The sequence below is a fragment of the Rousettus aegyptiacus genome, unplaced genomic scaffold (assembly GCF_014176215.1).
Source record: "Rousettus aegyptiacus isolate mRouAeg1 unplaced genomic scaffold, mRouAeg1.p scaffold_m13_p_9, whole genome shotgun sequence".
Lineage (NCBI taxonomy): Eukaryota > Metazoa > Chordata > Mammalia > Chiroptera > Pteropodidae > Rousettus > Rousettus aegyptiacus.
In genome coordinates, this window is record NW_023416312.1 from 48,210,926 (window position 1) to 48,283,014 (window position 72,089).

At 34.4% G+C, this 72,089-nt stretch overlaps 1 pseudogene; it reads right to left on the minus strand.

The window, feature by feature from the left end:
* Positions 1-33,862: 33,862 nt before the first annotated feature.
* Positions 33,863-33,981, minus strand: LOC118608182 (annotated as a pseudogene).
* Between the last annotated feature and the right edge of the window lie 38,108 nt (positions 33,982-72,089).

Below are 72,089 nucleotides of genomic sequence, written 5' to 3' on the forward strand. Positions count from 1 at the left end.
TTCTTTCTTACAGCTACACAGTCTCCTCCCAAGTATGCATACTGCAGTTAAGGTCAATGATGGCCGTTGGGCTGGGGTTATACAGGTGCACAGCTTGGAAGGGCTAGCTCTAGTGAGTATGGTGGTGCAGGTCAGTGACAGAAGATAAGACCTAACATGGCCGAAAACAAGCTTCAGGCCTCCTGGCTGCTACCATGCTGTCTCACGTCTGCACAGTCTCTACCTAGGTAGAGCCTGGTATCAGGTTAGGGGTATGCAAGTGCACAGATGATGGAGCTAGGCCCAGGTGAGCACACAGCAGTGCGGGTCAGCCACAGGGGTCCAGGGTGGCATCTTATACTCCTACAGCTGAAATGCTTGGGCTACCTACCACTGTGGTTTCTGGTCCCAACAAGGGTGGAAAAGAGGGAACATGAAGGAACTCAGGTAGCTGGCATTTGCAAATGTCAATACTTGTGAGTGAAGTCTGGTGATATCTACAGAATATCTATAGTGGCTGAGCTGGCTGTTAATTTCTTCACTGGTGAAATCTGCTGTGTTCATCTCTGAGCCCTTGTTGCCCTCTCTGACCCTCACCATAGAGCAAGTCACTATGAGCTATAATTAATACTGGTACATGGCTGTTTATTGGTAGTGTGGGGGTTCAGAATGAGTCACTCTGGGCTCAGGAACCAAGATATGCCTCAGTGGTATGCAGATCGTTTTGTGCTAAAGGAAACTTTAGCTGCAGGCTCAAGAGAAACTTAGGCCCTCCCTTAACTATCTAGAAAAACTTGAATTAAGGTCCTTGCCCACAATAAGAGATTATCATAAATCATCCATTTTGAGCTATGTATAGGTCAGGTTAAACTATTAATTACTAAACATTTGTTCTCCCTGCTATGACTTTCTGAAAACTCGCAGTGCCTTACCTCATCCCTAACTCAGAATGTCATATAAACTTATTTTTCTTTTCCATTTTTGAATTCTTCTGCTTGTGGGATGTTTGATTCACTCATGTATGTGGGGTTCTCATACATATATATGTAATTAAATTTGGTCATTTTTTCCTGCTAATCTGTCTCATGTCTGTTTGATTATTAGATCTGCTAGAAGAAACTTGAGGGTAGAGAAAAGTTTTCTTCTCCACAGTAGTCTCTGCTTTTCTTTCTTATTCCTAGCTTTTTCTGTATGTCTTAGCTTTGCCAGGATGGATAGGGTAAAATCAAAGTGTGACTTCCTTACAGTGTCCTAAAAAGTTGTGGAAAAGGATCACTCATTTTGCTTGTCCTTCCCTAGCAAAGGAAACTCTTTCTAGCCAAAAAGTCCCTTTCTGTGCTGAGGAATGATGGCTTTGGAAATGGGATATTACAGGTAAAATTAAGATATCTTTTTTCTCTTCTCACGTAGTTATTGTCATGTTTTTTGTCACACTGTGTTGCTAAAGTTTTTTTTTTTTAAGTGGACTCTAGAGCTTTCTCAGAGTTGCTTTAGTTTGTATAACTGTCTAATTGTTGATCTCCTATTTCAATATTTTGAAATTGTTGCTCTGGTGAGTGTTGTTGATAATGGAGGAAGCTATAAACGTGTGGGTGCGGGGGATATATGGAAAATTTCTGTACATTTTCAATTATTTTTTATAAATCTAAAAGTTATATAAAATATGAATTATTTTTAATAGTAAAAAATATTGATGGGAAAAATTTTAAAGATCTAAGTAAAGAGATATTACTTGTTCATGTATAAGAAAACTCAATGTTGTTAAGATGTAAACTTTCTCCAAATTAATTGTTAATGTAATAAATGTTCAAACCTGTACAGAGTTTTTTATAAGAGTTTATTTGAGCCAAACTGATAACACATGTTGGGGAGTATGATCTCAAATGCTCCAGAGAATAACAGTTTTACAGTTTCTTTTATGCATTTGAGATTAAGGAGGAAACCTAAAGAAGATTACATGAAGGTGGAAGAAAGCAACAAAGGGTTGGGATTACAAGACAGTTAACAAGAGTATGTGCTCTCTTGGGGATGGTTTATGTGGAGATCAGATTACAAGGAAGTTAAATAATATTTGATAAACCTATAGTGAATGATCATTTGAACTTCTATGAGCAAGATTATCCTACTGAAAACAAAGATATATTACATAGTTATGCAAGGGTAATGAAAAAAATATTTCTCAGGATTGGATTTCTCAGTATAAGTCACTCACATCTAGGAAAGTATTTTGAGATTTGTCAACTGAATGGAATTTCAATTTATATGGGATAAAAATGTTGTTTTTCCCACCTCCAGGGAGTTTACTGAGAGTTTCAACTACTACATGCTCGTCACACTGATCATTTCATTTAGGTTTCTGTGGCTCAAAATAGTCAAATGATCAGCATGTAGTGTTACTTGCACATGTCTAATATTCAACTATGAGTAGCCATCTCTCCTTTTCTGTTGTTGTTTGTATGGGAACACTGACTTTATACTAACATCTTCTTTGAGGTAAGTAAGGGGACTAATTATTTGCAGATTTCTCCTCTCTATGTAGTCAAACTAAGATACACTAAAGAAAAAAAAATGTTTGCCACAACTATACACTGAATGTGAAATTTGGAGCAGTCTGTTCAAATTTCTGTCAAAACCAGGATAGAGAAATGGCTATGTCTCCAAGACAAGACATGGGAAATAAGATTTTAAGGCGATCAGTCGGAGCTAGAGTGATCTGGAAAGTGTTAAGACCAGAAAAAAATCACAAAAATCCTGACTAAAGCACTGGGCTTTCCATTGGGACTAGAATAATGTTTGAGTAACTTCATCTAAAACCTAAGGAACAGGATGATCTAAAGCGGGACAGCCCATGAAAAGCTTAGTCTGTGCGTGTGTGCGTGTGTGTGTGCGTGTCTGTGTGTATGTGTGTATCTTCTAGAGTGTCATAGGAACACTAGTTAAGAAAAATATTGCCTACTGTCATGGAGATACTGTGTTGATTACTAGGCTCAATCACTAACTCAGTTCTAAGTGCAAACCTTTCCTTCCAATCCATTAAATTAATGTGCCAATGCCAGGACAAATATAAATGCCAGTCATGGAGTTTCAGAGTTGAATGCAAGCAGATGAAACTATAGTGCTAAATTTGTAGCTGTAAAATGTTCATTCTAATAATTACATAAGTATACAGTTGAGACTATAAATTTTATTCAACGAAATGCATTTGAAGTCTCATGATCAATAATTTACATAAGCAGATGGTCTATAATATATGGGGCTTCCAATTTCTTTAGAGAAGTGGTTCTAAATCTTGGCTTCACATTAAAATTATCTGAGGAATTAAAAACAATTCTGAAGATCTTGCCTCATCCCCAGATATATTAAATCAGAAACTCCTAAGAAGTGGTCTGAGGAGTATATTTAAGCTCCCCAGGTAATTCTTACATATAGTTATGGTGGAGAACCACTATCCTAGAATATTAAGGAAGACTCCTACAGATAAAGCAGAAAAATTGCTGCTCTAGAAGTACTATAGCATTCATCTGGTGACCTGTTAACAAATTATTATAACAATTTAATAATAATTAACACTTTTGAGATTTAATGATTAGCCAAGTACTATAATACAAAATTTGTACGTATTATTGATATAACCTTCACATTATGCCAATAGATTAGGTTCTATTGTGTTTTTCTTTTTACTAATGAGGAAACTAAGGCACATAGAATAAGTTACATGTCCAAAACTTCTCAACTATGAATTAGGAGATATGAGATTAGAATTAAGCATTCTCTGATTCAACCGTTGCACAGAACACTACACTATCTCTTCATTTCATGCTCATCATTTAAGAAATGGGATAAATATCCTCTATATATTTAGTATCCAAGGGATAATTATCCAAAATCATTTATTCGTTTAGAATTATATAATCTAAGATTGATATCTGAAGCTTTTTCAAACCATTTTAGCCTTTAACTAAAGAAATAAATTTAGAATATTACATTACTGTGCATAACAGAGATAAACCATTATATTGTAAGCTCAGCAATTTTCGATTTAACAAATTAAGTATTAACCAATATGTGACAATTTACTTGTAATCGGGCCTCTCTTCAAAAACCCAGATAGGCTCTGCCCATATTAATAATCTTTCAGACCATTCAAAACTAATTGGAATTTTAATATCTATTCCAAGACAACTAATAATAGTTGAAATATCAAAACATCACTAACTTCAGCTAAGCAAAGCAAACAAAGTAATGGACGGACCTAAAAGAAGACACAATATTGTGATTTTGTGTTATGAACATACCTGAGCCTTGCTGTCTAAAATTCTTTGGTAGGACCCATCAGATTAGTTAGACATTTTAACTTACATGTCCTAAGGACTTTATTGTGCATTTCATGGAAATTGCTTCCTAAAATAAATTTAAAAATAAAACTAAAAAGAAAATTTAGTAAATATTGCAGTTATTTTTTTCAACTACTAATAAATATCAAGATTAGATAAGTCATTTAAAATTGAAATGTTACACACTGGTCTAGGAGAGTGTTAATGCAACCAGTCAATTTAAAGCAGAGATCTCAACTCAAATACTTTCAAGGTCAAAGAAAGTAGCATAACTATGGGTTGTGTATGAGAATATAAATGATGATCAACAGTCTTATTGTTATAGAAATAATGGGGGTCAGCGAGACACTGGCGAAAAAGATGCAGTTCTAGTCAATATTTTTTATTTGTGAATAAAGGCAATATCTTGTGATTTTGAAAAAAAAATAAAGGTTAGTATTTTAAGTAATTTTTAAATTTCATTTTAAAATAATAGCAAAGAATGTACACATTGATGACACTAAAGACCAACCCTATATGGAACAAATTGCTCCCTTATTTTTCCAAACATATCTCTAGATAAGTGTAGTAAGCTTATATCTGCTCATGAGAGCTAATTGTGCACATATTTTACAACAGTACCTCAACAATTACATACTGGTAGCTTGAAACTGGACATGGTGTGAGTATTTACACCACGGAAATAAGCAAATGCTACAAATATTTTTCTTCTGCTTTATATTCTTTATTTTCTAAAGAGCTGGTTTAATAACACATCACCATTATGAATTAGATTTGGCCTATAGAGTACCAATTTGCGTCATCTGCCATAAAAGGTGATGCCAGTTTGTTCCTAATTTATCAGGTACAGTGTATTCTTAAGGAATGCTTGGGTCACAATTAACAGAATGGAATGCAGATCTTTATAAACAAAGTGAAGAAATTCATTAAGAGAGCACTGATATACCACATAGAATTAATGAAATAGAAATAGTAGTTTGTGTTGGGTGGGTGATGTGGGGCATGATTTTAGTCTTCTCTAGGTTTCCATTATTTCTCTATTAATTATCTCAAAAAGCAAAAAGCAAAGAAAGAACATCTTTCTCAGTCTTTTAATAGATAAAACATAAGTTGAAACTCTGACTCATGTTAAATACCAACAGTACCTCGACAGTATCTAAATACCTGTATGTCAATTAGCGAAACCAATAGATAAGAGCTGATGATCAAGTAAAAGGGACGTAAATTCAGGAGGGTCTGGGTGACATGGAAATGGAACCATTCACTGTTATTTGCGACTCATATGTGGAACATAAAACTGAAAGCAATAAACAAACATGACAAACAAACAGAGATCCATGACATGAACAGTGGATTAGTGGTTACCAGAAGGAAGGGGTGGGGGAGGTAGATAGGGATGAAAAGAATTAAATATTTGGTGATGGAAGGAAATCTAACTTTGGGTTGTGAACACACACATATATATGTGTATATATATATACACATATATATGACATATTATTGAATTTCACACTTAAAACATTTGATTTTATTAACCAATGTCACTCCAATAATTTTAATTAAAAAAAAAAGAAAATGAGTAAAGTGAATAAAAAAAACCCACATATCCGTAATGGAAAGGGTTGTTTCTTTTACCAGAAACATATTTTATAAGTTGGTATTATTTTTAAGATAAGAAGACAATATAACTATTTCAATGATACCTTTTTTTATTTTTGATTCCTCATGGTTTTGAGATGGAAGCATGGAGGAAGTTGACCAGAGAAAGAAAAAAAAATTTGCATTACTTAGTGATTTCTATCACTCTAGAGCAGTGGTCTCCAACCTTTTTGGCACCAGGGACCAGTGCTCCTATGAGAAATCAATGCCTAATGATCTCAGGTGGAGCTGAGGCAATGATGCTAGCACTGGGGAGCAGCTGTCAACACAGATGAAGCTTTGCTCGCTCACTGTTCACTTCCTGCTGTGTGGTCTGGTTTTCAACAGGCCACAGAGCAGTATCAGTCCATGGCCCAGGGGTTGGAGACCCCTACTCTGGAAAAATAAAAACAATGAATGAATTGGACCAAATAATTATTGAGGCTAAGATCCCAGTATCTGCAGTTGACCAGCTGAAGACCAGGAGAGCCAATGGTGTAATTCCAGTTCTAGTCTGAAGGCCTGAATGCCAGACAATTTGATGATATAAATTCCAATATGAAAGATGGCAAGCTCGAGACCCAGGAAGAGCTAATATTTTAGTTTGAGTCCAAAGGCAGAAAAAAATTGATGTCCCAGCTCAAAAAGTTAAACAGAAAAAGTCTCCCCTTAGTCATGGAAAAAAGTCACTATTTGGTTGTATTCATATCTTCAATCATTTGGATGAAGGCAACCCACATGCAAGAGGGAAATCTGTTTCATTCAGTCTACTGATATAAATGTAAATCTCATCCAGAAACAAACTCACAGACACTCAAACTAGTCTTTGACCAAATATCTGGCTACTGTGTGGCCTAGTCAAATTGACACAAAAAAATTAATTATGATAATTTTTCTGCTAACAACTTTTACTCCCATATTATTTGGCTAAAAGTAATGTCCATACACTAAATAGGGAGACAGCATTTAAATTTTGGCTTTATGAAATATTTTTTAATTGGAGTTTTATTGTTTTTAAACTTTACAGTTGAACAACAAGTTAAATAATTAAGTATTCTTGAGGAATAGCATCAACATAATGATGGAATAGGAGATTCCAACTTTAACATCTCTACAGAAACACTAATTTTAACAACCTTCCAAGGATGGGAATAATTTTGCGAGAACCTGGAAGTACAATGAAAACATACAGGTACCCCATTTGAGCAAAATTTCTGAGAACAGATGTATTGAAGAGGATAAGAAAAGTTTTACTTTGACTATGACATTCCTCCTGCAAGACAGCACAGCTCAGTATCAAGAGACATCTGCTAACCCCTACATCTCTCATAGAGGAAAGTGGGAACAGAGTAAACACCTGGGTTCTTCAGCATTGCAGGTCATTGTCCAAGAGGCCTACTTCTGCATAGCCCCACCCAGATCACTGAGGGGATACACACAGCTGAACAGTCTGAGGGGAGCTAGGATAATGGAAAAAAGGAAAAGACTCATAGCAACCACTGGACAGACCTCTAAAACAAGCCACGGGTTTTTTCTAACTGGCTCATGGATCCCAGTGAGAAACACACCCACAAACCCTATAAGATTTTTGAACTGAAACCTTCTACCCAATTAACCAACATGTACCTCCACCACTTTATAGGTTTATGCAAGCCTCCACAGACAACATGCACACTTGTAGAGATAGCACATGCAATCTTCCACTGATAGAAAACACAAGCCTCTGTAGAGGGCACATATAAAAACTGACAGACATCATACAGATATCAGTAGTTATCTCAACTCTACAGGATGAGAAGAAGGTACACAAGCTTGAACACTTTAGGACTCTGCCTTGAGAAACTAAATGAGAGGCACTTAATATTAGACCTAAAATTGTGGGATTGAGAGAGAAGGAGAACCATCCTAAGACTTCCCCTACCCAAGAGAAAAAAGGAAGAGTAGGAAAGATGCATCCAGAGGAAAGGCCTGAGAGAAACCAAAAATCCTTAACTGGGCTGATTAGTGAAGGTCTTTCTCTCCCAAAGCCAGTCAGTAAGACTGGAAGAGAGCATTTCCTCTCCAAATGCAAAGAGAGAAATATAAGACTTAAAGGAAAACGAAGAATCAAGGATCTATAACTCCACAAAATAAATACAATAAAGCTCAGGTGGATGACACCCCCCCCATGGATATCTATAATTTGCCTGAAAAAGAATGCAAAATAATTGTCTTAAAGAAGCTCAGCAAACTAAAAGAGAGCACATGTAGATAAACGAAATCAGGAAAATAACACATAAACGAAATGAGAAGTACAACAAAAGTAATGAATAAAGGACCAACAATAATCTGGAGATAAAGAATACAATAAGTAAACAAAAAAATTCAATAGACTTTCAATATCAATAACAGACTTGATAAGCTGAAGAAATAATAAGCGGACTGAAATTTAGTCATTTGAAACAATCTAGTCAAAAGATCAAAAAATTGAAAAATAATAAAGAATGTCTATATGACTAATAGGACATCATCAAGCAAAACAATATACAGAGTTACGGGAGTCCAAGAAGGAATAAAGAAATAGGGCCAAAAAGCTTATTTTGAGAAATAATGACAGAATCTACCCAAATTTGGGGAAGAAAATTAACATCCATATATGTTATCCCCTAAGAACCCCAAATAGACTAAACAACAATAAATCTTCATATAGACACATTATATGTCAAAAGTTAATGACAGAGGAATTTGAAAGAAGCAAGAAAAAAGAAACTTGTCACATTAAAGGGAATGCACATAATACTCTAAGCAAATTTCGAAGCAGAAGCCTTGCATGACAGAAGAGTGGGGTGATAGATTCAAAGTGCTAAAAAGTAATTGCCAACAAAGAATACTTTGTTCAATAAACTTTGCCCTCTAAAATTAGGAACAGAACAAGAATGCTCACTCTTGCCACTTCTATTCAACATAGGACTAGAAATCCTGGCCAGAGATAAAAATAAGTAAGAAGCATTCAAATTGGAAAAGAAGTAAAATTGCTTCTATTTGCAGATAACTGATATTTCATGTTGAATATCCTAAAGAAGGGGACCCATACCCTTGGACCACCGACTGGTACTGGTCTGTGGCCTGTTAAGAACCGGACTGCACAGCAAGAGGTGAGCAGGGAGTGAGTGAAGCTTCCTCTGTATTTGCAGCTGCTCCCCAGTGCTAGCATCACTGCCTCAGCTCCACCGCAGGACATCAGGCATTAGATTTTCATAGGAGCACTGGTCCCTGCTGCCAAAAGGTTGGGGATTGCTGCCCTAGAGAATTGTACTCTGAATTGGAAGCAGATAACCTCTGATATATTTATCTTAGGACATTTTCTAAAGGTGCACTTTCACACAATGACTCTCTGAATTGAAACAAGGCTTATCTATGAGCTCAAGTATTAATGTACTTCTAAACTCCCTAGATTAGTGGTCCTCAATCTTTTTAGCACCGGGGACTGGTGTTCCTATGAGAATCCAATGCCTGATGATCTGAGGTGGAGCTGAGGCGGTGATACTAGCACTTGGGAGCAGCTACAAATACAGATTAACATTAGCAGAGAAATTTGCCTGTACAGAGACCATAATAAGTCAATTGCTTGCAGACTCATCAGAATTCTATCAGTGAGTGGCAAAAAGACAAGCTGCATCTGGTGGCAGGCTTTAGAGTGGCAAGTGAGTTGCTGTACTTCAACTGCACAGCTGTATCTGGTGGTATTTGATTCGACATTATGGTGAGTTGTATAATTGTTTCATTATATATTACATTGTAATAATAATAGAAATAAAGTACACAATAAATGTATTGTGCTTAAATCATCTCCAAACCATCCACGCTTCCATCCTTGGAAAAATTGTCTTCCATAAAATTGGTCCCTGGTGCCAAAAAGGTTTGGAACCGCTGTCCCAGAGAGCATGATAAAATGCAAACTGCTGGGTCCCACCCTCAGAGTTTCTGATTCTACAGGATGAGTTGCTCTGGGGTGGGACCTAAGAATTTGCACTTCATGTCAGATCCCATATAGTTGCTGATGTTACTGGTCTCAGGGACCACTGTATTGCAGTGTTTTCCTCTCATATTTCTATACTATTTCACATTTAATGAGCATCATTATTTTTAACTTTATAATGTAAGGAATTTTGAAAATACACAAAAGTGGACAGAAGACTATAAGGAATCCTCATAAATCCATTGAGCACTAACAACCAACTAAGAAAGGCCAGTCTAAAGAACTGTGTAACATACCACTGTATTTTTTTACGTACTTTTCTCTGGGAGACAGGTATTGTTAGAAATTAAAAACGTCTAATGAGAATACTGTTTTGTATTATTATTATTGTATTTTTTTATTTTGTAATTTATTTAAAGTATCTTTACAACACTAAGTAAAGGTGAAGACAGTGGTTTCCCAACTTCTATGTCACAATGAAGGAAATGGAGGATCAGATGGTTATTATGTGATTCACTCAGACTCATATACTGAAGTTTGACTAAGAATTTACCTTGTCAATTATCATCATTTAATTGCTCCAATTAAAGCCAAATTCATCTAATTAAGGCATGTAAAAATAATATAAATGGAACCACTTTAAAATGGAATTAGTGCTACCATCCCAAAGGAACTGGCTTGCTGCGCATCTTACTCCTCAAACCTTTGGAATGTTAAAACGAGGCAAAGTAACCTTTGAATGGGCCTAAAGCAACATTGTACCCCAAACGATTGTTCTCAAAGATAACAAGAAAGCAGATGTTATGACTACATGACCGAAAAATTAAAGCATTGTTTAGAATGATCATCGCTATGTTAGCTTACCTGCACCTTCAGAAATGATTTCCTTTGTTGATGTAGTTTTTCCCATCTCTTTCTCATTAATACTCCTTGCCTTTGCCACCCAACTGAAACATTGTTTTGGTTTCTGCCTGAATTAGTGCTTCCAGAAAAGCTATTCTTTGGATCTCAAATAAATGCTCATTGCCTTTCACTTTGGACTTTTTATTTTTAGGTTAACAGGCGAAAACACTCAGTCTGTTCAAGCTGCTATAACAGAATAGCATACACTAGATGGCTTAAACAACAATTATTTTTCACAGTTCTGGAGACTGGGAAATCAAAGATCAAGACAACAGATTCAGTGTCTGGTGAGAGTTCACCTCTTAAGGCATAGATAGCCAACTTCTGTCTGTGTTCTCAAACTATAAAAAAATGAAGGATTCCTCTGGAATCTCTTTTATAAGGACACTAATCCCATTTGTGAAGGTTCTACCCTCATAAACCTGTTAGAACTAATCAACAAATCCAGTAAAGTTGCAGAATACGATATTAATATATAAAATCGAGTGGTTTTTCTATACACTAATGATGAATCATCTGAGAAAAAAATCCCATTTACAATAGCATCAAAAACAATTTAATAATAATAAATTTAACCAAAGAGGTGAACAATCTATATACTGAAAGCAATAAAATATTTATGAAAGAAATTGAAGAAGACACAAAAATGGAAAGATATCTTGTGTTCATGAATTGAAAAAAGTAGTATTATAAAAATGTTCATACTACCCAAAGCCATCTATAGACTTAACACGATTCCTCTTAAAATTCCAATGACATTTTTACCATATGCATTCACAAAAAGGTAACTATATGAGATGAAGAATATGTTAATTAGCTTATTTCAAAATCTTTGTAATTCAAATCATCAAGTTGTACTCCTTAAAATCTATATAATAAAAAATCTAAAAATATTTATGTTGAAGTCTATCTCTTTAGTTTAAAAAAATCACCTTGGCTTATTAACAAAACTAACAATGAAATTTAGAGCAAAAAAATACATTGGACAACATAATTTTATTTTCTAATATTAAGTTAGTGGAACCTGAAATACAAAGTAAAATATGTCTGCATTACAAGAATGTCCTCTATGAAATATATAGTTATATTATATATACATATATATATATATATATATATATATATATATATATATATAAAAGCTTGTAAAAATCCATAAAAGAAATGTACGGTTTGATTATTCAGTCTTCTGATCAACACATTCCACATCACTTAGTAAATTGAAAATTAGAGGCTCGAAGATAAATGATGGCTACTAAGGTGGGCATAGGTACATATTCAGATATGATATTCATTTTATCCCATTTTAGAATAAATTTAACAGGAGAGAATGGTTATAGAAGTAAAAGTAATATTTATGTTTTTATCATAAAGTTCACTATAATCACATGATGAAAATGCTAAATTTATGTGTTAATATGTTTTTGTGCACATAAGCAAAATAAAATGAAAAGTTTAACAATCCAAAGTTCATTTAAGCTATGTAGATGAAGAACATTGAAAACCCAGGCAACCAAATGTTAACTTCTATTGGAGGTTTTTTTTTTTTTAATTCCAAATTACCTATATTATTACTTCAATTCTCTGCTCTTTTTTTTTTTTTGCTCGTCTAGTCTTAATGTATTTTATATCAAATTACATCTATGGCTTTTAAAAACTCTGTCAGTTCTAATGTGCTTAGTTCACTATGCTTGGATTCTGCAAATTTTATCTGCCATAAATAGTAGCTTTTACATCCTTTATATCTCTTATATCAGCCATGTGTTAGGCCATAAAAGAGCAGAAGGCACAGTTAAGATGAATTCATTATGAAAATAGGTTATAGCATGCTTTATATGTGAACGGCTTCCCTAAAGAGACCTAATGGGATGACTGACCTATAAAGCATTTAATTTGTTGTTAGCATTTCATTTAATTGTCTTGTAGTTCCTCCAGGAATAAAACTTTTAATTGTAAAAACTTCTAAATGACATGATGGTTAATTTTTTTTTTCTGTAAGTAACAGGTTTCCTCACCGTAGAACACAAAATTGTATACTATAATTTCATAGCTGTTTTTCTGATATGGGTTTTAAACTCTGAGATAATGAGAAGATCTAGAGTAGTTAAATAGATCATTTCTTAACTTGTAAACACTTATTTTAGGCAACAATTGCCTTATTGATATGCATGCAATTCTATGATCACAAAAAAGAAGAATATAAATGTAGAGAGGATGTGAATCTTCATTAAGAATATAATGATTTCTTCACTTTAGTACAGAATGCTTTCTGAAGTGCGTAATCTATATTCTAACATTTGGCAATGAAGAAGATCGTAAATCTATCAGATGATAATAATGTTAAAACAATTCTGGCTTTTAACATAAATTTTTAAGATTGTTAACCGTTTTCTCCACACACTTTATCTATACACATACTTGGAACTATTGACATTTTTCTAAAACATTATTTTAAAATGCAACTCAATGGTTCTCAAACTTAGTTGCACACTGGAGTCATTTAGAGAGTTTCAAAATATATTCACATCTATGTTCCATGCATTCATCGAAGGTGTGACCTGGTCTTTGGAATTTAATAAAGATACCCAAACAATTCAAATATTCATATGAGATTGGGAAAACTTGTGTAAACTAGAAGTACTGGAACACAGGTTTATTGTTGCAGTCTCAAAATAAGAGAACTAAGCAGTAACTAAATACTCGCTGATTGAGCTCACCTATTAGGCATAGCAACTAAGTTTTTATTTAGATGTTAATGAAACACATACATAAGTTCCGAAAAAATATTTTGACAGCAGAGAAGCAAACTCTTCAATCTGCTTTACCACATGACTATAGTAGAATAACTAATACAATGACACAAATAAATGTCTCAAGAATCATTTGCTGCTTTCAGGGGTACATGGGTTTTATTTTATTTTATCTATAAAATAAATTATTAAAGAAATAATCACAATAAAAGTGCTGTATTATAAACAAGACTAGTTTAATGTTATAAAATACAAACTAAATGAGTGGTTTTTTTTCCTCTTATTGGCCACAGACATAAACACACTGCCAACAGTTCATGTGATTTTGTAGTTCTTGAATGAGCAGTAGCTAACCCTGGACAGATCTGGAAGATAGTAGTAGATGCCATTGTTTTTTGTTTTTTGTTTGTTTGTTTGTTTTAGTATGGTATTGATAATGTGCCTCTAATTCCTTTATCTGCAAATGTACTTGAAATATTTGCCTATATTAGGTGAGCTTAAATAAGACAGATATGGTAGCAGAATTACTATCATGGACTATGAAATAATGACATAAAAATATTTTATCATTAGAAAAGCTTAGCAATCATCAATGTGCGAAGGTATACAAATTCTAAAAGATCATATTTGAAAATGATGAATAAACTTAGGCTTAGGGATAGCAAGCTCACAGGGGCTTAGCTGCTTTAAATATTACTTATTGAGTTACATTTAGGGTAAAATATTGTAATGATTTGTCTGGGATACAAGGGTTTACAAAGAAGAATAGTTGACAGTGTAAAAATGAGATAGTCTTAGGAAAAAAAGGAAATATTAGTCAATTTAACACATTTTATCTTCTTAAATTTTCTAAAAGCCTCTTTATTGTTTCAATAAATTTTAAATTTTAGGATAGTTCAGATACACAGAAAAGTTGTAAAGTTAGTACAAAGAATTCTATTATAATCCATACTCAGATTTGCTCGGTTTTACCTTTTTTTTTCTGTGTCAGTATCCCATCTAGCATATCATCACATTAATTTTAATCATCATGTCTCCTTAGGCTCTGTCAAAAGCTTGAAGATGAAAAACACTTTCCAATTTATTGTATGAGCTCCACCCCAAAAAAAACATTAGAAAAAAAGCTAAAAAATAATATTTATTTTGAATACTGATGCAAAAAAAATTCTGAACAAAGTGCTAGCAAAATAACAAAGTGCTAGCAAAACAGCATATTGAAAGGATTACATAGTATGCCCTAGCAGGACAAAAGTCAAATAACATTTTCAAAAAATTATGCTGAAACAGCTGTATATCCGCATGCAACAAAATGAATCTAGACACAGACTTCATACCTTTCATAAAAATTAACTCAAAATGCATCACAAACCTAAATGTAAAATGCAAAACTGCAGAACTCTTAAAAGATAACATAAGAGAAAACCTAGATGACCTTAGATATGGAAATAACTTTTTAGATACAACACTAAATGCATGATCCATAAAAATAAATTGATAAACAGGACTTTATTTAAATTTTAAAATTTTCTTCTACAAAAAACAATGTCAAGAGGACAAGAAAACAATCTTCAGACTTGAAAATAATATTTATAAAAGATTCATCTGATAAAGTAGTGTTATCCAAACTATACAAAGAACTCTTAATATACAAAGAACATAACAATAAGGAGGAAAACCATTAGAAAGGCCCAAAGACCTTAGCAGACATCTCACCAAAGAAGACATACTGAAGGCAAATAAATCTATGAAAAGATGCTTCTCATCATATGTAATCAGGAAAATGAAAATTAAAACAATGAGATATCATTAATCACCAATTAAAATGGCCAAAATTCAGAGTACTGACAACAACAAATGATGGTGGAGATATGCAGCAACAGGAACTCTCATTAATGGCTGGTGGGAATGCACAATGGTACAGCCATTTAGAAAGACAGTTTGGTATTTTCTTATAAAGCCAAACATAGTCTTACCACATGATCCAGTATTTGTGCTTCCTGGTATTTACCCAAAGGTTTTGAAAATGTATGCTCATACAAAAGCCTGCACATGAATGTTTATAGCAGCTTTATGCATAATTGCCAAAACTTGAAAGCAACCAAGATGTCCAGCAGCAGGTGAATGTATAAATAAATTGTGTTACATCTATTCCCTGAAATATTATTTAGTGCTTAAAAGAAACGAGCTACAAAGCCATTAAAAGACACAAAGCAATCTTAAATGTATATTACAAACTAAAAAAAAAAGAAAAGCCAATATGAATGGCTACATACTATATGATTCTAATTACATTACATTTTGAAAGAAGAAATAAAGTTCATTGGTTAACAAAGATTGGTGGGCAGGGGCAAGGGATAAATAGGCAAAGCACAGAGGATTTTCAAGACAATGAAAATATTCTGTATGATGCCATAACGAGAGATACATTTTATTATATATTGTTTAAACCTGTAGAATGCACAACACCATGAGTGACTATATTATAAACTGAACTTTGGGTGATTATGATGTGTCAATGTAGTTTTATCAGATACAACAAAAGTACCATTCTTGCGGGGATGTTGATAATAGGAGAGGTGATATATACATTGTAAATGTGGTATGTATGTATGTATGTGTATATGTATATATATATATATATATATATATATATATATATATATATATATATGAGGGTAGAGAGTATTTCCGAAATCTCTGTATCTTCCCCTTAATTTGCTGTTAATCTAAAAGTGCTTTCAAAAAATCTTAACAAACAAACAAACAAACACACAAGAAAGTTTAAAAATTAATCAACAATCAACATATATATATTTACAATTTAAAGGGGAAAATTATGATCTGCATTAATGCAGGAAAAGTATTTGACAAAATTCAACATTATTTTATGATTTTATAAAACCTCTCAAAAAACTGAGAATATAAAGAAAGTTTCTTAACATAATAAAGGCCTTGTATGAAAAACACACAGGCAGTATCATGTATTTAATGGAGAGAGGAAAATTTTTTTTTCTCTAAACTTAGGAAAAAGATAGGAATATCTGCTTGTGACACATCTATTTCAACATAGTATTACAAGTTCTATTCAGAGCAGGCAGAAAAAGAAAATAAAGACTTTCAAGTTGGAAAGAAGTAAAATTATCTCTGATCTGATGACATAACCTTATATGTAGAATACCCTAATCATTCACATACACACAAAACAGTTAAAATTAATAGCCAAGTTCAGCAAATTGTAGCATATAAAATCAACATTCAAGAATCAGTTTCATTTCTATATACTAATAATAAAATCTGAAAAAGAAATCACGAAAACAATTAAATTTATATAACATTGAACATAATAAAATACTTAGGAATAAATTTAACTAAAAGGTTAAAAACTTGTACACTGAAAACTATAAAATATTGAAGAAAGAAATTAAGGAAAACACAAAAAAATGGAAAGACATTTTAAGTTTATGATTGAGAGAATTAATATTTTTAAGATGTCACTAATACCCAAAGAAAAAATAGCAAAGTTGAAATCACACTTTCTAACTTCATAACTTACTACAAAAGTTATGATGATCAAAATGCGGTAGTAGAATAAAGAGAGACATGTCAACTAATTGAATCGAAGAGAGAATCCAAAAACAAACCCTCAGACGTAGGCTCAAATAATCCTCAACAAGGGTGTCAAAACTTTTCAATGGGTCAAAATGAATCTTTTCAACAAGAAATGGGAGAAAAGTGGATATTCATATGCAAAATCATGAATTTGGACACTTATTTTACACCATATACAAAAATTAACACAATGCATATCAAAGATCGAAATGTAATAGCTAAACTATAAAACTCAAGAAAACATAGCATGGCATTGGATTTGGCAATGATTACACTAAATGCACAGGTAACTTTTTTAAATGGATAAATAAGTTTTGACAAAATTAAAAAAAAAAATCTGTGCGTGTCAAAGTACATTATTAAGGTGATAAATAGACAACTCAAGAAATAGAAGATAGTCTATGGTCAAAATAAAAAAAAAAATAAGAGATTGTATGCTGACAAGGTCCTTGCAATCTGTGAGGTCAACCAAGGATTGCTTCACCTAAAAAAATAAAATAAGAGAGAGAGAGAGAGAGAGAGAGAGAGAGAGAGAGAGAGAGAGAGAGAGAGAGAAAAGAAAGCAAGAAAGCAAGAAAGGAAAGAGAGAGAGAAGATATCTTCAAATCATCAAATCATCTGCAAATGTACATTATAAAAGGTCAATATCCAGAAAATATGAAGTACTCCTATAACAAAGAAAAAAATTGAATACAAACAATACAATTAAAAATGGGCAAAGCATTTTAATAGATGTTTCTCCAAAGAAGGTATACACATGGTACATGAAAATATAATCACTATCATTAATTATTAAGAAAACACAAATCAAAATCACAATGAGATAGCAAACACTTCATATCAATTAAGATGTTTTATTAAAAACAAAAATATAACAAATATTATAAAGGATGTGAAGAAATTGAGCAATATCATTAGAGATGTAAAATGATGCAGTCACTATAAAAAACTGACCATTCTTTAAAAAGTTAAAGAAAACTGCCATATGATCCAGGAATTTTGCTCCTAGATATGTACCTAAAAGTATTGGAAACAGAGATTTAAACGATATTTGTACACCCATGTTCATGGTAGCATTTTAAAAAATAGCTTAAAAGTAAAAAAATTCCAAGAGTCCAATGATAGATGAATAGATAAACAAATGTAATGTATACATACTAAAAAATATTATTCACCCTTAAAAAGTAATAAAAATCTGATACGTTCTACAGTATGGATAAACCTTATAGATTCCATGCTAAGTGAAATAAATAGCCATGAAAGTACAAATACTGTGTGATTCCTCTGGTATGAGATATCTAGAGTAGTCAAACTCAGAGACAGAAAGTAGAATGGTACTTGACTGGGACTGAGTATCAGTTTCTGAAAATGAAAATTGTGTTAATGTTTGGTCATCAATGTGAATTCACTTAATGCCACTGAACTGTACACCTGAAAAAGGTTAAAATAATAAATTTATGTATTCTATATTTTATCATAAGAAAAAAACAAACTACTTTAGCAAATTTTAAGTGTACATTTCACATTTGCCTCATTTTTTATACATGCATATAAAAGCATTTGACTTGCATACATAATTATTACTTATTTTGTTCACATTTTTAGAACATGATTTGTTTTATTAATTTAATTATCAGTCAATTTAGATTATTTAAACAACATATTTGTGGTTAGCAGCTTTACTAATTTGTTTCATGTCTGAAAATAATTGCTTTGAAATGATTTATGCTTTAAATAGAAAGTGGAGTATTATTCAGTAAAACAAATACTTAATCCTAAATAATCTCCATTTTATTACTTGAATATAAATGTGTGTGAATGTGTGTATGTGCTAGGAAAAGAATGGAGAGATATAGACTTTGAAAAGATAAATCGTTATTTATACATAACTTTTATATATCTCATAGATGCACACATATAAATATATATATATAAACACATGCATAAAAAGAAACTAGAAACTGCTAAGATATACAGCAAAGATAAGTAAGATATCATTTAATTTTCTTTAAAGTTTACATCTCTTTCCAATTCGTCTCATCTCAGTAAATTGTAAATTAGAATTAATTAATTAATTTTTTATGGTGACATTGGTTAACAAAATCCAATAAATTTCAGCTGTACACGTTAACAGTAAGGCATATATTATTTAAATTGGATGTTCACCTACCATAGTTAGATTTCTTTCTGTCAACACACATTTGACCCCCAGTCTACCTGCCCCCTCCTCCCCATCCACTACCTTTTGGTAACCACTAGTCTATAATCCACCTCCATGAGTCTCTGTTTGTTTGTGCTGTTAATTTGTTGCATTTAGGTTTACATCTCACATATAAGTGATATTATGTGATTTTCAACGTTTTTTGTCTGGCTTATTTTGCTTAGCATGATTATTTTGAGGTACATCTATGTTGTCACAAATGGCAGTATTTCATCTCTTCTTATGGCTGAGTAATATGCCATTGTGTATGTGTACCACTGCTTTTTTAGCCAATCACCTGTCATAGGACACTTTGGTTGCTTCCATATTATGGTCACTGTGAAGAATGCTGCTACGAACATTGGAGTGCAAATATCTTTTCAGATACGAGTTTTCACTTCTTTGGGGTAAATACCCAGTAGAGGGATTTCTGGATCATATTGTAAATCAATTCTTAGTTTTTTGAGGAACCTCCATACTGTTTTCCATACTGGCTGTACCAATTTGCAGTCCCACCAGCAGCGTAGGAGTGTTCCCTTACTCCGCATCCTCTCCATTTGTTATTACATGTTCTGTTGATTATAGTTATTCTAACAGGTGTGAGATGGTATCTCACTGTGGTTTTGATTTGCATTTCCCTAATAACTAGTGATATAAGCATCTTTTCATATATTTGTTGGCCATTTGTATGTCCTCTATTGAGAAATGTCTGTTCAGGTCCTCTGCCCATTTTTTGATTGCATCATTTGATTTTTGTTGATATTGAATTGTATGAGATCTTTGTATATTTTGAATTCTAGGCCCTTATCAGACATGTTGATTGAAAATATATTTTTCAATTTGGATGGTTGTCTCTTTACCTTGTTGACATTTTTTTGCTGAACAGAAGCTTTTCAGTTTGATGTAGTCCCATTCGTTTGTTTTGTTTTTAATTCCCTTGACTTTGAGGTCAAATTCATAAAATCCTTTTTAAGTCCAAGGTCCTTGAGTTTAGTTTATATTTCTACTATGTATTTTATTGTTGCAGGTCTTATATCAAGGTTCTTAATCCATTTTGAGTTAAATTTTGGTGTGTAGTGATGGAAAACAGTCTAGTTTCACTCTTTTGCAGGTGGTTTTCCAGTTTTCTCAGCACAATTTATTGAAGAGGCTTGACTTTCTGCACTGTATGTTTTTGGCTTTTTTGTCAAAAATCATTTGCCCATATAAATATGGGTTTAATTCTGGACTCTCAATTCTATTCCACTAGTCCACGTGTCTGTTTTGCTGCTATTACCATGCCGTTCTGATTACTGTTGCTTTCTAGTATAATTTGAAGTCAGGCAGAGTGATGCCTCCAGCTTCGTTCTTTTATATCAGGATGGCTTTGGCAATTCGGGGTTTTTTGTGCTTCCATACAAATCTGATGATTTTTTGTTCTATTTCTTAAAAAAAAAAAAAAAGCTGATGGGATTTTGATGGGAATTGCATTAGCTCTGTATAATGTTTTAGATAATATGGTCATTTTAACTATGTTGATTCTTCCAATCCAAGAACACAAAATATCTTTCCATTGCTTTGTGCCTTAGATTTCTTTTAATAGGGTCGTGTAGTTTTCATTATATAGGTCTTTCACATATTTGGTGAAATTTATTCCTAGGTATTTTATTAATTTTGCTTCAATTGCAAAAGGAATTATGTTTTTTCTCTTCTTTTTCTGACACTTCATTATTATAGGAATACTATGTATTTTTGAACATTGATTTTGTATCCAGAAATTTTAATGTATTTCCTTATTGCTTCTAGTAGTGTTCTTGTGGAGTCTTTAAATTTTTCTATATAGAGATTCATGTCATCTGCAAACAGTAACAGTTTGACTACTTTGTTTACTATTTGAATGACTTTTACATTTTTCTCTTGCCTGATTGCACTCACTAGGACCTCCAATGTTATATTGAATAACAGTGGCAATAGTGGACAGCATTGCCTTGTTTTTGTTCTTAGAGGGAAGGTTTTTACTTTTTTACCATTAAGTATAATGTGGGCTGAGGGTTTATCATATATGACCTTTATTATGTTAAGGTACTTTCCTTCTATACCAATTTTGTTAAGTGTTTTGATCATAAATGGATGCTGTATCTTGTCAAAGACTTTTTCTGCATGTATTGATATGATCATACGATTCTGATGTTTTAATTTCTTTATGTGGTGTAACACATTAATTGGTTGTATATGTCGAAATATCTCTGTGCCATGGGGATGAAGCCCACTTGATTGTGGTGCATAATCTTTTTAATATGTTGCTGTATTCAGTTTGCTAGAATCTTATTAAGAAATTTTGCATCTGTGTTCATAAGAGATACTGGTCTGTAGTTTTCTTTTATATGTCATTCTTACCAGGTTTTGCTATCAAGGTAATATTGACCTCATAAAATGACTTGGGAAGTATTGTCTCCTCTTTGATTTTTCAGAAGTTTTTGAAGAGAATAAGTATTAAATTTCCTTTGAAATTTTGATAAAATTCACTGGTGAAGCCATCTGGTCTTGGACTTTTACATGTTGGTAGGTTTTTGATGGTTGTGTCAATTTCCATACAGCTGATCAGTCTATTTAGATTTTCCAGTTCATCTTGATTCAGTCTAAGAAGATTGTATTTTTCTAAGTACAGTTTCATTTTTTCCAGGTTATTAAATTTGATGTATACTTTTTCATAGTATTCTTGTACGATCCTTTGTATTTCTGTAATGTCAGTTGTAATTTCCCTTCTTTCATTCCTGATTTTGTTTATTTGTGTCCTTTCTTTTTTTTTAGTGAGTCTAGGAAGGGGTTTGTCAATTTCATTAACCTTCTCATAGAACCAGATTTTTGTTGCATTTATTTTTTCTACTTTTTTTTCTTTGTTTGTTTGTTTTCGCTTTCATTTATTAACACTCTAATTTTGATGATTTATTTCCTTCTGCTGACTTTAGGCTTCATTTGTTTTTCCTTTTCTAGTTTTTTTTTTAAGATGAAGCTTTAGGTTGTATATTTGGACCTGTTCTTTTTTTTGGAGATAAGCCTGTAATGTTATGAACTTCCCTCTTATGAATGCTTTTGCTGTGTCCCAAAAGTTTTTATATGTCGTACTATCAATATCATTCATTTCTCTGTATTTCTTGAGATCTCTTTTTATTTCTTCTCTGACTCAGTTATTTTTCAGTAGCACATTGTTTATTCTCCATGAATTTATGGTTCTTCTTTCTTTCTTTTTGCAGTTGATCTCTAGTTTCAAAGCATTATGATCAGAGAATATGGTTGGTATGATTTCATCCCTCTTATATTTGTTGAGGCTATCTCTGTGTACTAGTATGTGGTCGATTCTTGAGAATATTCCATGTGTACTAGAGAAGAATATATGAGAAGTTGTTTGAGATGGAAGACTCTGTATATGTCAATTATGTCCAGTTGGTCTAATGCTCATTTAAGGGTACTGTTTTCTTATTGATTTTTTGTTTGGATGATCTGTCCATATCCGACTGTGGAATATTTAGTTCCCCTACTACGATAGTGTTTTGCTCTGTTTCTCCCTTTCATTTTGTTAGTAATTGCTTTACATATTTTGGGGCTCCCTGACTGAGAGCATAGATATAAGTGTTATGTCTTCTTGGTGCATGATTCCCTTTATCATTATAAAGTGTCCCTCAGTATCTTTTTTTATCTTTTTGATTTTGAAGTCTATTTCATCTGATATTAGTACCACTACTCCCACTTTTCTCTGAATGCCATCTGCTTGAAATATCATTTTCCACTCTTTCGCTCTGAGTCTATCTTTGTCTTTAGAGCTCCTGGAGGCAGCGCATGCTTAAGTTTTGTTTTATAATCCATTCTGCAGCTCTGTGGCTTTTTATCTGTTAGTCCACTCCATTTACATTTAAGGTTATTATTGAAATATGAAGTCTTCTTATAGCCACTTTATCTTTTGCTTTCTGGTAGCTCGGTGTTTCCACTGCTTCCTTGTCCTTGTGTTTCTGTTTTCTTTATTTTGGTTGGCTTTTGTGGTTTTTGACTCTGGTTCTTCTTGTTTTATGTTATATACTTCAGTTCTGAATCTTTGGTGTGTGGTTACTATTTTGAATATGTAAATATATATAATATATATACATATTATATATATGTATATAAAATGTGTATATATATGAAATATATATACATATATATTCATCTATTTTCTTCTGTGTGTGACTTATCTCCATTATCCTTTGTGAATGTGGATCTTTGAATCCTTTCCTTTTCATTCATTTTTGTCTTAATTTGTCTCTATGAATGCTGAACATTTATTATTATCTTGCTATAGCAAATCTTTTCTTATTTTTAAGCTTATAATGCCCTGTTCCTAGTAAAGGTTGCACTCCTCTGCTTCTATCAAGCTGCTAATCGCCTTACTCCCAATTATGTTTTTTTTGTCATGTTGTTTTAGGTGAGCTGATCCCTTTCTGTATTTCCTGTAATGCAGGCCTTATAGTGGAGAATTCACTCGATTTTTGTAAGTCTGGAAATGTCTTTATTTCTCCTTCATATCTATATGATATCTTAGCTGGATACATTATTCTAGGTTGGTAGTTCTTTTCACTTAATAGATTGAATATTGGATTCAACTCCTTTCTGGCTTGTAACATTTGTGCTGAAAAGTCCGATGATAATCTAATGGGTTTTCTTTTATAGGTTACCGTCTTTCTTTGTTGTTTATTTTTGATAATTTTAATACAATGTCTTGATGAAGGTCTTTTTACTTTAAGATAATTGAATCTTCTGTTGGCTTCTTGAATTTCAAGCTCCAGCTCATTCCTTAGATTTGGGAAATTCTCATCAACTCTTTGTCTGAAAATGCTTTCTAATCTCTGCTCCTTTTCCTCACCTTCAAGAATGCCCATTATTCTTATGTTTCCTCTCCGGATAGTATCAGCTAGTTCTCATATTTCTCTTTAATTATTTTTTCATTCTTTGTTTTCTCTCTTCTTCTTTCTGATATATTTCTAGATCTGTCTTCAATATCACTGATCCTTTCCTCCATTTGGTCAACTCTATTTCCCAAGCTTGCTATTTCATTTTTCAATGCTTGCAGTGTTTGTTTGTTTGTTTGTTTTTTATATACAGAAGATCTATTTTGTTCTTTTTGAGGGTTTCAATCTTCTTGCTAAAGAACTCATTCTGCTCACTTACTCATTTTTGCAATTTCTGAAATTTTTGATATGACTCTTATTGGAACTCACTGAGTTTTTTAGAAGTACCATACTGAATTCTCTGTCATTTAAGTTGTATATTTCTATATCTATAAGCTTATTTTCTGGAGATTTTTCTCTTTCTTTCGGAGATGCCTTGTCATATTGGTTGTTCATAGTGTTTAATGGACTATTTCTCCATTGGACATTAATGGAAGTATATTCTGTTATTTTTTTTTCCAAAAAGAAGATTTATTATATAAAGGTCTCTTTTTAGCTTGCTGCAAAGAAGGCGCTTTTCTTTTGGTTTCCAGTAGGTGGTGTCTAAGCCTCTTTGATCCCTGCTTTATAAAGCCTTAATAATGCCTTTTTTTCCGCTTGTAGATATTTAATCACACTCGCTACCCTCAGTCTCAGTCCCTGTCAGTGTTAGCAATAGTTTCAGTAGCATTTGCTCAGATTCCCATGGGGATCTGTAGTGTTCGATCTTGGAAGATATGGGGGAAGGGGCTTTTTGGGTTGACGGTTGAGAGTTTTGGCTCAGCCGCTGTTTTGCCATCATGGCTAGTAAAAATCAACTGTTGTTTCTCTGCCGGCCGGCTTCTCTGCTCTCTGCCCTGATGTCCTGGCCCTGCCACCCGTCGCATGAAGTTCACAGCACTCCCAGAGAGGTTTCTTCAGGGAACTCGCTGCAACTTCTTTCCTCCCCTTCATCCTACAGAGAATTCCAGCAGCTGTGAGAGGCGACTTGTCTATTTCTCCCAGTTCACTGTCCAATGCTGGGGATTCTAATCTGTGGTAGCTCTTATGCACAGATCCTATGCTCAGATGTGCTAATGTGCAGTTTGGGTGTTTTTGTTGAGTTTTAGTTGTTCAGCTTATTATTGTTTCAAGGGGATAGATCTGGGAACCTCTCTGCCTCCACCATGTTTCTCCAAAACCTCAAAATTATAAACTTTTAACAGGTAATAATTAAATTATATTTGCTACATATTTTATTGTTTCATATATTAAAACAGCCTTATGTATACAGACACACACATATAAGCATATATAAAGATATCTAATTTATACTGTGATGTCTATGTGAAAGAGTGACACACTTGGAAGAAACATTAGATAAATGTTCTCAAAATACAAGATAATTTGGCATATATTTAAACATCTGTGCCAAAAAGAATATAAGATTAGAAGTTGGAAGACTGAATTGTACTCTTGACAGAAATGTTGTTTATTTTCTTTATTAATATTATTATTATCAATCTCTAAAGTGTAGATAATAATCATTATATCAGGATTATAATGATCAAATAAAATAATGGGTGTAAAAATACATTGAAAATTATGAAGAATAGTTCAAATGTTTTATTAAATTTTACTACTTGCTGAAAAAATACTTGCAAATTAAGTAAACTCCATTCCACCTTTTGTCCCAAAAACATTTAGTTTTGCAAAGAAAGCATTTTAACAGAAACTTTTATTTAAGTATCATATATTTTAAAGTAAATTATAATAATCTGTCTGGTCTCTTTTGTAGTTATATGTGTTATCAAAGTAAAACACTCTTTCGTAAACTACAATAAATATTTCTGCAAGGTCATGATTAAAATCATTTGTTATCATCTTGGAATAAATAATATGATCTAACTTATACTTTTGCTACTCTATATGTTAAAATTGATAGAATTATTTGTAATTTTTATTAAGTTACTGTGTTATGAAAGGCCTAAATTGTTTATAGACATGAAAATAAGTGTACATAAAAACTTTTTCCGTACACTTATTAGTAATAAACAGATTTAAAAAGCAGAAAATTCTTTAAGAGGAAATAATCAAATACAAATAAAAATAATCCAAGTATAGTGGGTAATCAACATGAAATCTTTATCACATGCATGAAAAACTCAAAGTAGAAATTAGGATATCAAACAGTTTTTAGAGAATTCTAAATTCATTTTTTATGCCATCTAAATGGCCACCACGAATATTTCAGTTCATATGATTAAAAACATAATTTCGTAAAACAGTTTTTTACCCAAGGTTACTGTTCATACATACATGTTGTTTTTTAATAATACAAAACCACTGAGAAGAAAATTAAAGACAAGAATGAGAACTAAATTTAGACCTTCACTTATGTGAGATGAGCTATGTCTAGATGGACCTCTAGACATATTTCAGAATATATTAGTATCTTGAACAAGGCAAGGTATCGACTCTAGAAAATCCTTGCTAAAATGCAGACATTACTTGAGGAGATATCACATCAACACATTATTTGATTGGATTAGTATTAATTAGTAGTCTTATTAGTATCTAGTAGAAAGTGCCTTGGAAACTATCTTTTAAACTTGGTCTGGATTTGATGATGTAGTCTAAGGAGTAATTTATGCGCCGGAGAGTTTTTGAGTAATAGAGACTAATTAGCCAGCAATTAGTGGAGCTGAACAGCTGAGTGTAGTCAATAAAAAAGAAGCAATCAAAAACAGTCTTGCAAAAATCACTGACATTCTATGGTGAAAGTGGACATACACAAGTTTGCACCTTCTGAGGAGCAGGATCAGAGGCTTAACACAGTGGTATGAAGGTAGCAGTGGCTAATAGACTGTCAGGAGCCCAGCTGAACCAGAGAGACTGAGAACAATGGGCTACTAGATATGACATGTCAATGAAGTCAACAAAACAAAAATATGTCAAGGTAAGAAATGCCCAAACCTGTAGAGAATTTTTATAAAAGTTGATTTGAACCCAAATTGATGACCATTGCCTAGAAGAAAGATTTAAAATGTTCCAGAGAATATTAGTTTGCAGTTTATTTTATTCATTTGGATTTAAGAAGGAAATTTAAGAAAGATTACATAAAGGTGGGAGAAAGCAAAGCAGGGATTGGATTACAGGATAGTTAACAAGATTGCATGCTCTTTTGGGAGGTTTCACCTTTGAGGGGTATTATTTATGGCATTTCAATTGTGTGTTAAGTAGATGCACAAGAACAATAAACAGGATTTGCATAAAAACCTTTTCAATAAAGAAGTTATAGGCCTGAGGTGTGACTATCACCACGACCTGACCAATTAGGAATTTATGAGTAAAATATCCTGTGAGATTACTTTCAGGAGAACCACTTTTTTGTCAACAAATGAAATTAATAATTGTGGACAAAAAAGGAGTTCTGTGGAAAGTAACCTCACAGGGTAATCAGGTCATAAATTTCTAACTAGGTCAGGCTTGGTGGGTAGTCATGTCCTAGACATATAATTTTTTAGTAAAAGGTTTATCTTTGCCTTAAGCAAACTTCGTCCACTGTTTTTGTGCATCTGGGTTAACACCTTTGAAATAAACCATAACCTTTAAGAGTACACATAATCTCATTAAATATCCTATAATCCAGTTCTAGCTTGATTTCTCCAACCTCCATGTAATCTTCCTATGTTTTTCCTTAAGTTTAAATGAATAAAAGAAGCTGTATAACTGTTATTTTCTGGAAAATTTTTGCTCTTGCTCCCAGCATATATTGTCAGTTTGGCTCCAATAACCTTATAAAAATTCTCTACAGGTTTGGACATTTCTTACATCGACACAATTAAGTCTTTAATTATAACCATGAAATTTTCACTTCTCTGAAAGGAATTTTTCTCTTTCTCTTTCATTTAAACAGGTCTGGTATTTACTTCCTTCTGTTATTTCCTTATGATTCTGCATACTACATGACTTTTCCCTTAATTATAAAGCCCTTAGGTCTGCATCAAACAGTCTTTAGAAACAAAGCCTCAAGTCTGTTGACCACAGAAACAGAGTTTCAAACTAAAGGTAATAGTGTATATATCCATATTCAGGAAAGTGGAACAACTTCACCAGCATCCCCTTGAAATTAGAGAGAATGACACCATAACTGACATCAGGACCTGATGCAATAATCAACTGCCTCCTACCTTAGGCTTAATCAATCAGTAGAGCCCATAACCTCAACTCCCTTAGTGTCGCAACTGCCAGCCTGCGATAGACTCATGGACCACCAGAAATCAGTGACTTGTAGGAAACACACTCTTTATTCAGCCAGCTGGGTCTACCAGGGGTATGCAGACCACAAATTAAGCATCTCCAAAATGCAGAGGTACAGGGTTTTTAAGCTCTAAACCCCATTCTTCATTCTGTTTGAACACACAAGTCTAATTTTCTTCTTATTACTAACTGTCAACCCACAGATCGGCTGTGCAAGCAGGGGGTACAGAAGCAGAAAGCTTATTGTTAGAATGTTATGTTCCTGTGGGTGATAGCCAAGCAGTAATTTTCTAGCCAGCACATTCCCCACTGCCCTCAGCAGAAAATTGAATCCTTGGTTCTTCATGCAGAATTTGCTCATAGCCTCTATTTTGTAATACTAAATGTTTAATAGAATTAATTCTCTTCCTTATATATGTAAACAAAAAATTGAGGACACATGGTCCAAAAGTTAACAAGAGGAGGAGGAGGATTATAGGTCCAGCTACAGCAGATAGAAAGGTTGATAGCCATGGTGACCAATCAAACATCCTATGAAACCAGTTATTTGATTCTAGTCTAAATTTCTCTGTACTAGTAGTAAGCTTTCTCTAATTATTCCAGAGTTATTGGCACAGAAGCAACAGGTTTCACCTAGAGCCATACATAATCTGTCTTGGTCTAAGAATAATAAATCTAAACCTCTTCAATTTTGGAGGACTACTTCTGCTAGTGAATTGACTTGAAGTTCTAGCCTGCTGAGCTCAGTTAAATTTAGGGGAGTTCCTACTCCGACATGATAAGGGGGAGGTTTGGTTTAGGCATAACCAGCAATCTTGTCCTATGTCTGGGGTGGTCTTATGTAAGTTAAGACCTTATGTATTGTCATTAGCAAAGTTATTAATGCTCCTTCTGGTTTTAGTTGTGGTTGGTTGAATGCCTGGGCTAAAGAGGAAAATAGGAGGAAACAAAGGGTTAGATTTATATATGCTTGAGTCTTAGTCTTAAGGGCCCGTCTTCCTGAGCTGTCCACTCTCGTGCTGCCTTCACATGGGAGTGATGAATCCATGATGGGATGCCATCTACTTTAACTACAGTGGGCATCATAAAGTATACAATGAAAGGTCCTTTCTATTTGGGTTCTAGTCCCTTGGAAGCGAACTTTTGGATCCACACAGAGTCTCCAGGCTGAAACCTATGGGGAAATCTGTCCCCCAGGGCTGAGTGGGCAGCACGAACCCGGGACCAAATCTCCTTCTGTACACTTTGAAGGGCCTTTAAAGACTTAAGTAAGACAAAGTTATGTAGATCTGCCTTTTCCTCATCTTCTGTTTTAGGTAATACAAGCAAGCGGGGGTTTTCCAAAGAAAATTTCAAATGCGGGTGAATCCATTAATATATAGAGTACACCTGGCTCGGAGAAGAGCAAAGGGGAAAAGTTCTACCCAGGTCCCACCAGTTTCTAATCCTAACTTGACTAATGTCTTTTAGGGTCCGATTCATTCGCTCTATTTGGCCCAAACTTTGGGGCCTGTAGGCCCAGTTAAGTTTCTATTGCAAATTTAGGTAGCTAGCCAATTGTTGTGATACCTTTGCTACGAAGGCTGGCCCATCATCTGATCCTAAAGTTCCGGGAAGACCAAATTGAGGGAGAATTTCTTGTAGTAGTTTTTAGTAACTAGTAAGGAAGTCTCTTTCTTGGTAGGGAAGGCCTCTACCCATCCTGAAAAGGTGTCTATAAAAACAAGTAAATATTTTTAGCCCCCCACAGTCTGGGTTACCTCAGTGAAATCAACTTCCCAGTGGTCCCCTGGATAAATTCCTCTTTCCCTATGCTTAGGTTCTTCTATCTTCCCCTTCTTTGGGGCACAAGCCGAGCATTGTGAGACAATCTCCTCTGGAGTTCTTCTCCCTTCTAACAAGTGAAAGTAGAAGTCTAAAGCTTGGAGCATCTTAGTTCACGCTAGGTGTGTGGCCTAGTGTAGTTGTTGGAGGGGAGTTCTTCCAAGGGCCCGTGAGAGCCCGATTTTTCTATCTAGGGTCATCCACCACCCCTGTTGGTTCCTAGTGGCTCCCTTGTCTTGAAAATATATGTCCTCTTCTGCCATATAGGTCAGAGACAGAGGCAGTTCTGGGTAAGGGACAGCAGTCAGTAGATGTGGTGGGGGTCCCACTGGCCTTTTGGCCACTGTTGTTATCTCTGCATTGGCTCATTGGTTTCCCTCAGACTCAGGACTATTCCTTTTTTGAGGCCCTTTACTAAGAACAATAGCAAGAGCCTTAGGCATCTATATGGCTTCAAGTAAGGCTAAGATCTCCTCCTTGTTCTTAATGCACTGTCCAGCTGAAGTCAGAAGCCCTCTTTCCTTGTAGGTGGCTTTGTGTACATGTGCAGTGGCAAAGGCGTATTGGCTGTCTGTGTATATTGTGACTGCCTTATCCTTTCACCATATTTGTGCCTCAGTGAGAGTGATGAGTTCTGCCTTTTGATCAGAAGTCCTATCAGGAAGAGCTTGTGATCAGATGGAGGTAGTTAGAGTTACGACCTCTGCCCCAGCATACCTCCTTCCTTCCTGCATGAAGCTGCTCCCATCTGTGAACAGAATTTAATCGGCTTCAGGAAGAAGGGAGTCTTTGAGGTCTGGCCGCAAAGAACACACAGCGTCAGTGAAATCTATGCAGTCATGAACGGGGGTCTTGGGGTCTGGGTCTGGCAGCAGATTGGCTGGGTTGATGACAGTAGCTTTGGATTTTAGCCATATGTTTGGGGTCATCCAGTGCTTCCTTGTTGTTGAACACCTTCTGGGCTATCTCAACAGGTTGGGACAGGTTCATCCCTGCAAAACCTTATAATTTTTGCAATTTACACAGGATATCAGGGGCTGTCTGAGTTGCAAAGGCCGTATTAATTGCCTCCCGGTTCTTAAGGGCCTCAGGATCAATGGGGGTGTATACCTGGTACACCTCATAAAAGAAATGCTCCAGGAGATTCCTGAGGTCCCTCCCTGTATAACTTCAGTTACCTTAGAAAGGTTGGTTGGCTGATGAATAGCCATCCTAATTCCCTTAATTAGAATCTGGTGGTACCGATCTAATGCCATTCTCCCTGCCTCAGAATTGTGTCCCCAGTCTGGGCATGTGGAAGGAAATTCCTCCTCAATCTGTTCCCTTGCTTCCTCAACTCTCCTTCCTCTCACAGATATCTTTTGTGTTTCAGTCTGAATGTGTCCATGTTCTTCTGAGGTCAAGGGGGTAATTAAAAGCTGTTGGCAATCGTTCCAGATGGGGCAGTGAGTCTGAAAGACATTTTCTGAGAGTCCCATTAATGCCTGGGGTTTCTCAGAGAAAGGCGTATTCTGTGCCTTCCAGTTGTACAGGTCACTAGTCGAGAAAGGCACATAAACCATAAAAGGCCTGTCTGTGTGATGCCCCTGGGGTGGTGGTATTGGCTAGTGCCCTGCCCGGAGCTGGAGCAGGAGGCCCATAGGTGTTACCTGCCTATGTCCGAGGAGGTGAAGTGGTGCTATTTAGCCTCTGTTTTCCTGGATTATAGGGTGGGTGAAGAACATTGTCCTCCGGTCAAGATTGGAGGACTGAGGGACTGGGCTATCTTGGAGAATCAATTGCTGCATGTTCAAGGGTACCCACAACTATGACTCATGCCCATAGAAAAAGGGCACACCAGCGGAGGCAAGGAAGGGGGTTCTGAACAAAGTTTAACCATTGATCGATGTAGGGAAACTGATCAGGATGTCCCAGGTCTCCCATGACAATCTTCCAAACATTCCTCACTAAACCCTTGTCAAAGGAACCCTCCAGAGGCCAGTTTACACCAAAATACAGCCACTCAACTTCACACAATGTCCTTAGTCTGCCTGGAGAAAACTTTATGCCATAGTCAACTCCCCCTACCAACCCTCCTTTGAAATGTCACAGGAGACACCCTAAGAGTGTCTTCTGTGAACTCAAGCTTCCCCCCATCGCTTGCACAGAAAACAAAAACAGACACTCAGATGAGAACAATTACTGGGGTGTAGGTGGACCCAGAGAAGTCCGTCATCTACAATCCAGACAAGACCAAAGACAATAAACAGAACCCAATAACAAGGCACAGGAGGTAGCATCCCAAGGCCTGGCCACTGTCCAGGAGATATGACTGCATCCATTCTCTCCACAAACCCCTGATAACCAGTCAACAGAAACAGAAAAGTACCTTTTATCCAGACGTCGAGGCCTTGGAGATTCCAGATTTCCATCGGGACCAGGAAGAAAGAGTGTGTCCTGAAGGTTGCATCCTTGACAATTGTATTGACCCCGTCACGGCATTCAAGGGCCCTGGAATGTCTCAGGTTGGCTACCCCTTTGAATCCGTAACAGAGACAGCAACCTCTTCAGAGGCCAATCCGGTCTTAGATCTCAAGGCCACTCCCTGAGATCTCGCTGGGGCCTCCAATTGTTGTAGCCACCAGCCCTTGATAGACTCACAGACCACCAGAAATCAGTGACTTATAGGAAACACACTCTTTATTCAGCCAGCTGGGTCTACCAGGAGTATGCAGACCACAAATTAAGCATCCCCGAAATGCAGAGGTACAGGGTTTTTAAGCCCTAAACCCCATTTTTCATTCTGTTTGAACACACAAGTCTATTTTTCTTCTTATTACTAACTGTCAACCCACAGGTGGGTTGTGCAAGAGGGGGGTACAGAAGCAGAAAGTTTATTGTTAGAATATTATGTTCCCATGGGTGATAGCCAAGCAGTAATTTTCTAGCCAGCACATTAGCTGTGATAATTAATGAATTTTACCTTATATAACCTATCCCCTAGAGATCATCAGGGAGCTAGATCTTTGAGTGCTAGCTCAACTGTGTCTCCAGGCTTAGTGAAATTTCTTTAAATAAACCTCTACTTTTTTTGCTGCAAAATCCTGTTCATGTCTCCTTCAGATTTGATGTGTGCATGCAAAATAAACCTCTTGAGTTTAGTAACATAATCACTTTTTAGTATAAACAAGAAGCTTAAACCAAAGAATATACCAACTTTACCTTGTTTAGTCTTCATCCATAGAATGGCATGTTGGTTGAAGGCCAGGTGGATCAATATAGTTATTATCAGTAAATCAACAGTGGACATGGAGATGTGGAGAAAAGGTAACCTACGTGCACTGTTGATGGGATTGCAAATTGTTGCAGCCATTATGGAAAACAGTATGGTCGTGTCTCAAAAAAATTTTTTTTTAATTTATTTTATTTTTGGGGGCGAGGTAACTCTTGGTTGACCTCACAGATTTCAAGGACCCTGTCAGCTTACAACTCCTTATATTTTAGTTTTATGCCTACAGCACCTGGTCTTCCTAGGTGTTCTCCCATCCAAGTACTAACCAGGCCCAACCCTGCTTAGCTTCCGAGATCAGACAGGATCGGGCTTGTTCAGGGTAACATGGCCATAGACCAAAAAATTTTAAAAAGAACCAGCAATCTCAGTTCTTGGTATTGATCTGAAGAAATTCAAAACACTAATTCTAAAAGCAATATGCACCACTATACTAATGTCACTATTATTTATAATAGTCAAGGTATGGAAACAACTTAACTATCAATAGATGAACAAATAAAGATGAAGTGATACGTATATACAATAGAATATTACTGAGCCATAAAGAAGAATTAAATTTCACCATTTGACAACATAGATGAACCTAGAAGATATTATGTTAGGCAAAATTAGTCAGACATAGAAATGCATATACCATATGATTTTATTTACATGTGAAATCTAATATACAAAATAAATAAATAAACAAAATAAAAACAGACTCATAGATACAAAGAACAAATTGATGGTCTCAAGATGGAAGAGGTGTTTGGAGGATGCACAAAAAAGGTAAAAGAGATTAAGTACAATTTGCCGGTTATTAAAATAGTCATGGAAATGTAAAGTACAGCATAGGGAATATAGTCAATAATGTTGTAATAACTATGTATGGTATTAGGTTTATCAGAATAATCACTTTGTAAAGTATATATGTTGTACACCTAAAACTAATATATATTTTGTGTCAACTAGAATTGAAAAATAAAACGAACAAAACAAAAAATGTAGTTAAGTTTCTAAAAAGTTTGCTTTAAGATTTTTTGTGATATTACATGTATTTATTATACTTTTTCAATCATTTTTTTTATTTTTAAAAACTTTAACCCACAAAAAAAGTAAGAACATTAAATTTACATTCTGTACCTTTTAACAAATAAAGTAAAATGTATTAAAAAGACATCAGAAGCATGGCAGTGTAAGGGATCTCCTTTGATCTCTCCCCTTGAAATTACAACAAGCTAAACATCTATAATCTAACAAAAAACACCCAACCTGCAGACATGCGTGTCTGAGAGAACCGTGTATCAGAGAATTCGAAGGTAGGTGAATCCAGCAAGACAGAAAGGAAGAAAGGGAGGGGAGAGGGCAGTGCAGGAGACCAGCACTATGGACACAGCCCAAAACTCCATGAAAAATGCAAGAAAGGGAAGTTAAGAAGTGGTTCATACTCTTTGAAGCCCCAAACAGTCCCGCCTAAATGATCATCATATTTCACCTGCAGAGACCAGTAATCAGGACAAAGAGCAGAACAAAGACAGAATTTGATGGGGTGACAGCTGTATCTTAGCAACTGCCATTGCTAATCAGAAAAACTGAGTCATGGAGCCTGACTGCCTCCCCAATCATCTCAGAGCTCACCTCCCCACCAAACTCTCCCAGAGTTAGCAGCAGTCCCCAGAGGAATCAGAACTAAAGCACACAATGCAGCCAGTCCTAGTGACAAAGGTGGAGATATAAAAGCAAGACAGCCATAGCTATGAAAGTCAGCATTACTGGAAGGAAAATAGCCACACAAATTACTGGTTTCTCTCAATCTACCCCACCTCCCCCAGTCAGACTGATTCAAAAGGATGCAGTAGAGCATTGTATCTGACTGTTGGGGCAGAACTGGGACTTCAGGGCCATTTCAGAAACTCGGACCCCCATTACCCTTCATATTATCCCACAGGGGGTGAATCTCTGGAACCAAGGTGAGTGGTCACAGAGAAGACACATTATCCAGAGAATAAAGGCCATTCTTAACCTCAAAGCAGAGATCCAAGAGGCTTGGGCATTGCAGAAGGCTCAGGTGCCATTTACTAAAAATTAAATGAAAAACCTCTTCTTATGAATGTGCTAAAGAGAAATCACTATATAATAATTTTTCTTTTAAAAAAAGTACATTTCCATTAATGTCTAGGCAGATAAATGGTTTATCAAACACCATGCACAACCAAAGTGGCAAAGCAGTTCAGAAAGAAACTTACAAATCTCAAAAAAATAAGCTTAAAGGTATAGAAATATATTATTTAAATATAGATAATTCAAGATTGCACTTCTGAAAAAACCCAACGAGATGCTAGAAAGTTCAATGGATTGAGAGACAAAAATCAACTAACAACAGGGATACTTTACTGAGGAAATTGGAACTCTAAAAATAAAAAAATAGAAGTTCTGGAGTTAAAGAACTCATTTAAAATGATGAAGAATGAAATAGCAAGCTTAAGAAATAAAGCTGAACAGATGGAAGAAAGAATTAGTGATATGGAAGACAGATACTGGAAATGACACAGAAGGAAGGAGAGACTTAAGAGAAAAAGAAAGAAAGAAAGAAAGAAAGAAAGAAAGAAAGAAAGAAAGAAAGAAAGAAAGAAAGAAAGAAAGAAAGAAAGAAAGAAAGAAAGAAAGGAGAGAGAGAAAGAAAGGAGAGAGAGAGAGAGAGAATGCTGTAAGAACTATTTGACACCATCAGAAAAAGTAATGTAAAAATAAAGAGTATACCAGAAGAAGAGAGGGAGAAGGAAACAGAAAACCTATTCAAACACATAGTCCACAAAAATTTCCCAAACCTGTGGAAAGAACTGGATCCTCAAATCCAAGAAGCAAACAGAAACCTAATTACCTCAATCCTCCACCCCCAAGAAAAACTATCTCCAAGAAATATTATATTAAAATTTTCAAAAATCAATGACAAAGAAAGAATTATCAAGGCAGCCAGGGAAAAGGAAACAGTAACTTATAAAGGAAAACCCAGCAGATTATCATTGGAGTTCTCAGCACAAATCTTACAAGCTAAGAGGGGATGGAGGCAAATATTCAAACTATTGAACAAGAGGAATTACCATCCAAAAATAATATATCCAGCCAAGTTGTCCTTTAGACGTGAATAAGAAATAACGAATTTTAAAGCATATAAAAGCTAAGAAAATTTTTCACTACAAAGTTTACATTATAGGAAATTCTGGATAGGGTAGTTCTACCTAAAAAGAAAGGGCAAAAAATAGAAAACAATGAGTAAAATAATTAACGGACAGACGGAAACAGAATACTGCAACCCCTAGTAAAAACAGGGTGTTATACTTAAATATTACATAATTGTTAAAGGTCAAAAAAAATCTTTAAAAAGAGAAAAAGACAACAGTTACTGCAACCTGAAATAAACTCACAGCATAAATAGGGATAATTTGAGACAACAAAAACAGAAAATTAGAGGAAATTGAGATCTAAATCTGCAAAGAGGAATAAAGATAAGTTACACATAGAAGAAAAAGAACTACTGCAGCTTATACATTCTTCTCTAGAGCACGTGAAACATATTAAGGAATAAACCATATGTTGGGACACAAAACTAGTCTCAACAAATTTAAGAAGCTTGAAATCATATGAAGCATATTCTCTGACCATAATGTATTAAAACTGGAGATCAATGGCAAAAAGAAAGTGGGAAAAACCACAAATTTGCGGCGATTAAACAATATGATACTAAGCAATGACTGAGTCATAGAAGAAATAACATGAGAGATCAAGAGATACTTAGAAACAAATAAGAATAAAAATACAACATATCAAAATGTTTTGGATACAGCAAAAGTGGTAATAAGAGGAAAGCTCATATCATTACATGCCTATCTCGAGAAAAGAAAAACTCAAATCAACAACCTAACATTACATTTTAAAAAACTGAATAAGAAGAATAAATGAAGCTGAAAGTCATCAGAAGAAAGTAAATTATCAAAATTAGAGAAGAATTAAAAAAATTGAGAACAAAAAGACAATAGCAAAAAAAAAAAAAACGAAGCAGAGCTGGTTCTTTGAGAAGATTAATAACTTTGACAAACTGTCTAGACTCATTAAGAAAAAAAATACGGGACACAAATAAACAAAATCAGAAATGAAAAAAGGTTCTATAGGAGATTTTACTGAAATAAAAAATATCATACAAGAATATTATGAAAGATTATATGCCACAAAATTCAATAACCTAGAATGATGTAATACCCATTCTGCTCAATCTTTTCCAAAAAAAAAAAAAAAAAAAAAAAACAAGAAAAGACAATACTTTTTAACTCATTTTTATGAGACCAACATTACTCTGATACCAAAACCTGGTAAAGATAACAGTAAAAAAAAAAAGATGAAAAAAACCACAGATCAATATTTCTGATGAATATGGATGTAAAACTCCTAAACAAAATACAGCCGAATCAAATATAACAACACATTAAAAAGATTATTCAGTGATCAAGTGGGCATCATCCCAGAGACACAGAGATAATATCATATACACAAATTGATTACTGTGAAACACCACATAAACATAATAAAGGATAAAAATCATACGATCATATCAATAGATGCAGAAAAAGACTTTGACAAGACACAACATTCATTTATAATTAAAACATTTAATAAAATGCATATAGGAGGAAATACCTCAACATAATAAAGGCCATATACGGCAAAACCTCAGCTAACATCATACTTAATGGTGTAAAACTAAAATTATTCCCTCTAAGAACGGGAGCAAGACAAGGCTGTCCCCTATTACTACTATTATTCAATATAGTATTGGAAGTCCTAGCTAGAACAATCAGGCAAGAGAGAGAAATAAAAGGCATCCAAATAGGGAATGAAGAAGTCAAATTGTCACTTTTTGCAGATGGCATGATTCTCCATATAAAAAACAGTAAAGACTCCACCAAAAAAACTATTAGAAATGGTAAACAAATATAACAAAGTTTTAGGATACAAAATCAATGTAGAAAACTCCATAGCATTTCTATACATTAACAATAAATTTTCTAAAAATAAAAAAAAAATTATTTGCAATTGCAACCGAAAAGAATAAAATACTTAGAAGCAAACCTAATAAAGCATTTGAAAGACCTATACAATGAAAACTATATGACGTTATTTTAAAATATTTAAGAAGACACAAAGAAATGGAAATATATTACATGTTAATGGATTGGAAGAACCAACATAGTTAAACTGGCCTTACTACCCAAAGCAATATGCAGATTTAATGCAATCCCCATCAAAATCCAAGTTACATTTTTTAAGGAAGAACAAAAAATTATCAAATCTGTATAAAAGCACAAAAGATACTAAATACCAAAAGCAATCATCACTCTGCCTGACTTCAAATTATACTACAAAGTGACAGTAATCAAAACAGCATGGTATTGGTAGAAAAAACAGACACACAGACCAATGGAACAGAATCAAGAGTCCAGAAGTAAATCCATCTTTACATGGGCAAGTGATTTTTGACAAAAAAAGCCAAAAACATATAGTAAAGCCAAAAACATATAGTAAAGCCAAAAACATATAGTAAAGCCTCTTCAATAAATGGTGCTGGGAAAAATGGAAAGCCACCTGCAAAAGAATGAAACTAGACTATTGTGTGTCACCACACACCAAAATTAATTCAGAATAAATTAAGGACCTGAATATAAGACCTGAAACATTAAAATGCATAGAAGAAAGCATAGGAACTAAACACAAGGACTTTGGGCTTAAAGAGGATTTTATTTATTTGACCTCAAAGGCAAGAGAATTAAAACAAAAATAAATGAATAGGACTATATCGATTAAAAAGTTTCTGTTCAGCAAATGAAACTGTCAACAAGGTAAAAAGACAACTATCCAAATTGGAAAATATAATTTCAATCAACGCTTCCAATAAGGGCCTAATATCCAAAATATACAAAGAACTCATATGACTCAATAACAACAAAATGATCCAATCAACGATGGGCAGATGAGGACATACAAATGGCCAAAAAATATATGAAAGGATTCTCAACATCACTATCTATTATGGAAATGCAAATGAAAACCACAATGAGATAGCATCTTGTACTTGTTAGAATAGCTATAATCAACAGGACAAGTAATAACAAATGTTGGAGAGGATGTGGAGAAATAAGATCCCTCCTACACTGCTGGTAGTACTGCAAATTGGTAGAGCCACTATGAAAAACAGTATGGAGTTTCCTCAAAACACTAAGAATTTATGTACCAGATGGTCCAGCAATCCCTCTACCGGGTATTTATCCCAAGGACTTGAAAACTCATATCCGAAAAGATATTTCCACATTGATGTTCATAGCAGCATTATTCACAGTGGCCAGGACATGGAAGCAACCAAAATGTCCTACCATAGATGATTGGCTAAATAAGCTGTGGTACATATATACAATGGAATATTACTCACCCATTGCAGAGATTAAATACTGACATTTGCAACAACATGGATGGATCCTGAAATAATCATGCTAAGCAAAATAAGCCAGACAGAAAAGGTTGAAAATCGCATGATTTCAATTACATGTTGGATATAAACCTAAAAGCAACAAATTAACAGGACAAACAGAGACTCATGGACATGAACAGTGAACTAGTGGTTACCAAGGGGGAGGTTGGAGGGGTAAAACAGTTAAAAAATAAAATGTTAAAAATAAAACTACACATACACACACACACACACATATAATTAAAAATAAAATAAAAATGAATCTCAAAAACAAAAACAAAAATAAATAAATAAATAAAACATAAAAGAATGGAAAACTTTAAGAGAATCCCTTGAGAGATTCAAAGTACTTCCTCATCTCACTCCCTGGATGGAGCTTTCAGAACTATAGAACCCCTTTTTGGCAGCTATTATAGAGTTATTTGGATAACTTTACCAGTAACACTTGATGAAAGGTGATATTCTTGAACATGGAGACAAGTTCCCATTTAAAATTTCAAGCTTGTTGAAGAGGCTCACTTCATCATGGTGAGAAGTGACTGTGGCACAGAGCATCTAAGAAGGAAAGGATGGGGGCCCCTCACCTTAATCTCCTGTGGCAATGATCTCAACAACTCTTTCACTTGAAAGAGCACTGAGGAAAGGCAGGAGCCCTGAGGCCATTCTAATAACCACAGAGAGAGGAGCTGCCCCCTAAAAGGAGAGTGGGGCATAAACCTATCTCAGGTGCCTACGATGACATGGTTGCCCTATCTGGAGGACCTCAATAATGGATAGGACTGGTGAAAAGTGATCACTAAACCTCCAGCCATGAAGAGGTCACCAGAAGGAAGGAGAAACACAGTGAGCGTTGAGTTAACCAGGATCACCAACCCATTATGACATGCAGCTGACCACTGTGAGATGAACTTGCCTCTACCATCTCCTCCCACATTCCCAAAGCCCTCCAACCCAAGCAAAGTTAAACCCAAAAAAGTGAGAGAAGGAAGAGAGGCATCTTAATGTAGGCTATTCCCACTTACACTCAATCACGTCAAAGTGCTAGAGTGAGAGAAGTGGGAGAGCAGACAGAAGAGCCTCAGACCTCAGTCAATGGGTTGAGCCCACACCAGGGCAGGGGCAGGGAGGGGTGTTGGGGATAAGATTTAAATCATATTAAAGACTAAAGTTTACATTGAAAAAAAAAACAATTTTATGGAGTTATACACTTAGCTACGAATGTTCATCTAGTCAAACAAATGTGAAAGGATAGACAGAAAGTACTAAATAAGAAAAACTAAGGGAGAACTCGCTTTACCAGTCATTAAAACATACTTTACAGCCTCTGTAATTAAAACAGTGTAATGCTGGCACACAAATAGAAAAAAAAAATAGACCAGTGAAAGATAATTTAATGTCTATAACTAGACACAAAAATGTATGAACATTTAATGTATGCCAAAGGTGATATCTCAACAATGTAAAACTGGACTTATAAATAAATGATTATCGGCTAACTATGTAATCATTTGGAGAAAATATAAAATTAGATTTTTGTTTCACATTATACGAAAGAATAAACTTCAAATGGAGTAAGGATCTAAATTTACAATATAAAATTTTGAAGTACTAGAAGAAAACATGGTGATTCTTTAATTGAAATCTATGTTTTAAGTACAATTGACATATAAGATTATATTTGTCTCAGATGCACAACATAATAATTCAATATCTATATACATTGTGTGAAATGATTACAACAATGAGTCTAGTTACCATTCATAACCATTTACAGTTATGAAAATGTTTTTTTTCTTGTTGTGAAGACTTTTAAGATTTACTTTCTTAGCAACTTTCAAATGTGCAATACAGTACTATTAACTCTAGTCACTGTGCTGTATAATGCAGGTAAATATCTCTTTAACCACAGTCCAGCAAAAGTTTTTTCTGACTATGGCTCAAAATCCAAAAACAATAAAAGAAATGATTGATGAAACCACTGGAGGAAGCTTGAATGGGCCTACAAGTTGGTAGTGGTGGAGTCTAAGGGAATATCTAGGCAGGGTGATCTGTGTTAGCCAGGTTGATGGAGACTCAGATATGATAACCGCCTTCCTCCACAGGGAGGAAGGGAATGGGGAGGGCTTAACAAGGGAACAATGGATAATTCCAGTACTTTGTCAAAGAGAAAGCCAACCTCCAGCTCTTGCCCTAAAGCCAGGCAACTCAATTCCTTTCCATATATCCCTGGCACCTTTTGAGCCACTGCTCCAATGCTGGAGCTCAGAGCAAATGAATCTGTAACTAATTAAGTCCCCATGTGGGATCTTTAAGAGGAACATCTGTGCCTCCCACAGCACTCTGTCTTACTCAGCCACACTGTCTACTGGTTTTCACAACCAGAAATTGTAGGGACACTTTTTCCTGGCACTGGAACCCTGGGCTGTGGAGCCCAGTGTGGAGCTAGGACCCCTCGCTTTTCCAGGGCATCTTCTGCAGCCAAGATATCTTTCCCATCACACGCAATTGTGAGACCGGTCCATTTCACATCTTTACCCAACTCCTACCAATCTCGAAGGGATCTCTTATGTATATCCCCAGTTGTAAAATTTCTGTTCAGACAGACTTCAGATGACTCCCAATGATAGTTGTTCAGTAATTTCATTGTAATTTTGATGTGGTCAAGGATGCCTCATTTTTGGCAACATATATGAAATCTCAAATTTTCTCATACCTCACGTCCTAACCCATATAAAATCCAAAGTGGTACGTCAAAAACATAAGTGAGATCATAATACTGTTAAAGGAGTCACAAAGTAAACATCAAAGACATTATAATTGCCTACAGAGTCATAGGTGATTTAGTTTCTGCCTACCTCTCTGACCTTATCTTTTACTACTCTGCCTGAGACTCCAATTCGAGCAAACTGACCTCCTTGCTGTTTCAGTCACACTCAGTATGCAATTGTCTCTGAGTCTTTGCACTTATCATTATTTTTTGCCTTGAAGCATTTACTTCAAATATGTACATACCTTCTTCACTTCTTTAAGGACTCTGTTGTAATGTCATCAATTTAGAGAAAATTTTCCTAACTACTTCATGTAAAGTGGAACCCACTAGCCTGACACTATATATTTCACATCCTTCTTTATTTTTCTCCACAGCATCTATTACTATTTGTCTATATTTATGTCTACATACAGGTGTTTGTATTGCGTGTATCCTCCTACTAGAATGCAAGTTTCATAAAATTTTCTTTGGTCAGTCCTATAATTTTAGCACTTGAATAGTGCTAGAGCATTTAGTAAGCTAAATAGTATTTGTGGAATAAATGAATGAGAAGAAATTGAACACAAATAAATTCTGTCTGGTAGTAGGGATGATGGGGAGACCCTACCTATTGAACAAATGCAGCCAGGAAAGAGATCAATCAAAATAAAGAAACATTTATAAATATGTGAAATTTGACCTATTTTTGATCGATCTTTCAGTCTTCTGATCTCTCTATCCATTGGGGAAAAGATACACACAGAAAAAAACGTTCATCAGTTTATGCACCAAAATGCTAAGAGTATATAGTTAATACTGTCGGTTCTCTGTCTAAATTCATGCGCCAGCTCTCAGCTTCTTAGCAAGTTTTGTACTAACGATTTAGACCAGCAAACAGACCTTCCTACTTCTGTATTGTTACAGTTCTCTTTGCTGAAAACCCTCTCCTCTTTTGGAGCATACTCTTTTATCCTTTATCTTTTCACCTTCCAAATTCCACCTGGCTGCAGACTTCCTTAGTGTGGTCCGTCTCCTTCTAAAATGTACTTTTAATAAACCTTACTTCTAAATCTCTCCAGGCTGGAATTCTCTCTGCATTGGTGAAAAGAATCGAGAATCCCCAGTGTTACGAAGGCATCACTAAGGTTCAGGATCGCCCCAAATGGTAACAAGAAATAGAGGGTTCTTTGGCAGAGAGTACAAAAAGAATTCCACACACACACCAAAGTTTTTATCAAAAGAAAAGTTTATTGGAGAAGGGGTAACACTCCATAGACAGAGTTTGCTCTTTTCTCAGAAGCAGAAAGTGAGAGAGCCTGAGATTCAGAGGGACGGAGATAATAGAGACAAGGACAGCGAGAGAGACAGAGTCAAGAGTACCAAGAGAAAGACACTGGGAGGGACCAAGAGAAAGAGACTTGAGAGTAGAGGCAGTGAAAGGAACCCCAAGTGTTCCGGGAATTCAGTTTATATATCATTCTTTAGTTCCTTTGAGTTACAGTTTAAAGATTTTATTTACCCATTTCTTTTGAAATGGGCATATAGTGAGGAAGGAAAAGAGTACGTAGCCTGAAAAGGTAAGAATATGTAGCATGAAAGGTCTGCTAGCAGTTACCAGCCTTTATTTCATAGATTCTCTATGCTTCTAGCCACAGAGAATGAACAATTTTATTTGTGTGGCACAGTCACTTAAAGACTCTGTTTCTCCTGTTTTCCCTTTCACAGGTATGAGAAATGGGTTGTTATCAATCTAAGTAGAAATCTTCCTTTGTTCTGCAGGTGTTCTAGGTGGCTTGGCTGCAGAGCTGATCAGCATATTGCAGTCTCTGAATGTAGCATGATTTAACATTTTATTTCTCTTGCCTCCTTCCTACATTAATTGTATTTTAACTTGTTCTGCTCCTTCTCTTTAATGATTTTCCTGGAAGTACTCCCTTAATAAATCACTTGTACCTAAATCTTTGGCTAAGAATCATCATTATGAGTAGTAAATGTCTTTACAATGTGTGAGGTCATATTCAATAAAATGCTAAATGATAATACACAGTTTGCTGTATGTGATACCCAATTAGAAAATGTAATAGGTGATCAGCAAAAGTTTACCCACCATAAATACTACCTTCTTTCAGGTTTCTAATATTTATTATTTTGATAACATTGTATCAAAATCTGATTTAAATGAACAAATAAATAAAAATTCTAGCCATAGTTTGTTATCTTCATCCACAATAAAAAGAGAAGCAAGTTGGCAAACTTTCCTCAAAGTGTTTGCTTCCTCTGAGTATTTCAAAGCTTTAAAGAAAGTAGTAATGAAAGTTTTCATATCCTCATAAATGCTACAAAGCAGTTTGAGAGATGTTTTTAGAGAATGTTTTCGCTGTCAAAATAACCATGGAGAGCTTTAAAAGAACAGTGAAGTGACATGAGCTGTGAAGTGGCATGATAAGAGTGGTGAGGCATATTTAGCACATATAAAATATGAGCCTCTTTTGAGCTATTGAATTGGATTGTCACTATTTTTGCTGCCATGAATTTAATCTTATTCTCTCCACTTCAAACGATTCATTTCAATAGGTATAGGAAGCATATATGGAAACTTTAACGTCTGGACTCTGTGAGGAAACAAATAATAGACCTAACTAAGGAAAGGGTTTAGTAATCAAAGGAAATTTTAGTCAATTCTCCAATGCCAAACTGCCTTCCAATAATTATTAATACAAAGCTAATGTTTCCAGGTTATACTAGGCTAGTGAACAAAAATATATGCGTCACATGAATTTCCTGTGAGGGTTCTGCTGGAGTTATAAACCAGAAAACATTACCACCCTATCATTTAAAAATTATTGGCACAATAAAATACTTTTTGCATGTGGGTATTTTCTAATCTCTATTTACCTTAGTAGTTATATTATCGTACTCACCATTCAATACAATAATACCAATTTTTTGGTAGTAGCTGGTTAACAGCTTAAAGAATTAGAATTCAAAGTAATAGAATGAAAAAAAATGAGCTGAAAATTGGTATGCTTTTTGAATGTGTCTTAGCTATATAGAACATTCTATTCATAATCAACACATAATTAAACAAAGTAATGGATCAGAGACAGAACTCAGGAGAGTTCTTAGGTGTATGATATTTTGTCTAAGCCAATGATTGACTAATACATGGTAACTTGTCATGATCATATGTGGGGCACAATGTGGGACAGATATCCACAGTGGGGAACAGGAAAAACATTTATATCATAGCAGGTTTCATATAGTGTGGGACTTACTTCTTTAATATTGATCTTAATTTTAGTTTCACCAGGAAGCACATAAAATTAGTCCTGTGGCTTACAAAGTATAAACTTTAACATAAAACACAGGGTTAAAGACAGTTATTATAAATGACTAGATTTTTCTTGTATCCATTCATGTAAGCACTTGGATAGGTAGAGAAATCACATCAAATAATTTTATGTAGCATGCTGGTATTCAAATAAAAAATAAGAAAAATATGTTTGTTCAGCAAGCCCAATTGTTACTCTTCTTAAATACGTAAGTGGAATTTTAAAAATGTACTTACTATGGTGGCACAGACAAGTGTTCACAGGTTCTTAGAACTTCGAGGTAAACTGATTTTTATCTCAGGCTCCAACTTTACTATCATAAGCTCTCATTTACTGATCCTCCTCAGAGAAATCATTGATTTTTCCACAATTTTGTAAGTGTACTTCTGCAGCCTTATCTACTTCCATAATATCCTAAGTAGTTTCAACCCATTTTTAAAACATATATCCCAGCACTACTATAGAAAAGTGTCATGTTCTAGCAATCCAGGAAAAATGGATCACTATGGAAGCTATTTGGCCTAGACTGATAGTTCAGAAATTATTTTCCTAATTACTTAAGCAGTTTTTCTCAGATATTGGCCAGTAATACAGTTTAGAGATCAAATAAATTTTTCCAAGGCAGTTAAGTTCTAAATGAAACTCTACATGTACCACATGTCAGAACATAGCAAAAAAATAGGTTGCAGGCCATTACTGAGACAGTTATATTTTTACATATTGTATAAGACATGTATAAAGCACTCATTAACTACATGATACAAGTATTTTATCAAGCATGGCAGTGGCATAAATTTCAGAATTTCTTTTTTTTTCTGGCTTTATTGAAATATAATAGACATTTAGTTGCTTATATTTACATTGTACAATTCAATGTGTTATTTTCAATTATAGTTGGCATACAGCAAAACCAAGAATACTTTATCCAGCAGAATTTATTTCTGTATAGTTAATACCATTTCAAGAAGTAGTTTTAATAAATTTTCTCTAAGCATATTATATAATTGAAAGCATTTTTTTGTCATCGCTTCAGAATTCTTTACCATTCATATAGTGCCAATAGCCTTAAGCTTAATGGGACCATGCAGTCTCCACGGAGAGATAATTTGACTTTTTGTAAACCTATAGTAGGCAGTCACATGCCCCTTGCTTAACCTCTTGTTAAATGCTCAAGTCAAACTTCAAACGGGCCTCCAAAATGTAATTTTCATTAGAAATGTATTAAGAATTCATAAACTTTTTTTTTTCAAACTTGACCCTCAAGGAAAAAAAAAACTACCTTACTTGGGCCATTTATTTTTAGCATCAATAGTACTTCCACACAACAGCATCTTTCTTCCTGGGACCTCCTAACCCTATATAAGGAAAGATATAGTTTAGCATTATACATTTTCTTTGCTTTTCCTTTAGAAATGTTTTCCTAATAATGCCTTCTGATTTTCCATTTGACACTTAATTCCCCCACCCTTTTTCCCCAGCAACAAGGACATGCTGTTTTTTGAATCATGAAGTAATTTGAAAAGCAATAGAATATGTTTGCCACCTTTCTTTAGAATGAATGCATTTATACCTCTGAATGGCTTATCTATACTGAATGTAAAAAGATAAGTGGGTTTGTCTTTGCTATGAATCATTGATCTTGCTAAGGAGCTGAAAGGCTCCCTTGATTCTGAAGAAAGCACACACAGACGGTGCCAGAGTGAAAACCTTATTATCTGCATAATATCTCGCTCTATTTTATAAGAATAAAAAACATATTTTAGATGAAGCTTTTTGTAAATGAAATTTAATGTTTAGTAATAGGATTCTAAGAGAACTGGTTCTATGCTATGTCATACACAGATAATTTTTTTTTAGGTTTGAAAAAGCAATTTGTATAAATCATTCTAGTTGCTTCTAGAAAAAGCAGAAATTTTTCTTTTACTTATTTTGAGTTATGAATTTCATTTAATATATTAACTCAGTTACTTATAGTGATTTATTTTTTCTACTTGGGAACTGAATTAATGCAAATTTAAGGTGCCCTGGTAGTTTAAAGCTATTTTACTGACCTATATCCTTTTGCTACAGCTTCCCATATTATTTTTCCTCTTATCTGCCTATCGGCTCTAGCTCTGACCAGCCAGATTTTTTATGAAGATTAAGAATGAGTGGAAGTAGGTATTTTAATTTGGCTAAGATAACGTCTGAATAAGAAAACTTCAAAAATAATACAGGCAAAGAGATCCTTTGGTAGAGTTAGACAAATGTGTCCTGCTTCAATGCAAATACTTATTTAAGCATCCTTGTATGTCAAATTGTTTTTCCAGGAGTTATATTAAAGTCCTAATCTTAGTGCTAGAGACTTAATGTTTATGTTCGCCCAAACTCCCTGTATTGAAACATAACCTCCAATGTGTTACTATTTAGATTTGGAGCCTTTAGGAAGTAATGAGGTCATTAAGGTGGAGTCCTCATTAATGGGACTAATGCCTTATAAAAGAGACCCCAGAGCAATCCCTCTCCCCTCTTGCCATGTTAGGAGACAGAGAAAAGACAGCTGTCTATTGAAGCAGGAAACAAGCTCTCACTAGACACTGTACTTTTCTTGATCTTGAACTTCCCAGCATCCAGAACTGTGAGAAGAAAATGTATATGTGTGTGTATATATATATATATACACACACATATATAAGCCTATGGTATTTATAAGCCTATGGTATTTTTAGTTATAGCAGTCAAAATGAGCTAAGACATCCAGGTACCTATGAATGTGACCTTATTTAAAAATAGGGGTTTTCCAGATCCCACCAAGATGAAATCATTTTGTATTACAGTGTGCCCTAAAACCAATATGATCATTGTCTCTATAAGGAAAAGAGAAAATACACAGAAACAGAGATACACAGGAAAGAAGGCTGTATGATAACGGAGGCATGTTTGGAATGAAGCAACTGCAAACTAAGAACAGCAAGGACACCAACAACCACCAGAAGCTAAGAGAGAGGCATGAAATAGTCTCCCTTAGAACCCACAGAAAGAGCTAATACTATTTACATTGTGATTTTAAACTTTTAACCTCCAGAATTGTGAGATAATTAGTTCTTACTGTTTTAAGACACCCAGTTTGTGGTAACTTGTTATAGCAGCCTTAGGGAAGTAATACAGATATTGGGAATGGAGTCTTCTTGTAACAAATACCTAAAAGTACGGAAATTGCTTTAGAATTGGTAATAGGAAGAAGCTGAAGAATATTAATGTGCATGAAAGTAAAAAAAAATCTAGTTTGCCTTGAAGAGGGCTCAAGAAGAAGACAGGAGATTCATAAAGCTTTTACTATCTTAAAGAATGCACATATCATAAACAGAATGTTGTTAGAAATACAAATGTTAAGAGTGCTTCAGTTAAGGTCTCAGACAGAAATGAGGAACATGTTATTGGGCACTGGAGTAAAAATGATCCTTATTATAAAGTAGCAGAATATCTGACTGAATTATGTTTTATTGTTGGGTAGAAATTAAAATTGTAAACTAAGGAAATTTCCAACCAAAGTATTTAAAGTACGGCTTAGTCTTTCCTCACTGCTTATAGTAAACCATAAGAGGGAAGAGATAAATTGAGGAAGAAACTGTTAAACCAAAAAGAACCAGAACTTGATGATTTAAAAAATTCTCAGTCTATCCATATTGCAAAAGAACTAAGAACATGTGCTTTTGAGAGAACACTAAGTATGTGGATGGATAAGCATGCTGGAGAGGTGAGGAATGTGACTCAGAGATGCAATCAAACATCTTGGGAGAAATACTACCAGCTGGACTAAAGGGGACAGAGTCAGGAAATAATGAGAAATATCTGTAAAATGTTTGGATTCTTACAAGCTTGAAACAGCTGACCACAGGGCAGGACCAATGCTGAGAGCTGAGTGGATGAGGCAAGCAGGCCAGGGCCTATTGGTCCTCTAACGGCCAAGAGGCTGGGGCTCGTTGAGCTTCCATGAGTCCAGAGGATGGATTGAATCACAGAGAATCATTCTTGGGCTTTAAAACCCAAAGGAGGGGTGGTTCCATAGAGTAGTGGTTAGCATGTCTGGTTTACATACAGGAGGTCCTGGGTTTGTGCCCCAGTGGAGCCACGGTCCATACCCCAGGTGTGCCAGGCCCCATGGGTGCGCTGGGCCTTGGGTTTGGGCAACAAGCACACGGAAGGAGATGCCCCGCCTTCAGAGATCCAGTTCTTAAGGGGAGACAGCAATATCCATAGGGTGGGGGTTGGGGGAATTAAATAAATAAATAGAACCTAAAGGAATTTTTCCTACCGGGTTTCATACTTGCTTAGGTCTCATGACTCCACTCTCCTTTCTGTCTTCTCCATTTTAGAATAGACTAGCATTATATTTTGAAGATAAATAACTTTTTTCCTAGTGTGGGTCCCAGATCTACTTGTGATCCAGGCTCATGGCTAGGAATAGGACCCTGGATTTAAAATGTTATGTTAGTGTAGTAAGGCTCTTGCGCCTAAATACGTAAATATACTTCAGCTGATTGTATCACATATGTGTGGCTGAATGCCACTATTGTACTCTGATATGTGTGGAGACATGCAGTCTCCTGGGGAGCAGAAGGGGAGCACAAGAAGAGAAGCAGAAGAAATGCATGCAATACCACACTCCCCACAATAAAACTACACTTCCTGCAACAGAAGTGCATTCCCCAAATAAAGTTGATGCCTGTCATTTCATTCTCATGTTAGCCTTTTGTGCATTCTTTCAACTGGGTGGATCACCACTGAAATCTTCCCTTGTCGATCGGCTTGGCATGGTAACCTAGTTTCACAAATTCCCAGATGGAGAGAATTTTGTTTCAGGACAGGCCATTTCCAGAGTCTCATCCATAACTTATTTAGATGATTTAGAAGATGAGATGTGAAGCTGTGAGTTAATTATATTTATATGAGATTTCGGTCTTAGAGTTAATGCTGGAGCAGATTTAGACTTTTGGGAATTTAGGAAGATAAATGTATTTGGTGTATGGAAAAGACATGAATTTGAATGCAAAGGGAAGTCTGTGGTAGGTTGAATTGTATTCTCCAAAAAGTTATGTTAGAGTTCTAATCTAAGGTAACTGTAAATGTGACCTCTTTTGGAAATTGGATCTCTGCAGATATAATCAAATTAAGTTGAGGTTAGGGAGGGCCATAATATGATAACATTTATTCTTATGAGAAAATTTTAAACACAGAGACACAGACAGAAAGAACTTCATGTGATGACAGTCAGAAAGATTGGAATAATGCTTCTACAAGCCAAGGAATGCCAAGGGTTGTTGGCAACCACCAGAAGCTAGGAGAGAGGTGTGGACAGATTTTGCCTCAGATCTTCCAGCAGCAACCAATCTTGCCAATTCCTTGATTTTAGATTAATCTACAGAACTATGAGAATAACTTCTGTTGTTTTAACCAAACTAGTTTGCGGTAATTTGTAATAACAACTGCAGAAAACAAATACAATCAGTAAACACTAGAGAAGAAAAAAAAATGGTGAGAAACTTACCTTAAAATCAGAAAAAAAAATTAAGAGTGCCTATAATGACTTTTTTTCATTCTTTACCATTGTGTACTTTTATTCATGGATATTAAAATCTATGTTTGTTGAAACTAAAATATAGACAGAGAGAAAAAATAGAATTTTTTAATACTGAGCAGAGGAATTTATATTATAAGGATCCAGTTAGGAGATAGAAACTACATTGCAATTTGAGCAAAAAACACTCATTGTAAAGAATTATTAACTAGTAACAAGGGAATAATACTAAAGGATAAAAAGAACCGAAAAACGCAAGTATAGTATATATAGGCAGGAGCCATTACCTCTAGTATGAGGTATAGAATCCAAAAGAAATAGTTCTGAAGATCCCCACCACCATTATCCCCCACCCAAAGTTGAGACCTCTTTGAGATGGGTATGGCAGTAGACCGCAGAATAATAGGTAAGTCCACTGACGTGCTTCAGGCTAAGGCTGGTAATCATGAGATCACCTACTGGTGTGACAACAAAACAGGACTAATTGCAAGATTCTCTTGGGAGCTATTCTTGGGAGTCCTACTGAAAATAGTTGGGAAGGTGAGTGCCACTATTTATCTTCATGCTGCAGACTACATGCTACAGGAAAAAAAAAATAACGAATGGCACATTGGAGCCAGAAAAAGAAGGCTTTTATTGAAATGTCTTTATAGCACTATTTACTGAAGAAATGTAACATTATATCAACTAGAAAAAGTAGAAATATTTATAGATTCTAGCTCCAGTATCACGAATCAGGACAAAGAAAGGATAGATTTAAAAGGTAGGAAGCAATAAAATGATATAATTCTTTATAAACTAGAAATGTGAGATTTATCTTGTTTCCAGACACAATAGAGTCTGTACACTGAATACACCTAAGAAAATATCAATAACGATTCAGATTTTCCCTTGACAGAGTCTATGAATCAAAAATTTACTACCTTATAAACAAGCATTAATATTTATAAACATGGAGATAACAAATCCAAATAGACTATGATTCACAGCCTAGTATAACATTTGCATTTTTATTTAATAATTAACTGGCTGAGAAAATGAAAACTTACTTTTGGCTCATTTACTCCCACTATAGTTAAGGAAATAGACTATTTTCAAAATAACAATTATAATATGCGGTATGATCTAAAACTCAACAAAAAACACCCAAACTGCACACCAGCACATCTGAGCGTGGGATCTGCACATAAGAGTTACCACAGGTCAGAATCCTGTGTGTTCGGTGATGGACTGGGATAAATAAAGAATCTGTCTATCGCAATTGGAGCTCCCTTTAGGAGGAGGATGGGAAGAAGTTGCGGCAAGTTCTGTGAACAGCCCTGCCTGGGAATGCTGTGAGCTCCACGCAGTCGGCAACAGTGCCCAGTCAGGACAGAAAGATGAGAAGTAGGAACAGCAGAGAAACAACAGTTGATTTTTTTACCAGCCACTGTTGCAAAACCGAAGCTGAGCAGTAGCACACATCCCCCATCCCAGAGGGCCCCTCCCCACATATCTTCTGAGACAGTACACAGCAGAACTCCAGGGATATCTGAGTAAATGCTAATGAAACTGTCGCTAATACTGACATGGACTGAGACTGAGGGTAGTGAGGGTGATTAAACATTTGTAAGAAAATAAAAGGCATTACTAAAACTTTATATAAAGCAAGAAAACGAGAGGCTTAAATGCCACTGAATGGAGGCTTAAACACTACTAACTGGAAAGCAAAATAAATACACCTTCTTTGCCACAGGCTAATGAAAACTTTATATAACAAATCTTCTTTCTGGAAAAAAGAATCAGAATCCATTTCCACATGAACAACCAAGATGACAAGGTAGCTCAGAAAGAAAGAGAAAAATCTCCAAAAAATAAGCTTACGGACATAGAAATATGCGACTTAAATGATAAAGAATTCAGGATGGTATTTCTGAAAAAACTTAGTGAGATCCAAAACAATTCATATCAATAATTTCAGAAATTGAAAAAACAACTAGATGAGTAGAATGAGTTCTTTAGCAAGAAAATTGAAATTCTAAAAAAAAAGCAAATAGAACTTCTGAAAATAAAGAACACTGCAAGAGTTGGAAATAGTAAGCTTTGGAAATAGAAGCAATGAAATGGAGGAAAGGGTCAGTGACATTGAAGACAGAAATCTAGAAATAAACCAAAAGGAAGAAGAGAGAAACAAAAGAATAAAAAAAAAATGAAAGAGAAATACAAGAACTAGCTGATACCATCAGGAAAGGAAAAATAAAATAATGGGCATTCTTGAAGGTGAGGGAAAGGAACAGGGATTAGAAAGTATTCTCAGACAAATAGTTGACAAAAAGTTCCCAAATCTAAGAAATGAGCTGGAGATTTGAATTCGAGAATTCAACAGAACATTCAATTCTCTCAACCCAGAAAGACCTTCACCAAGACATATCGCATTACAATTATCAAAAATCAATGACAAAGAAAGAATTCTCAGGGTAGCACTAGAATAGAAGATGGCACCCTATAAAGAAAAACCTCTTACATTATCATCAGACTTCTCAGCACAAACCCTGTAAGCCAGAAAGGAGAGGAATTCGATATTCAAAATATTAAATGAAAGGAACTACTAGCCAAAAATAATGTATCCAGCAAAGCTCTCCTTTAGATATGAAGGAGAAATAAAGAACTTTCCAGGCATACAAAAATTGAGGGAATTCTCCACTACGACGCCTGCATTACAGGAAATACTGAAAAAAAAATTACAAAAAAAAAATTACATAACTAGGAGTAAGGCAACTAGAAGACAGACAGAAACAGAAGAGTGCAACACCTACTAAGAACAGGGCATTATAAGCTTAAAAAATAAAAAGAGATTTGCTATAGTAAGTTGGTAATGAAAGTTCAGAAAACATAGGAACAAATTGAGACAACAGTGGCTGACAAGGGGAATATTAAAAGATCTAAATTCTCAAAATGGAATGGAGATAAGGCACAAACAAATATATATATATATTTATATTTATATATTTACATAATACTCCTTTACAAATTCATAACCACACACCAAAGATTCAGAACTGAAGTATATAACATAAAACAAGAAAGATCAGAGGGAAAAAGCACAAAAGGCAACCAAAATTTTAAAAAAAAGAAACCTAAAGACAATAAAGCAATGGAAACACTGAGATATCAGGAAGCAAAAGATAAAATGGCTATAAGAAGAGCTCATATTTCAATAATCACACTGAATGTAAATGGACTGAACTGAACAATAAAAAGGCACAGAGTTACAGATTGAAACAAAAAACAAAACCCAACTGTATGCTGCCTCCAGGAGACACTTCTCAGTTCCAAAGACAAAGATAGAATCAATGCAAAAGGTTGCTAAATGATATTTCGAGCAAATGGCATTCAGAGAAAAGTGGGATTAGCAGAACTAATATCGAACAAAATAGACTTCAAAATAAAAAATGTAAAGAAAGATACTGAGGGACACTTCATAATGATAAAGGGAATCATACATCAAAAGACATAACACTTATTAATATCTATGCTCCCAAACAGGGATCCCCTAAATATATAAAGCAATTACTAACAGAACTAAAGAGAGAAACAGACCAAAACACTAACATAGTCGGGGACTTAAATACCTCACTGTCACACATGGACAGATCATCCAAACAGAAAATCAATAAGGAAATAACATCCTTAAATGATACATTAGACCAATGGACATAATTGACATTTATATAGCTTTTCATCTCAAAAAAAAAAAAAAAGCCGCTTATACATTCTTCTCTAGTGCACTTAGAACAGTCTTAAGAATCAACCACATGTTGGGACACAGAGATAACCTCCACAAATATTAGAGGGTCGAAATAATAGCAACCATATTTTCTGATCATAATGCTTTAAAGCTAGAGATCAACTGTAAATAGAAAGCATAAAGAACCACAAATACATGGATATTAAACAAGATACTACTGAAGAATAACTAAGTCAGAGAAGAAATAAAAAGAGAGATCAAGAGATACATATAAACAAATGATAATGATAGTAAAATATATCAAAACATTTGGGACACGGCAAAAGCGGTAATAAGAGGAAAGTTGAAATCATTACAGGCCTATCTCCAAAAACAAGAAGAAGCCCAAAGAAACAACCCAATGCTTTATCTTAAGATACTAGAATAAGAAGAACAAATGAAGCCAAAAGTCAGCAGAAGAAAAGAAATAATCAAAATTAGAGCAGAAATAAATGAATTGAAAACAAAAGAACAATAGAAAAAATAAATGCAGCTAAAAGCTGGTTCTTTGAGAAAGTTAATAAAATTGACAAATCCCCGGCTAGATCCACTAAAGAAAAGAGAGAAAGGACACAAATAAACAAAATCAGGGATGAAAGAGGGGAAATTACGACTGACACCGCAGAAATACAAAGGATCATACAAGAATACTATGAAGAAGTACAAAATGCCAAATTGAATAACATAGAAAAAATGGACCAGTACTTAGAAAAAATTATGATCTTCCTGTAGAATGAAACAAGAAGAAGTGGAAAATCTAAATAGGCCGATCAGCAGTATGGAAATTGAAGCAATCTTCAAAGCCTACCAAAAAGTAAAAGTCCAGAATTAGATGGCTTTATCAGTGAATTTTACCAAACATTCAAGAAGATTCAATATCTATTCTCTTCAAACTCTTCCAGAAAATCAAAGAGGAAGCAATACTTTCCAACGCATTTTGTAAGGCCATATTTCCCTGATAACAAAACCCAGGAAAGATAACACAAAAAAAGAAAACTACAGACTAATATCTCTCATGAACACAAATGTAAAAATCCTAAATAAGATACTAGTGAACTGAATACAGTAACTTATTAAAAAGATTGTACACCATGATCAAGTGGGCTTCATCCCCAAGGCACAGGGATGGGTCAAAATACGCAAATCGATTAATGTGATATACCACATAAACAAATTTAAAAATTATATGATCATATCGATATATGCAGAAAAGCCATCAACAAGGTATAGCAGCTATTTATGAACAAAACATATAACAAAATCAGTATAGAAGGAAATTACCTTAACATAATAATGGCCATATATAACAAGCCCTCAGTCAACTTTATATGTATGGTGAAAAACTAAAAACCTTCCCTCTAAGATCAGGAACAAGGCAAGGCTGTCCACTATCACCACTGTTATTCAATATAACATTATAACATTGAAGGTCCTAGTAGGTGCAATCATGCAAAAGAAAGTCATAAACGGCATACAAATAGGAAATGAAGAAGTCAAACTCACTATTTGTGGATGACATGATTTTCTATATAGAAAAACCTAAAGGCACCACAAGAATACTACTAGAATAATAAGCAAATACAGTAAAGTTTCTGCATACAAAATCAATGTTCAAAAATCCATAGCGTTCTTATACTCTAATAAATGAGTGTCATAAAAAGAAGTGGAAAAAATAATTCCTTTTGCAATCGCAGCAAAAAGAATAAAATACCTAGGAATAAATCTAATGAAACATGTGAAGGACCTATATAATGAAAAGTTTAAGACCCTATTAAAAGAAATTGAAGAAGATACAAATAAATGGAAAGGGATTCCTTGTTCTTGGATTGGAAGAATCAACATAGTTAAAATAACCTTATTACCTAAAGCATTATACAGATTTAATAAAACCTCCATCAAAATCTCATAGGCATTTTTAAAAGAAATAGAACAAAAAATCATCAGATTTGTATGGAAGTACAAAAGACCCTGAATTGCTAAAGCCATCCTCAGAAAAAAGAACAAGGCTAGAGGCATCGCTCTTCTCAACTTTCAACTATACTACAAATTGGCAGTAATCTAAATGCCATGGTATTGGTGGAAAAACAGACACACGGACCAGTGGAACAAAATCGAGATTCCAGAAGTAAAACCATATTTATATGGGCAAATGATTTTCAACAACAATAACAGCAAAAATACATACAATGGAGAAAGGAAAGCCTTTTCAATAAATGGTGCTGTGGAAAGCCACCTGCTAAAGAATAACACTAGACTGTTGTCTATTACCACACACCAAAATTAACTCAAAATAGATTAAGCCTGAATATAGACTTGAAACAATAAAATTCAGAGGAGAAAACATAGGAACTTAACTCAAGGACCTTGGACTTAAAGAGGATCCTATGAATTTGACCTCAAAGGCAAAGAAGTAAAAGCAAAAATAAATGAATGGGGCTACATCAAACTAAAAACCTTCTGCTCAGCAAAGGAAACTGTCAACAAGGTAAAGAGACAACCATCCGAATGCAGAAATATATTTGCAAGCAATACCTCTGATGAGGGCTTAATATCGAAAATGTACAAAGAACTCATCCAACTCATTAACAACAAAAAACAAATGATCCAATCAAAAAACAGGAAGAGGACCTGAACAGACACTTCTCCCTAGAGGACATACAAATTGCCAATAAATATATGAAAAAAATGCTCAGCATTGCTATCTATTATGGAAATGCAAATCAAAACCACAATGAGATACCATCTCACATCTGTTAGAATAGCTATAATCAACAGGACAAGTAATAACAAATGTTGGAGAGGATGTGGAGAAATAGAATCCCTCCTACACTGCTGGTAGTACTGTAAATTGGTAGAGCCATTATGGAAAACAGTATGGAGGTTCCTCAAAGAACTAAGAATTGATCTACCATGTGATCCAGCAATCCCTCTACTGCGTATTTGCCCCAAAGACTTTAAAACCCATATCTGAAAAGATATTTCCACACCTATATATATAGCAGCATTATTCACGGTGGTTAGGACATAGACGCAACTGAAGTGTCCTACGATAGATGATTGGCTAAACAAGCATTAGTACATATATACAATGGCATATTACTCAGCTATAAGAAGAGATAAATTACTGACATTTGTGACAACATGGATGGACCTTGAAATAATCATCCTAAGCGAAATAAGCCAGACAGAAAAAGTTGAAAATCACATGATATCACTTATATGTGGGATATAAACCTAAAAGCAACAAATTAACAGGACAAACAAACAGACTCATGGACATGGACAATAGACTAGTGGTTACCAGTGGGTAGTGTGGAGGGGGTGAGGGGAAGTAGACAGGGAAGGGCGGGTTCAAATATGTGGTGATGGAAAGAAATCTAATTATGGGAGGTGAACACAGTGTAAATTTATATACACCTTACTGTTAAAATGTATAGCTGAAACTTATTGGATTTTGTTAACCAATGTCAGTTTAAAAAAATAAAATTAAAGAAATAAAAAAAAAGAATAACCTGTTTAATAAATAAGATTTTTTTTCTTTAATTGTTTAGATTCTTTGATTATACAGAGTTAATTTTTCTTTCAAAAATCTTCAAAGTTGATGGCACAGTTTAATTTAATAAATAACAAATTCTTCAATTAATTATTATTATTTAATATTATTTTCCTTAAATAATGTGATATTGAAAAATTTGTAAAAGTAATCTATTTTTTTGAGAAAATATTGATTAAAAATGCAAGTATTATCACCAAATCCTTAAATTTTAGAAAAAGAATTTGTTTTATGAAGAAAGGAATTGTTAAATTTTGTACCAATAAGGAATTTTGCATTATATAATGTAAATTGAACATACAAAAGTCATATGAAATATTTACAGGCTGAAAATACAATTAAATTTAAGTAGAAAATAGGTATATTTCTGAGATATGAATTCAAAATACAACATAATGCTAGGTAGTATGTGTTGAGATAGGACTATGATCTTTTGAAAATGACCTCCCATAAAAATTGACTTGATATTTTAAATATATATTTCTGAGCCATTTTTTTAATGTCTGACCCATGTAATGTAAACCATGAAAAAAATATGTTATGAGCATAATACTTAAAAATCAAATATTAACCCCTACCAGTTCCAGGGAATTGTTCATTTTCTTTGTGTCACTATGAAGATACAACAACATGATACACCAAAATGTTAATGTTACTTACTTAAATAATAATAATAATAAAAGAAATGTCTGTAAATTCCATTGCTGCCTATTATAATTAGTCTGCAATATATATTTATAAGATTTTCCTCAAAACTTTTCCTCTGATACAGACAATATTCGTTCTCTGAAAAGTAATAGGGCTATGAACAACATCAGAGAAATTCTGACAGATGCCCATTTGTGATCTATGCTAATTAAGTAGTAAGCTGCTTTAGCTTCTCATTTATCAGAAACTTCTCATCAATGCTTCTTCAGGTTTCAGTGATTCCTCCAATGAATATGTTTTTACTCAAGATATATATGGAAGCATATCTTTGTTCTAACACAAGACTCAAAATGCTGTCTCAATAAACTGACAACAAATTCAAATATTCATTTTAGTTCCACATCATCCTCACTATTATTGATGTGTAATACCCCATATGAACTGAAGAATTAATATACAAATAATGCATACATACTAATATAAAAATTGTTTATTTTTCTAGAATAATTTACCAAGAAATAAAATGGGCATCTATCTGTAGAATTCTAAGTATCTGGTGAGTCTAAGGCCTTAAAAGACATTCAAGTGCCTTCTGAATCATCGACAATTAAATTATATTCGGTATAATTTCAGATTTATGTGAGTTTTGTCTGGAAATTGATGTCTTTTGTGTAGACTATATGGTAAATCTCTGCTAACTCAATATGTGATTTACTAGAAAATGCTCTTAATAGCCAAATTTGCTAAATGAGAATTTGTTGTAACTATGATAAATATCAGCCCTTATGATTATCAGTTAAACTTAGAGATCATTTCATAATTTTCTAATTATTCAATCCCAAAGCAAGTATCAAGCAACTATGCCATATACACCTCGTGGCCATTCTAAAAGAAGTGCAAACGCTCATACATGTTATAACTGTGCTTCTTCCTGCTTAAAGAGATAGGGACACATCTTGTTTCTCTTATTTTTTTTATTGTCAAGAAGATATTATTGCCTTCATCTTTTGTATTACCTTATATAATAAGTTATATTTTCAGAATTCTTTTCCTTTAATCATACATTTTTTCCCATTTATTTTATTATTAGTTTTTTTAATTTTCAATTTTGTAATCATAGTTGACATACAATATTATATTAGCTCCAGGTGTACTCCATAGTGATTAGATATTTATATACCTTATGAAGTGATCATCCTGATAAGTCTAGTACCCCTACGATACCATACATAGTTATTACAATATTATTGATTATGTTCCCTATGCTCTACTTTACATCTCTGTGACTATTATTATAACTAGTAATTTGTATTTCTTAATCTTCGTCACCTTTTCTACCCTTCCTCCAAATCCATTCCCATCAGGCAACCATTAGTTTTTTCTCCGTATCTATGAATTTATTTCTATTTTGTTTATTTATTTTGTTTCTCAGATTCCAGGTATAAGTGAAATTATATGGTATTTGTATTTTTCTTTCTGACTAATTTCACACAGCATAGTACCCTCAAAGACCATACATGTTGCAAATGGTGAGATTTTGTTCTTTTTTTGTGGCTGAGTAATATTCTCTTGTATATGTGTACCACATCCTTTTTTATTATTTTAAATAAGTTTTCTTTTCAATTAGAGTTGACATTCAGCATTATTTTATATTAGTTTCAGGTGTACAGCACAGTGTTTAGAAATTTATGTAATTTACAAAGAGATTTCCCCCAATTGGTCTATTACCAAGCTGCCACTATATATAGTTATTAGAATATTATTGGCTATATTTTCTATGCTTTACTTTACATCCCCATGACTATTTTTTAACTACCAATTTGTACTTCTTAATCCCATTACCTTTTCATCCAGCTCCCCAAGCCCTCTCCCATCTGATAAACTTCAGTTTGTTTTCTATATCTGTTGATCTGTTTCTGTTTTGTTTATTTTGTTCTTTAGATGCTGCATATAACTGAGATTATATGGTACTTATCATTTTCTGTCTGACTTATTTTACTTAACATAATACCCTCTAGGTCCATCTATGTCATCACAAATGGTAAGATTTCATTTTTTATGGCTGAGTAATATTTATTTTATATATATACCACCTCTTCTTTTTCTAGCAGTCTATTGATGGGCACTTAAGTTGCTTCCATATTTTGGCTATTGTAAATAAAGCTGCAATAAACATAGGTGTGCATATATCTTTTCAAAATAATGTTCTGGATTTTTTAGATAAATACCTAGAAGTGAAATTGTTGGGTTCTACGGTAGTTCTATTTTTAATTTTTATTCTATTTAGATTGATTCTGGCTTTCTCCGGCATACAAATGTAGACATTTAAATTAATATGTCTTTATCATAGATAAGTATTATTTATGAATACATCCATTTTAATGGTCACTTAATTTAAAATACAAAATATGAGCTTAAATATGTCCTCTGGTCTTATTTTTGATACAATATCTTTTATATTTAACTTTAAATTCTTAAAGTATTTACCTCATAAAATGTTCTATACATAGCAGACACTCAATAAATATTTTGTAAAATGCGTGAATGTTATAAAAACAGTGATGCAATGATTAAAAGTAAAGTTTAAGTAAGACATAAAAGGTGGCTTCCTGATATTAACTGCAGTTAAACATAATGTTGTACATCTTAAGACAGAGAATTTATATTTATCACTGTAACTCTTCAAATTTTACATTGGACTGCCATAACGAGGTACCACAAAGTACATGGCTTAAAACAACAGAAATTTATTGTCTCATAGTTTTGGTAGCTAAAAATCTAAAATTAAGATATCTGCATGGTGCATGGTTATCCTCTCTCTTAAACTTTTAGAGGAGGATTCCTCCTTGCCTCTTTCAACTTCAGGTGGTTGACAATGATCCTTTGTGTTCCATGGTCTGTGGCAGGTGGTTGACAATGATCCTTTGTGTTTCCATGTCTGCTTTCTTTTTTTATATAAGAATACCAGTCATTAGATTAAGGCTCACCATAGTTCATTTCAATATGACATCACTTTAAAGAATTACGTTTAGAAAAATCCTGTTTCAAAATTATGTTATATTATTTTATTTTTTTTAAGTTTATTGGGGTAACATTGATTAAGACAATTATATAATTTTCAGATGTACATTATAATTTGACGTCTATATATTCTATTGTGTGATTACCATCCAGAGTCCAATTTCCTTCAGCTACCATATATTTGATCCCCTTTACCCACTTCACCCTCCTCCAACCCCCCTATATTTAACCCCTTTTACCCTGTATATATTTTCCCTCCTTCCTCACCCTCTACACTCTGATAACCACTAGTCCATTGTCCATGCCCCTGAGTATCTGTTTGTCCTGTTCATTTGTTGCTTTTAGGTTTATATCTCATGTATCATGTGGTTTTCAACTTTTTCTGTCTGGGTTATTTCGCTTAACATGATCATCTTGAGGTCCATCCATGTTGTTGCAAATGGCAGTATTTTATCTCTTCTTATGGCTGAATAATATTCCATTGTATACATGTACCACAGCCTCTTTAGCCAATCATCTATTATAGGATACTTCAGTTGCTTTCATAGGTATGGGGGGCACATAAATTTTGGTGGACACTATTCAATTCAGTGCAGGTAGATTTGAGTTACTGTCTTAAAACAAGAGGTATGACTACATGGTTTCTCAAAGCATATCCCAGAGCTTAAATTTTTTCTTAATATATTCATTCTACTTTGTCTAATAATAAATATAAGGTTATGGAACCAACCATTGTTTTTAAAATTGTAGGCAGTATTAACCTATAATAAGTTACAATTTCTTTCTTTACATGCAGGGTAAGTAATTTTTGTTCCCATGTATGCTACTGTGAAGAAAATTAACTCTGCATGAATTATGCCACAAACAAAAATCTTCACTTCTTGGCCATTTAACTTTTGGTAAAAAGGTCAGGATAATGACAGACCTTTATTCCTTTTCACATTCTCCATATCTAACACAAATTCAATTTTAATTCTCTTGTTCTATGCTTCAAATTACAAACTTTTTATTGCCACCTATTGTGGTGGCTAAAAAATTGACTCTTACTGGAAATTACTGATTGACTATTGCTATGGGCACGTAGGCCTTTGATTATAGGAACATAACATTCTAAACAAGCTTTCTGCTTCTGTAACCCTGCTTACGCACCTGACCTGTGAGTTGACAGGTAGTGAATAGAAAAAAAATAGACCTTTGTGTTCAGACAGAATGAAGAATGGAGTTTTGGTCTTAAAAACCCTGTACCTCTACATTTTGGGGCTGCTTAATTTGGGGTCTGCATACACCTGGGAGACCCAGCCGGCTGAATAAAGAGTATGTTTCCTATAACTCACTGAATTCTGGTGGTCCGTGTGTCTTTCAGGGGCTGGCAGCTACAACATTATTATCATACTTCTGAAGAAAATGACATGGAATTCTCCATAGGTCATTCATAGTTAGGTGCTTAAATAGCATCATCTCCAAGTTATTGTGTAATCTCTAATGGTCAAAAATTATTTCCTTTAAAAAATTATTATATTTAGATCCACCCAAGAATTTTTTGTATTTTTTTGAAATAGTATATAATAAAGCACTTTGTTTAGAATAACCATATTCCATTTTTGGAGAACAAGATTTTCATTATTTTGAATGTACAATTCAATGATTTTTAATATGATCACAAAGTTATAAAGCAATCACCACAATTAATTTTATTACATTTTCATCACTCCAAAAAGAAACCTTGTACATATTAGCAACCACTCACATTTTATCCTACTCTCACCACCTCCCAGGCCTAGACAAACAGAAATTAACCTTCAGTCTTTATAGATGTGCTTATTCTGTATCTTTCATATAAACAGAATTATTCAACATGTGATATTTTATAACTGATGTCTTTTACTTAGCAAAATGTGTTTGATGCTCATCCATGTTGTAGCATGTATCAGTACTGCAATCCTGTTTTTATTGAATAATATTCTACTATATAGATATATCACATTTTGTTTATTCATTCATTAGTTTATAGATAATTGATTTGTTTCCACTTCTTGACTGTTATTAAATATTATGCTACGAATATTAATATATAGTTTTTATATCGACATATATTTTTATTTCTCTTGTATATACTCTTAAGAATGTAATTGGTAGGCCACGTGGGAGCTCTGTGATTATCCTTTTGAGAAACTGCCAATTTTTTTCCACAGCATCAGCATTTTATATTCCTATTAGCCATATATCAGAGTTCTAATTTCGTTACATCCCTGCTGACACCTGCTATTATTTTTTTTATTATTATTTCAGCCATTTTAGTGGATGTGAGATAAAATGTCATTGTGGTTTTAAATTGTATTTGCCCAATTACTAATTTTGTTGAGAATCTTTTAATATGTATATCAGCCTTTGAATATTGTCTTTAGAGAAATATGTAAATAATCCTTTCTCCAATTTTAATTGATATATTCATCATTTTATTGTTGAGTTGTAAGAGTTCTTTATATAGTCTAGATATAAGTCCCTTATTAAACATATGTTTGAAAATGTTTTATTTAATTTTTGCTTTTTCTAATGTTCTTGATAGTGTCTGTTAATGCACAAATGCTTTAAATTTCATTAAGTCTAATTTATCTTTTTTTCTTTAGAAGGCTGGGTTTTTAATGTTATAATTACGAAGGCTTTACTTAACCCAAAGACACAAAAATTTACTCCTATATTTGCTTGTAATAGTTTTGAGAGGGACATCACTAGTAAAATTCTTAATATTTTAGCAGGAAATGAAATGAGACATCTTTTGCAGAGTGAATCTTTTTCCTAAACCTAGTTAAGTTTTCTTCCCTCCTTTCTTTGGATAAAGGCTCCTTCCTTCAAATCTTGATAATTGCCCTGGCCACTCATATCCTCTGGCTATTGATAAGGGTCATCAGCCCATTGTTAAGCGGAAATAGTGTTAAACCAGGCAGGGGTCTTGGAGTCTGAGGAGGGGAGGAGACTTTAAGCCACAGGTCTTTCTTTTCACTCTTTAAGAAACATATTAACCAAGCCTTTTTCCCTTAGCTCGCTTAATAGACAAATCAATGATAGAAATTAATAGATGTATGGTTTAAATAACGAATTTGTATCTTCTTTTCCTTGTCTAGGGACCGAGGTGGTACTTCAGTGGGAAACCCAAGATCCCACCCTGACTGAGGCAGGAAGGGAAAGAGCTCTGTGAAACCCCTGTAGGCAGGGACTATGGCCATTCTCAGCCAAAAGAAGATATGGAAGAAGAGACATCCCTGTTAAGGGTGGAAAATTTTCAAGTGATCTGCTTGCTTGTTTAATGTTAACCAGGGTGTGGTTCTAGGAGATGTACTGTGCAAAGATACGCTAACAGCCAACTTCTGCTTTTGTAATCTGCTTGCTTGCTTGTTCAAAGGCCCACCAGGATGTGGTTTTAGTTAGGCTTTATAAGCTGCCTCCTCTGGAAGCTCAGGGCTGATTCTCTGACCCTGTGTAGTGGAGAGTCAGTCGCTGGCCAGCTAATAAAGGCTCATAATTCATCTCAATTGGCTCCATGGGTCTTAGAATTGATTGTGCCACAACAATCCCATCCCTCAACATACATACTAATAATAAAGGGGTGCATGGCTCTTAGAAAAGAGGTAGGCAGAAAAGTTATTTAGGAGGTTTCTGGATTACCTGCAAAGAAACTGAGGCCATCCTATCCTAGAAGGAGTCCACCCTAATCCGCCCACAATTAAGCAAGCCAGAAGGCATTTTTTAACTCACGCAAAGAAACCAATAGGCAGAGATTTAGGTACCATTTTAAGCCAGTCACTCTCACCTGCTCAATAAAGACCCCAACGACCTTCAACTCACCTAAGTCTCATTATACCATCATTATAATATACTGCATAGGCCCAGAAGTTCATTAATATCATTATAACAGACTGGATTCTGGGAACAAACATGTGTGGAAGGCAAGATGATGAATCACTGAGTCCTGTCAATCTTAGTTATCAATCAAGGAAGCCCACTCTTCTAAGAAAAGTAACCACTCACAGCAAAAAGGGATAAAAACCCTGACCTGAAGTCTTTGTTACCAGGCCTTCTGAGCCATGCTTCTCTTGCTCAGGCCCATTTCCACATCTGGAAGTGTACTCTCTTTTAGGTCAGTGGGGGGAGGGAAAAAGGGCTAGTCAGATGCCTACCTGGAGGCTTCCCAGCTTGATATCGGAATCCAGACCTTCCAGCTGGACATCAAAGTCCCAAATGCCCAACTGATAAAGGCCCACCCTAAAGCCACAGGGGGGGGAGGCGAGGGGGGTGAGGGGGAGGCATCACCGCCCTAATCCGCCACCAACCTAATCTGAATGCTCAACTGACATTCCCCATTCTATATCCTATGTCCACATAACCCTATAAAAACTATGCCCTCCCGTCCCAGGGCGCGACTTCTCTGGCCCCTCTCCTCTCGGGACCATTGAACCTTGCCTGGGAGCCCTCTCCGAATGAAGGCTTGCTTTTAAACTTCTCTTGACGTGTCACACGTTTACCTTACACTTCCCTAATAAAACCTTTCTTTTCTACTATATTTCAGTGTCTTGCTCAATTCTTTGCCTGAGACATCAAGAACCTGGACAATACTCCGGAAGAGGACCCCATTCTCTGGTAACAGTTTTACAGTTTTATTTTCTTACATTTAGGTCTATGATCCATTTTGAATTAAATTCTGTGTACAGTCTGAGAATGTAGCCTAATTCATTTCTTTCCCATGTAGCTGTTAGGTTGTGACAGCACCATTTGTTGACAAGTTGTTCTATCCACATTGAATTTCCCTGGCATCCTTGCTGCACATAAATTGATCATAAATGTGAGGGATTATTTTTGTACTTACAAGTCTGTTCCATTGATTGTTACGTGGGTCCTTTTGCCAGGATCACACTGTCTTGATTAAGGTAGATTTTAATTAAATTTTCACTATGGTAATTGTGAGTCCTCAAACATTATTTTCTTTTAAGATCATCTCACTTTTCTGGATCCCTTGATTTATCATACAAATTTTAGGGTGAGCTGTTTAATTTTATATAAGTATACTAAATTTCCCTTAATTATTAAATTATATTTTAGTTACATTATAGTCAAAGAGTATACTTTATATGAATTTATTTTTTTTTATTTATTAAGGCTTATTTTAAGGTCTACCATATGATCTATCCTGGACAATAACCCATGTGCATGTCAGAGGAATGCACACTATGCTGTTTTTGAGTAGATTATTCTGTATATATCTGTTATATCAAATTAGATAATAGTATTGGTCAAGTTTTCTATATTTTTGTTGATTTTCTGTCTGGCTGTTTAAGCAAGTACTGAAAATGGGACATTGAAGCTATTATTTAATTGTATTGCTTATTTCTCCCTCATGTGATGTTTTCATTACATGTATTTTGGTGCTCCTTTATAGGTACATATATGTTAATATATGTTTTAGCTCTTATATCTTCCTGATGATTGGCTATTTTTATTATAAAATATCCCTCCTTATATTTAGCTATTTGTTTAAAATCTATTTTGTCTGAGGTTGTTTAATTGTTTCAGGTTTTTTTTTTTTTGGTTACCATTTACATTATGTACTGTTAGGTAGCTAGTCAGACATGAGTTACAGGGGGAACAAAGAAATAGGGGCCAAGCCTAAAGACTGCCTAAAGAACACCCTATTAACTTATTTTTAGTAAGATATGGTAATATTACTCTTAAAAGCTCAACTGCCTTTTCTTACCTTTTGTGCTATTTTTATACACATATTTTATCTATATTTGTTATAAAGCTAAAACATTGTTATTACTACTTTATGTGATTTTGTCTTTCAAAGAAGGTGAGAAAGTAGAGTGTTATTTTTTTCTGATGAGAACTTAACTTCATTTTACTGGTGTTCCTTGTACATGATGAGTTATTTTTCTCTTAATGCTTTTGATGAAAGACAAGGCAAATTCCTCTGAGTGGAAGAGATTCAAGCCCTGCACTAAAAGAAAAGTGGATTTTTGGTGGAATGTAAGAAAATGCTCAAACACACACCAAAGTTAGAGTCAAAAGGAAAATTTGTTAGATAAGTGGTAACACTCCACAGACGGAGTGTGGTCTCTTCTCAGAGGCAGAGAGTGAGACAGGCAAAGAGACTCAAAGTGACAGAGACTTTCTTTTGATATTAACATACAGCGAGGTAGGGGTACTGTAGTGTGAAAAGGTAAGAATATATACCATGAAAGGCCTGCTGGCCATTCCCAGCCTCTGACCCATAGGTTCACTAGGATTTTACCTATAGGGAATAAATGATTTTATTTTGTGTAGGGCAGCCACTTAAAGATTGTTTTTTTTCTGTTTTCCCTTCAGGGTGTGGGGAAGTGGGTTGTTAGCAATCTCAGCAGAAATCTTTCTTTGTTCTGCAGGTATCCTCTGGCCTGGCTGCACAGCTGATCAGCATATTGCAGTCCAAATACAGTTTGATTTAACATTTTAGTTCCCTTGCATCCTCCCTACATTACTTTTAATGTTTTCTCTGTCTTCTACTGTTAAGTGTCTGTGTGTGTTTCTCTGTGTTTATCTAACTTTGAGTTTATTGATGTTCTTAGACATTTATATTGTTTTTTAATCAAAATTAGGGAGTAATCAGACATTTCTTTCCCTTTGATTTTTTTTTCATTTCTCTCTCAGTTGACATTCTCTACTTGGTGAGATACTAGCATTATATATATATATATATTTAAGTATGATTTCCTTTACGTCTTTGAACATTTTTTAGTGGCTGTTACAAAGTTTTTATCTAATGTATCTGACATCTGGGCTCTCAAAATGGAAGTTTCTACTACCTGGTTTTGTGTGTGTGGTTCACACTTTTCTGTTTCTTTGTACATCTCACATTTTTTAATTGAAAAGTTGAGATTTTAGATGATATATTGTAGCATTTTGAGATACCGATCCTCCCACCTGAAGCTCATCATTGCCATTGTTTGTTTAAATATCTTTTGACTTGGTTGGACTATTTTAATAAATTTTATACTCCTCCCAAATGTGAAAAGTTTAATGTTTCTCTTCAGAAGGCACAGCCTTAAACATATGCAAAACCATCCTGATTTGATAGAGGTTTGAGCAGGGGTCTCTTTCCTCTGTTTCTCTGATCTCTCTGTTAAGTTGTCTTCCTCTTTTGGTATTATATGCAACTTTTAGGCTTCACTAATTGCTACTTGATGGCTCTATTGTTTTCAAAAGTTATCTGGGGAGTAATTAGCTTCACAGCGGGATCTAATTAAAATTTATAACTCTTTGCGAGGTACTTTTGAGGCCAGTTTTAGAGACTAGTTTTGATTCCAAAAAGGTTCTTAGCTTTTTTGTCCCTGGTCATCTTTGGTAACTAGTTGGCCTATACATTAGATTGTTGCTTTTATGGAGTTACCAGACTTCTTTCATTTGCTTGCTATAAAACCTCCATTGTTTTCAAGAGTACCATTAGGATTGGACTCCTCTCTCTGTTCCAGATAAAATCAGTTATTTGGGGAAGAGATTTGAAGCTCTTTGTTCTTGTGGACTGCATCTCCGACTGCGGGGGTAGGTGGGGGGAGGAGAATCTCTAAGCCATCACTCTAAAATTGTGGGTAGATATAGCGAGCCATTTTTCTCAAAACATAACTCTTGCTTTATAAGCAGGGAACTTTGTGGGAATGGTTGCCTCTCCCGTTAGAGACCCTCCACACTATAAGTGTGCTGTGGCAAGGGTAGTATGGGTCCTGATCTTCTTGGCATGACTACCTGGGCTACAGACTTCACCCCATGGGTAGGAGTTGAGTGGAGAAAGGGAGTCTACAACTTGTCTGGAATTCAGCCTCTGCAACATGGAGCTGCTGAAAATCAAAAAGAGTGGAAACCTGTGTCTCTTGAGTAGATTCTATAACCCTTGACTGGGAGCCCTGGGGAAAGATGAAGCCTTATTTTCTTAACCACACTCATCCAGAATGGAAATTTCTTTATGCTGATCTTGTACTGGTGGAGGAACTACGTGAATCATGGCCCAATCACCACAGACTCTTGCCTTTTCTACCAGGACTTAGTAGGTTTTCTTCAATAAGTGTTTCTCATTTGCTGCATGCCTCTAGGACCATTTGCAGGTATTTTAATTGTTTATTTTATAATTTTACCAGATTTTTTTTCTGGAGTGTGCGAGTCAGCAGGGCTTCTCACTGTCATTTCAGAAATATACTTTAAAAGTTTTGCCATTAATTAATTAAGTATGGATATTTTTATAGCTGGATGTAAACTAGAGATAATGTAAGATTAATAAAACTACGATATTCAATCAGCATTGTACTAGTTCAAATTGAAAATGAGTTCTTATAAATTACACAGTTGATTTCTCTGGGAATTTTGCATCATTATGTCAGGGAAATGTGGAAATTTTTTGAAGAACCTGGCAAGTAATAAAAAAAAGTACACATATAACTTAATATATTATCAGTGCTTTCAATTATTTAATCAAATGTGCATTGTATATTTTCTTTAGAGAAATATAAAATAAAATTTAATATGGCTTCAATAAAAATATTTTTATGAATATAATATGAAAGTTAACCATTATTGCTTTTTAAAAAATATAACAGCCAAAATACACATATGTACAGACATATACCCAGGTAAAGCTCAATAATATGAACTCTACAAAACTTTTCACAGGGAGTTATTTCTATGGTTGAAATTGCATATAAATGTTGTTTATTAGAAAAGACTTAAATCCATGACAGATCCAAGCGACAATTGACCAAAAGCTTGTATGAAAGTAAAATGTTTTAGCTTCCTAGACTGATTCAAAGCAGTTTATTTCATTCTCTATGCTGCAACCAATATTTAGGTAGTGAAATAGCCAATTTTATTGACATTTACCCTCTTTCTTTTGTTCTCTTCTTTGACCATTATGAATTAGATTTTCAATGTCTTGTCTATTGCTTTATCTAACTAGCATATATCATGTGCAAAAAAAATGATTTTATATATAATATATAAATATATATTCAATCACATGCCATATACTCACATATTTATAATAGATAATTTTTTTTTGAAATTAACATAGTCATTTACTTTTTGTTACACACATAAAAATATTTTCTCAGTAAATTTTGTATCACTTAAACCAAGAGCATTTATTGAAAAATTTTTTTTTGAAAATATAATTGTTTGTATTGGAATTCAAACTAAAGTTTTAAAATCCATAAGGCAATAGCCTCAAAAATCATGCCTTCTTAAGGAGTATTTATCTAAGTTCTGAAGGCTTTCTTTTCATATTAGGAACCAAGTCTAACATAATGAT